General features: G+C 32.4%; 2 protein-coding genes across 2 annotated transcripts; one reads left to right on the plus strand and one right to left on the minus strand.

Annotated features, from left to right (window-relative positions):
* Positions 1 to 1,669: 1,669 nt before the first annotated feature.
* On the plus strand, positions 1,670 to 52,972 carry LOC140431453 (chorion peroxidase-like; the record flags this gene model as incomplete). Its single annotated transcript, XM_072519380.1, has 3 exons — positions 1,670 to 1,963; positions 47,248 to 47,558; positions 52,832 to 52,972. Coding segments are annotated over 3 exons (746 nt in total), but the record flags the coding sequence as incomplete, so codon positions are not given.
* LOC140431451 (uncharacterized) lies at positions 40,041 to 42,285 on the minus strand. Its single transcript, XM_072519379.1, is given in 4 exon segments — positions 40,041 to 40,976; positions 40,978 to 41,375; positions 41,443 to 41,971; positions 42,124 to 42,285. Coding segments are annotated over 4 exon segments (2,025 nt in total).
* Positions 52,973 to 63,612: the final 10,640 nt, after the last annotated feature.

The following is a 63,612-nucleotide window of genomic DNA, read 5'->3' on the forward strand; positions in this document are numbered from 1 at the left end:
GGCTGTAGCGCCAACTGATGATGATGAATACAAAAATGCAGTATTTAATTACGTACCTATTTGAAAAACCAACTATCCTGAAAAATCTATTTTCCACTGGAGCATCTCTTAAGGTATTCAGGTTTTCCTTAAATTATCAATAAAAGCTTTATCTTCTGCGTTATTAGAAATTTACTACTAACCTGGACCTAGTCTTCTACCCAAAGAATTTTTCTTTTGTCAACGGTTTTTTACTTTGAACACTATGCTCTTATTAATAATATATAATGAGTTGCTTGTCTTTTATAGAACCAACCCTCCACTGTATTGCTTACAGTTGACAAATCCATTATTCGCTCTAAAGTAGACTATAGTAGTTTTGTCTATATGTCTGCCTCCAAGCCACATCTCAAAGCTCTTGACTCCGTACACAATACGTGTCTTAGAATCTGCTTACTTGCCTTCAGATCTGGCCAACCTTAAAACACTGGGTACCTTCATATGTAAGACTTGTAGGAAATAAGGCTGCAGATATAGCCGCATAAGAGCCTTCTACTTTAGATATACCTGTATCAAATATCCAGCTGCATAATGATATTAAAAAATGTTCAAAAAGCGTATATATGACAAATGGCAAGCTAATTGGAACAAAAATCCGAGTCACTTACACGATATACAACCAGTTATACCTTTCTTAGCTACCACCTATGCCCAGAAGACACAAGGTTATTCTAAGTAGACTAAGAATTAGACAAACTCGGCATACACATGGCTTTCTCATGGTATCTACCGATCCACCTGCATGCCGCCATTGCAGCAGTCCCTTAACAGTCAAGCATTTCCTTAAAGAAAGTCCACATTTTTCTACTAAAAGAAAACAACACCAGTTGGGAGATAATATACAAGAAATGTTGAATGAAACTCAGAAATATGTTTAAATCTTTAAAAGACATTCAAGTGCTTTATATACTTAATTATATATAACGGTTAAATTTGAAAAAAATAAGTATTGTGTATTGTCAAATGTAAAACTGTAATTACTATTTAAATGGGAATGAGCCACAATTAAGGGTTAAAATACGTTTATTGACGTTTCAATTTCCACTTCGGAAATCGTTCTTGAAATTGAAACGTCAATAAACGTATTTTAACCTTTAATTGTGGCTTATTCCCATTTAAATAGTAATTAATTTAAAATGCCACAAGAAAATAGCTTCAGAACAATATTAAGTAAAACTGTATTTGTAATACTCCTACATTGTATTATACTGTCATTGTGTCAATGTACTCGTCGTCGAGACACGTTAATTCAAATAAAAAAACTATGGCGTCGTCTGCGTAACAGAGCATTTTTATTTCTTTGTTTCCCATTCTGTAGGTATCCTCTTTCTTTGTGAAAAATAGCTGTAAGAGAAATTTATGACTTAATGACAATAAATATTTATACTATAATCTACTATTTATATTGATATTTAATATGTTTAGTACGCAAAGAAGTGCTTATCTTTGGTTATGAAGTAGTTGTAAGCGTTATAAATGAACTTGTTTTAATTAAAAGATAAGAACTATTATTATAAAGGTAAAAATCAAACTAGATTCTACAATTCGTGTTAAAATCTTTTATTAGCAATAGCAGGGATCTCTTCTATATCCTTAATAAACTATTTAATCATTTTTTTTTTATTTTCAGATAAATCGCAACCAAAACAGTCCGTAACCTCTCACTCACTTCCCAGTCCCATAGATGTCGCTTCCACGCTGCAGAGCAATCCTGCTACCAAACACGAATCTGTTACTGCTCTTTTGGGAGCTTGGACCGAATTGCTTCTTCACGATCTGGCTAGCACAGGTAACATGAAGAGTCAAGATTGCTGCAGCGATAATGCTAAAAAACACGGGGAATGCTACGGAAAACTTGGTAATGGACAGTGTAGGGAATATATGAGGACTTTGCCAGCAGTTGATATGGATACTTGTGAATTTGGTAAGACTTTTAAATAATTATGAACGAAACATAGTAATTGCTATTTAATTAAATATGTAAAAAATCAGTACCATATAGTTATCCACAAGTTTAATAATAATCATTTATCTTTATGAATACATAATTGTAATTTGTTTTATGATTACCTTTTTTAAACTGAGCAGATGGTGTAAATTTGTTTATCATCATCATCATTATCATCTTTATCTATCAAACTCTTGCATCCACCACAGTTGGACATATTATATCTTCTCCATTCTCTTCCACTGTTCTCAAGGCTGTGCATCCTGTGCATTTTTGCATCCAATTTCGTGCTATTTTTCATAAGTCGTCCTTCCATCTTGTTGTTGGTATACTTAGGTGTCTCTTGTTGTCTCTAGGTCTCTATTGTCCAAGTTTTTTAAACATCCTATAGGGCCAGCTCATCTCCACTTGGCTTGTGCAATTTTTTCTATGATCTCTGTTGTTTTAGTCGTCTCTTACTATCCTGTTTGGTATCATATTTCTTTTTGTTGTCCCCAGCATTGCTCTTTCTGTCGCTTTTTGGGTTACTATGAATTTACTGGCATATCTTCTAGTAAATATTAATATTCCAAAACCGTTAACGTTGGAGCATAATTTTGTATAACTTTTATTTTGTATCTCTTCCTATTCCTAATCAGTATACTTTATACGGTTTTTATGGATAAGGAGGCAATGCAACCATTTAAGTTTTCCAGATTGCTATTTATGTACAGCATGTGGCCCGATGTTCAAATTGGAAGTTGTTTTTTACAATGTCTTTTTCTATTAAGTCCCATTGTATGTCTGCGAATTCTTCCTCTAATTATTATAGAAGCTTATTATCTGAAGATAATGATAAGAAGATAATGTCTAATAAAGTGTTATAGTTTGACCCAGACATATATAATCCTGAACTTGTTCTATTTTATCTTGTCCGATCCTCATTGTGATTTGGCAAACTGAGCTACATTCTTAAAGAAAAAATATATTAACAGCATCTTAAGACCAAAGTATACAATCAATGCGTACTCCACGTTCTCACTTATGGTTCCCAAACGTGGACATTTACAAAAGCAAACGTGGACAGAATCATAAAAACCCAAAGAGCAATGGAAAGACAAATGTTGCACATAAGACTAATGGATAAAAAGAGAAACGAGTGGATAAGAGAGACAACAAAAGTGAGGAATGTTAGACAAGAAGTTGCAAAATTGAAATGGAGATTTGCCGGACGCAATATAAGACAAAAAGAAGACCGATGGAACAAAATTCTTATAAGTTGGAGACCGTTGGAATATAAACGAAGCAGAGGAAGGCTTCAAATGAGATGGGCAGATGATATCAAGAAGCACGTGGGCTCTAGGTGGATGAGTGTAGCGACAGATAGAGAAGAATTGAAAAAAGTTGGGGAGGCCTATGTCCAAAAATGGGCCCATAATTAGATAGATATATGTGTGTTTTATGTGAGTGCAACTTTTAATATGTTAGTTTTTCTGTTCTTCCCAGAACCCTTGGGCCTGATCATTTTATCCTTGGTGCATGATTCTGATCGGTTCGTTCTACCGGTCTGGGATGGTTAATATTTTAATCTTGATATTTTATTTCATTTAAAGGGTTTTTTGGCCAAGTTTAAGTACCACATTTGCTAAACGGGTCGGTGTATCACGGTACAGGAACCAATAAAATTCTCTGCATTTTTGCTTTCTACTATCCAGTATTGCGACGGTCTAAAGTTGATGCGCCAATACTGGACATGCTGCTTATCATTTCCAGGAATATTTATTGATTCTTTGGTCTAGATCCGTGATGGTTAGCAATATCAGGGGTACCTCGTGTTAGGTGTAGCTCTTTACTATGCATTACAGTCCTGACGAGAGAGAGGATGAGGCTCCACTTAAAACAGCTCTATTCGTTTCATCTAGCCCTGTGAGCTTGTGAGGACCAGTGTGCAGTCAACCTTTTCAAAACCCACTAAAGCAGGTGTTTAATTAGAAGTAACTGATTATTTAAATTGTATGTCTATATAAACTAAATTAAAAAAAAACATTTCCCTTAAATCAAATGGAAAAGAGCTTATATATCATTCATTTATAAGCTGAGAAACAAAACAGAGGGTGCTAGCTAAGAGATATATTCGTGCCAAGTAGATTACGCCCCGTATGTAGATTTATATGTCGTAACTTAGTAACAACTAAATACGAAGGATAGGAAGTGAAAGAGAAATAACTTGTCATGCCAGAGCTGGAAAAACTTGTGTATATAATACCTTGGTTCTTACGTAAATAACAAAGAAAAAGACCTTTTGGATAAAATAGAACCTTTAATCTTAATTAAATAACAAAAGGGGGTATATTTAGAAAAAAAATTGGGAATTAAAATGTACCAATGGAAATGAAAAAATTTAGCAGTGAAAGAAAGGAAAAAAAAGGGCACCACTAGTTCTTCGTCGAGGAACGAGAAAATCTCGACATTTGACCCATCAGAGGATTGGTTTAAGAGATTAAAAGAAATAGGCTAAACCTCTGTATAATACCAAAATACATACATAGTCAAAAAGAAGAATAAACAAATACACTTAACTTATAATGTCACTCTACATTCCTGTCATATTTACTTTCTCATTAGTTACCAAAAGAAAGATTATGAGGAAATAATAAACAAATAATTGATACAAATTAACAATTTTTATTTCTTAAAACTTCAGCCAGGTAAAAGTATTATAGAATATCAACACATTAGCAAAGTAGATTATAATCAAATAAGGTAAATAGCAAAAAAAATGTAAAGTTAGATAAATCAGGTAGGTAATAAATAAATATTTCTAAAATTAGATGGAATACCTTTGTAATTAGGTAAATCTAAAATGTGAATTTAAAAAGCAAAAATTAGCAAAAATACTTTCATTTTATCTTAGTTGTAGCATAATTATCATGATATTATGGGTATTATAACTTACTACCCAATTAAAAAATTTAAAAATTAGCAGAACAAAAATTATAACAATAAAATTTGATTACTAGAGTACTGAACATACAAACTTTTAGGTTATAGAAACAAAAAACAAAGATTACTACAAAATATAAAAAAATTGAGGGACATACCCTACACAGAAAACCTGGCACTGGACTACACTAACTACATCTGTAACAAAAGTTATAAACGAAATCAGGTATCTATCTTTCTTCGGTTCACCAGATAGAAAACATTCTACGATTGTATGTCCAAACATTTTAACAAGTTTTAAATTAAATTAAACGGATTATACTTTTTCCATCGTCAATTTGCCAATCGTCGGCTTTTGAGATTCTTTGATGTCAATGCCGACCATTGGCGTGGAAATTAAGAAAAGGGATCAGTTATCAAACGCATATTTCAAGAAAAATCATATAATTTTTATTAATTTTTACATAATTATATTCAGGAAAATTTCTCAATTTTTGGGCAAAAATTGTTTAAACAATTTTTTAAACAAATTCAAAATATCACCTTTTGTGCTCCAAAAAATATTTTTTAGGTTTTTGGGTGACTCTAAATAAGATCTATGTAATTTTTCTCAAAAGTTAATAGTTTTGGAGATATAGGCGATTTAAAATCCGAAAAATGCGATACCTAATATGCATTTTCGAGGCTTGAAAAATATGTAAATGAGTATTTTTGAGATTCAAGAGTATCTAAACTAAAGTATCAACATTGATTTTGGTGAGAAATCGGAGCAATATTTTCCGTAGCAGAAAAAGGTGATCTTTTGAATTTGAATTGTTTCCGGAAAAAATGTCCGGCACCCTTCAACCTTCGATTTGTTTAACCGGGGCATTTTTGAATAGGACTTTGAAAAGGACAGAATCAGTTTTTTTTTTCAAATGGGAGCGGGCTCACAACATCAAATAAATAACAAATTAATTCTTTCAAATTAAAGCTTGTTAATTTTAATGATTTATAAGAATATTGGACTTATTATTTAGTTTTTACATAAACCATAATATTTTTTTACAATTATCTGTAAATAATGGCTCATTCTGTCAGAAAATTTTAAAAGATTGTCTATCCAGCAATTAAGATAGTCAACTGAAATTTAATTTTTAAACACGGCCTACTTTTAATGCACAAACAGGGTGAATCTTCAATATTTTGCTTCGAGTTAGAGATATCTGAAAAAGTTATTTGGAAAAGATGTTCCAAATCTTATTAACCCCACATAACAAAGTTTTATGTCAAAATTCGCACTTTTACTTTTTTCATTAATTGAAGAGCTTATTTTGAAGTGTCTTAAATCCAAAATTTCGATTTTTTAAATTTTCTTTTTTTAAACTTTATAGATTTCTTCAAGTCTAGAATAAAGTTATATGTACCAAAACAACTTCTTATTTACCATTTAAAAGTGCATATGAAAATTGTAAAATTGTATAATTTGTATGTTAAATTTGTATGAAAATCTGTAATTTCATGGATTTCATTATATGGATGTAAGACACTTTGGAAATAAGCTCTTCAATTGTAGTCAGGATTCTAAAACGGACAGTTGGCTGTCCCGAGATGCATCTTTAGACAGCTAATTGTAGATTTAGGATCGAGATTACAAATAATACTGAAAAACTAAAATTGCGAATTTTGTCATGAAATTTGGTATGTGCGGTTACAATAAGTGGAACAACTTTTCCAAATAAGTTTTTCCGATTTCTCTAACGCGAAGCAAAATATCGAAAATTTACCCTGTTTGTGGATTCGCAGTAAGCCGCGTTTAAAATTTAAATTTCAGATGACTATCTTAAAAAAATGTGCACTATCAACATGTATGACTGTGCAAAATGTCAAATCTGTATGTATTTTAGTAGCTGATATATAGAGGTGTCTTCATCTTAAATGCGACACACTGTATAATAATGAATACTAGTGTTCAAGATGCATCGCGATAGCTGTAAAGAAATTAATTAGAAGGACTGAAAAGAATCGTCAGAGTCTTCTGAAGTCGAATCGTTCCCAGGTTGGATAACTATTGATGCTATTGCCGGTAAAACAGGATATTCGTTTTCTATTTTTACAACATGAGCTTCGCAATTTTTCCACACATCGCTATTAATGCCACTAATTATTTCTCGAATATTCTCAATGGCCATTGCGCTTAATGTTGGTGACTGATTATATTTTCGCAATCGTTTTTTTACGGTACCCCAAACCATTTCAATTGGATTAAAAATGCAATAGTATGAGGGTAATCGCAAAAGAGTATGGCCGTGCCTGCTGCAAATGGTGTCAATAACGTATTCGTTTTTAAAATTCCGACTTTTGATCATTCTAATTAATTCTTTCTTTACTGGAATCTTTTTAGGAACAGTGATGTTTTTAAGTTGCATAAATTTTAAAATTTCGTCCTTTTTCGTGTTATTATTAGGTATTTTATTTAATATGCGGGAACAATCCGACGCATTATCCATAACAATCACTGAATTCGGCGGACTATATAATTATATTCAGGGAAATCTCTTAATTTTTCACGAATCAGTTCTAAAGTAGGCACTCTATTTTCTTTGTAAAAATTGTAAACTGTTCGCTGAATAACGTCTTTTGCAGCAGTGTCAATCCTACCCAATTTTTTATTTGGTCGCTTTCGTTTTAAGGAATGATCTGTAACTGTGCCTAATTTAATAATTGTATATATCGTCTTATACCCGATTTTTTTAATACATGAATTCTCGAAACAATTGCATTATCAATTGTAAACTGTTCGCTGAATAACGTCTTTTGCAGCAGTGTCAATCCTACCCAATTTTTTATTTGGTCGCTTTCGTTTTAAGGAATGATCTGTAACTGTGCCTAATTTAATAATTGTATATATCGTCTTATACCCGATTTTTTTAATACATGAATTCTCGAAACAATTGCATTATCAGCCATCCCAATATTTTCTTTTTTCAAACACTCATACATATTTAAAACTATTCTTTGGGATTGTACGTGCAAATCTTTATTTTTTAATTCAGAGCTGTCATTAACATAATTGTCATTATTTATTGATAACACAGAAGTTGATTCATCTTAAAAAATGCCATCCTAGAAAAATATATTACTTATAACTTATATTACCTATACCTTATAATAAGCCTCCGCCTCTGCAAAAGGAAATATTTTAGGGTGTCACATACCCAGACAAACAGGTGTTCATTAGAATTTACGGCTTTGCGCTTCGCGCTGTTGCCATAATGTATGAGTTTAAAATTAGTGAATATAACCTTAATACCATTATTAATATATCTGCAATTTTTCATGTTTCCGGGTAAGGTATAAAATCAATGAAATTTGGAAAAAAATAATACAATTCTTGAAACCGTTTTTGAGAACTTGGATTCTAAGTTGTCTGATTTCTTAAAAGTCGATCATTATATCTATAAAAGTATTACCGCTAAATTCACCAACAGGGCAACGTCGAACGTTCAAATTCTCTCCAGACTACAATGTTGCCAATATTCGAAAATTACTTAGAATATAAGTAATATATACAAAGTTCACGGTTGCTTTAATTCATTAGTGAAGAGTCCATGGAAATATTAGTACCTAGTTAATTAATTTATATATATATATTTTTTGAGAACATGTTTATATTATTTTTTAAGAGTGTCGTTCGTTGACTAGCAATTGAATAATAACGAATAGGGAATAGAGAATATTTTTTAAATATAACCTTAGGAATTTTAGGAAATATGTCTGACAACCTTGATTTGAAAGGCGGTCTCTTTGATACCAGAATGAGACATGTTTATGTTGGAAAATTATTAGTGGATGTACTATACATTCATTACAGCTTTTTTAGCTGTTTACTATCTCTCGAAATGAGGCATAATATTATGTACTTCATCACGGGTCACCTACTTAACTGCGGCAAAAAACAGCACTCCTAGGCTGGAGTCCACACATCGAACTTCTACGATCGTCAACATGGAAATGAAAAGATGGCAAAATTCATTTTTCCCTTAGTGGGAACGTTAAAAATTCTAAAGTGGACGTTTATTTATTTATTGCATAATTCGTCGCTTTGAGAATCAGCAGTTTACTTTAAACTCTATAGGTGGAACTGAGATCAAACAAATTCCTCGTAAGACAATTTATATTTTTGCTCCTCGAAAGAGCAGAATAGCTAACTAGAAGCAGACTCTAAAATGTCTAGGATTAACAATCTTAGAAACGCAAACTGATTATAAGCCATTTTCAGCTCCTACGGTATACAGGGTGAAACAAAAAAGCTACAAGCTTATAATAGTAGCTTTAAAATGAAATATTTGAAATCTTTTTACGTTGAGCAAAAGGATAATCTATAAGTAAAAATGTCTGATATTGTCAACAATTTAACATTTTTTAATATTGAATTTACAATATCTCGGCTTTTGATGGACCGATTTTAATTTTTTAAAGGTTATTTGGTTTGCTTTCACAAAAGAAACAAAACATTGTTTAAAAAAAGGATATGTCTTTACTAGTGTATTAGTTATAAGCATTTAAACATAATTAAATTGTTAATATGAAATTACTATCTAAACATTTGGATTATCATGTTGAAAATTTGGGTTCAGCGGGGCAAAATAGATAAAAATGAGTCGTAAAATCTCATGGACTTTGTAGCATTTGAAATTTATTGGAATCCCCTCGTTTATGTGTATATTCAAATCCCCTTATATATTCATTATAATAACGAAGAATTTTTTCAATGTTTCTTAGTTCGTATCCTTCAATTTATAATCTTTTGTTCTTTTTAGGTCGCCGCCGTCGATAATAAATCATTTTATTGTTTATTTATGTCACAGGCGCAAATTCTTCGATATTTTTTTGTTCAAACCGTTATTGCGTTTTCAAATTAATTTACGTCTTAATTTCCGTTGTGTTTAGTTTATACCCTGCAAAGAGCTTTGTTTGTTCTTACTTATGCGAGCAATTTTTGAAGATAATTTCGTCACTTTCAGTGGAGCCGCTGTTAGAGGCAGTGGTTTTGGTGTTAGTCCGAATTTTTCTTTTAATTCGTAATGTTTTTTTTTTTGCTTTTTCGTCTTTTGTCATGCGAAAATGTGCAGTATAGTAGCAGTGTTGAGTTTTAAGTGCAGTTGATGAGGTTGACAGAGGTAACGGAAGAATGAAGACGTTTTAGAGGTCGGTCAAAAAGAAAACCGACAAATATGTTAGAGAAGTGGTATTTTACTCAAGTAATGTGTTTATAAAGATATTAACATTTCCATTGTCCAGTTTTTAAGAAGCGTTTACATGGTGTGTCCAATGTGCCAGTTTCCACCTCAAACCTCAATGTCCTAAGCAGCCGTTTAGGGATATTTTTTTTACAGTTTGAAGATGTAATTTTTTGTTCCAGTTATTGAAAGTTATACAGTGAAACTCAGGTTACTTTTTTTTGTGATCAGATTTTAAAAGTAAAGCAGACATTTTTTAAATAAACGTAATAATTGCTTTCATACAAAAAAAAAATTGTAATATTTAAAGTAGTAAATTTGATGGTTTGACTTTTAGCTGTCATTTTATTTGTTCAGTTTTGTTTTAATTTTAATGTTAACATATGACAGCTAGCTTTATTATTTTTGATATTGATTTGTTTTGTTTTCTTTAAAAGAAAGGTTAACTTACATGTAAATTTTGTAAGTTTTTGTAGTATCTCCAACTCCTGGAAATTGTAAACAGATGACACATATAATATTTTGTATTGTCTTTTTTGAGCATTCTTGTGTTCTCTATGTTTTGTAACTGTTTGTGTTCACAAAAATAAATGTTAAATTTTGTTTCTTAACATTTTGTTTATTCTTTTTTTTAACTAACCCTTTTTGAGTTTTATTTGAAAAATATATGTTTTTTTTATGTTTAGTAATTATATCTCCAGTAGTAATTATAACTAGCTGTTGTGATGGTTATAATTAGGCATCTTGAAGTGGCGCTCTTTATAAATTACTAAAGGTGTTTCCTGTTTCGTTCTATTTGTCCCAAGAGATTTATGACCCTTTATTTCATTTTTCTGTAATTGCCCCAATCCAAACCCCCTTGTCTTTTACTTATCCACGACCCCAGCTCTCCTACCAAAACCTGAGTGCCGTTCGCATATGTTTAGATTATTTTGCTTGCCCTTCTCCACCCCCAGTAGTTTCTTCCCCCAATTTTCTACCCCTTGTATTATTGCCCCGTGTGGTAGGCAATATTATCGTTACAACTTCAAACGGCCACGAAACGCCCCTTTGCCGCTAGACTATACCGATATTGTGTATAATTTTCAGAATATTTCTATACGAATTTTTGTGAAAAGTAAAATGTTGTCAAAAGTTACTAGAATATCTGAAGGTGAGATAGAATCAATCTATTTCAAACCATATAATTCTATCAAGTAAAAATAGTTAAGTAGACGATATAATCTTGATTATATGATGTTCCAATTAATTAAATAAATATTCAATATTATGCGAAACTGCAATCTAATTGTATTATTAGAATTATTTTTCCAGATTTTCTATTTTCTCAAGGTCTGTAAAACGGTTGTTATTATACAAAAAGTAAAATCCAACTTTTAAATTTATTGACTACAAAAGTTACCAGTGACGTGTTTTATATCACATTATTGCCTAATATAATCCATTCGATGATTCACTGAACTTTCTGTACAAAGGACTAATTTAAATGCAAGAAATTTAACTATGATATGTGTTGTAATTTATCGCAAAATATACAAAACGAATTAAGATAAATAGAGTGAATCCTAAGTTCCACACATTTTCATCAATAGGGATGTTCACTAATTTTTAAATATTGTTAAATTCAATAGGTTATAACATATATAAAAACATAGCAAACATATAATTGTTTAAAAATATATATTTCTTAAGATAAATCAATTCTTAATTTCAATTCTGATGGAGGCTACGGTGTGTGACGTCAGCAGTCGTATCGATAACTTGTTTTGTATACGTATTTACGAAGTGTGACCATTTCTTTAAATATTTAATCACTGATAATGAAGCCAAATAAGTGGTGTTTTGTTCCTGGGTGTCTAAATACATCTAAAAACAATTCTGAGAAGATTTTTATTACAGTTCCAAACAATTTAACACCATATTCACATAAAATTGTCAAACCGTAGGTTTTCATATCTGTACCTCGGAGGGATACAACACTATGTCCATTTTTTTCAATTTTGACACTTTTACAGACTAATAATTAACTTTTTTAACTTTATTTAAAGGAATAGAGCAATAGGTCCTAAACCATTTGCTGATAAAGAAAGTGAGCTTTAAAAGAACACCAAGTAAATTTTTACTTAGAGGGATAAAACACCATGTGGACTTAATGTTTTGTCCCTCTACGCATGTGAATTACCGCCGCGCATATCTCTATGATGAGAGGTAGACTGTTAGTGATCTAATAATAATACTTTTGCCATTTATGGTGTGTTTACAGTGGTTTGTTACTAATAATAAGAACAATGAACCGTAATTCTCGTAGGAGAAAGATTCTTAAAGTACCTATTAAAAAGTTCTGTGAATTCTTCTACTGCATTTACAGGTAAGCTACCTTTTTGCTCATTATTTTTAAATTATTAAAAAAAAACATAACCTCAAAAGGGTAATGTAGTGATTTGATACCAACCTTAGACTAGCAGTATTATTAAATCTTTTACAACCAATATTATACGCCTTGTTTAATTTCAGAATCAAAAAATACAGCAAGCAATGATGTTTTAAATGAAGAGCATATTATTAGAGATGCCTTGAGTTTTGATAATGAAGATCAGTCCGATATAGACAAAAGTTCTGATAAACTATTCGTAGTGGAAATGAAATAAGATCTGCATTACTAAAATGGATAGATACCATCCATCATTCCTGACAGTAACATAGAAGAAATCATACTACGGTCTTACAAATGTTACGGCCAGAATAAAAATGGTAGCATTAATAATTGTTTAAAAAAGTAAAAATTATCATTCAGAAGTTTCTACTAAAGAGTAATACCCACATGGAGGCGGACACTGTCCATGCGCTGATAGAGCGAAAGAGAAAAAACTTAACATTTCTATTTACACGCCCTGGGACTGGCAGCAATTAGTCAGACAAACCTCAATGAAATATACCGTACATACTATGGAACTAGAAGATTTTTAAAATTTAAGGTCTTTGTATGATGTCAAAACATCTTAAAATCCGCCTTTGATTAATAGAAAAGAGACATTAACAAACAACAAGTTCTTCTGTCAAACTGTGTTTAACTGCAAGTTAAACAAAACAGCATTGGAACTCTGTTTTTAAAAAGTAATTTTCATGACGAAAACCAGGAGATTGACCTTGTTAGGTTTCGAAGGCAACACCTTACATTGCCAAAAGATGCAACTGGTATCACAAAGTCCAATACTTATATCACAACAAAAGTGTAACGATCTATTGGCATTACTGTCAAATGTTCCTACATTTTGCCATGATTTTTATCAAAACTTAAAGCATGCCTACTAGTAATACTAATAGTGACTATCCAGAAGGAGACTTACTTGAGGATGACTGAATGGTTTGTACCTAAAATGCCATTTTTACATACATATTTGTATTTGTAAAGGAAAATTGTATGGTTAAATAAATTTTGTCGGTAAAAGTCAAATAGGATTGTAGTTGTTATTGAATACCCCATACTAACTCTTACAGTACAATAACTTTATTAGATGGATACAACACCATGTCCGTTAAAAGGGTTAAAAAACACAGGAACAAATTTGTTTTTGATTATAACAAATGTATTATGTAAATAACAATAAACAGAATGTTCTAGTAAAATATTGTTTCGATATCTCAATAAATAGCTGCAGCAATAATACTTTTTGGTGTAAAAAAGTTTAAAACTGCTCTCCTGTAAAGTTTTAAAAATGAAAATAATGTTGATTCCTTCCGAGGTACAGATATTTGCATTTATTTTTTTTCTAACTTGCATAATAACTGCCTTTTCTAGTTTTTCCCTCTCTTTGTAGCAAACACCACTTATTTGGCTTCATTATCACTGTATAAATACTTAAGGAACTAGTTACACTTCGTAAATACGTATACACAACAAGTTGTCGATACGACTGCTGACGTCACACACCGTAGCCTCGCTGCGAGGAGCCGTTTTTCTAGCCTCCATTAAAATTAAACTTAAGAATTGATTTATCTTAAAAAATATATATTTTTAAACAATTTCATGTTTACTATATTTTTATATAGTTTATAATCTATTGAATTTAATTGAATTTAACTATATTTAAAAATTTGTGAACATCCCTATTGACAGGAAGAAATTAATGGTAATCGTATACACACAAACTACTAAAATGCTCAAAAATATACGAAAATGGTTGCGTTTCGATTTAATTTGAGTTTCTTACCACTCCCTAACACGTGTTTCTGGGTCTACCCGTCATCAGAGAGAGTTTGTAAGAAAACTCAAACCAAACCAAAACGCACCGACTACTCTGGCAATTATAGAAAAAATATTTGGTTCTTACTCGACGCAATGAGTACAAGAAAGATGGTAATTTATATGGGTAAATTGTTGATGCATAGTGGAATATAAATATTCCCAGCATCGCTCTTAATGGCTTGATTAAGCGTGAGTATACAATTTACTTTAATTGCTATCGACACATTTAACTTAAGCTCAAAAATATACTTACTATAGATGGTTTGGTAAATAACTCTAAGAGAAAAAATAATACAGAGAAATAAATAAATGGGTGGCGGATTGATGTTCAGAAATGAAGGAATTAGAAAAGAAACATGACATGTATATGCACAAGAAAGTTGGTGACCTAGAGTAACTATACAACTGAATTGTTAAAAGTTGACAGGCCAAACATATGCAACGCAAATCCAAAAGGACCTGCAATTTTAAAATCTGAAGCTCTTCATGTAATATAATCAGATAAAATCAAGAAAGCAGTTGAATCCGACAACGTCCAAGCTGAACTTTTAAAAATGATACAAGAGAATTATATCATTGCCTTGTTAAGCTTATTATTGACGTGTATAATACTGGTAAAATATTTGTGGAATGGCTTAAGTCTGTTTTATAGCAATTCCGAAGAAGCACATACAAAAAGATGCGACGAATACCGATTTATCAGTCTGATGAGCCACACATTAAAAATTTTTCTTTGCATTATTTATGGAAGAGTAAGAATTAATTGCAAAAGAGACCTAGATAAAAAGCAGTTTAGATTTAGGAATTTTAGGCTTAAATGTACTTCTCAAAAAATACAGGCGACAAACGTTAAGCTTTTTATGTGGATTTCATTGATTATGAAAAGGCTTTCGATAGAGTACAGCATGGAACGCATTTGAATATATCAAAAACCAAAGGCATTATTCAAAGAGATCTACGTATCATAAAAAACTTTTATTGGAAGCAGAAAACAGTCATACAAATCGATGGTAGATGAATGCACTAAGGTGAATTCAATAAGTGTATACTGTAAACGTTCGCAAACCACAAAACCCACAAGATCTTATAATCAATTTTGTATTTACAAAATTAGCTGTTAATGTACAATACAAATGTACAAGACAATCATAATACCTATATGATGGTTTACAAATCTAAAGGTCAGCTTCCAATATTAACATTGAAATATTAGAAAAATCCCATGGCCATAAATCAGAAGGCTTTGACATCTTGGTATACCCCAAAGAGCTTTATTCCAATAGATCTTAGCCCTCGTAAAATGGTGCTTAGATTCTTACATATATAACTGTGCGGGGTGCATTTGCTCCCCATCCGTATATCCATTTTTTTATGTGTAAACATCGTGGAAATTGATTTGAAAGATAATTAGAACTTGTTTATTATACTACAAAACATAATTTTACCAAAAAGTACTTATTTCTTGATTAAAAATATTAGTTATCGTTGCAAAAAAACACATGAAATTTTTCACAGGGTTCGCAACACAAAGTTTATACACACAATATAATATTGTCGGGACTTTCGGTCTTTTTTCTTTTGGCGTAAGTAACACCAAACATATCCCGAATCTATGTTATCTCCAGATGGAACATCAGAAACGTCCAATTTAGGAATTTTCATCATTTTAAGTCTAATAAAAAACTTCGTCTTGTATCCAAATGTTTCCCATCGTGTATAGTGAACATATAATGATAGTAATATGCCCCCTATCTATGTATGGGATTGTGTCGAACCATGGTTTATTAGGAAAAAATTTTTGTATGTTGTTATACCACTTACCTTCATATTGAAAAGAATTTATCCAATTATTTTGATACATAAAACATATTTTATTTTTTAATAATGGCATGATATCCAAGACTAAAGGACTAAGACCGGATGCTGTATATTCCCAACATTATTCAAAATATACCTCGAAGCAGCACTCAACAAATGGAAGAAAAAATGTACGAATATGGGCATACCACTAATGAACTTAACTTTGTACACTCTGTGCTTTGCGGATGACCAGGTCATCATCGCACAGGACTCTGAAGAGCTTAGTTACATGATGCGAAAACTATTAGAAGAGTTTACAGAGTGGGGTTTGGAAGTGAATATGGAAAAAACTGAGTACATGAGTATCGGAGGAGATCAACATAACCTTCTCGTAGAGGAAAATCAAGAGATCAAACTATGTGACGACCACTAAAAATACCTAGGAGTAATGATCACTCAGAAAGCAAAATTAGATGCGGCCATTAAGGAACGAAATACACATAAAAGGAAAGGCATAGCCTTACTGAACAGCGTACTGTGGGATAAAAACATCTCTAAGGAAAATAAAAGAAAAATATACAACACCATAATAAAAAGTATCACAACATATGGAAGCGAAGTGTGGCCCCTAAAAGACAGAACAGAGAAAATGCTTAGAGCAACAGAAATGGACTTCTGGCGCCGCTCGGCAGGAATCTCCAGACGCGACAGAATAACAAACGAGAGAGTCCGAAAAATCATGGGGGTTACACATAATATTGTTGATGACATCAAAACGACACAACTCAGATGGTACGGGCACGTAAGGAGAATGCTGGAGAATAGAATACCAAGACAAATTCTTAAATGGCAACCAAGAGGTAGGAGGAGACCAGGAAGACCTAGAAGAAGTTGATAAAGAGAAAACGATGGAATGAGATGAAGATTGGAAATCAGAAGACGTCGAAGAACGTTGTAAACCGACGTTATATATATAGTTATATATATATATATATATATATATATATATATATATATATATATATATATATATATATATATATATATATATATATATTGTAACATTTTTTTAATTAATATATTAAATTAATTTTAATTCCTTTTACCCATGTGGATGATACGCTGATTATCGTGTTTACGATCAGAAATTTTTGTTGAAATATGACTGAAGAATCTACCTAAGTATTTATTTAATGACGCCGGTCTGGCGAATCCTTAGTTAATCCTTTTCCGGGTCCTTTGTCATAAATTCGGTAATTGTCGTCGAACGCCCATTATATTGTTTTTCGGGAAAAACCTAATCTAGGAGATTTAATGTTTCATCACGTTTGTAGGTAGAAGTATACCGTTATGTTCAATGTTAATTAGAACTTTTTACCTTCTCAGAAATACATACAGCTGGCCTATCATTTTTGGGGCGAAGATACCCTCACCTTTTCTTGGGTAGCTTGGTAAAATTTTAGAGGAAACCAAGCCAGTTCTCGGTGGGCACTCTTAGAGAAAACAACTTATCGGTGGGCATCCGTCGAGTTAAGACGCTTAGTTCACAATATCGTATCTGCTACCTTACCGTCTCTGTGCATTTTCTTTATAAGTGTGTATACACGTGCTTATTAGAGTTTTTTTATCTTACACTATATTAGTTTAAGTATAGTTGTAAAGCACCTTCAAGGGTAAATAAATTCAGTGTTTAATACCAGTACAGTATTAACTTCAGTGAATTAAAGCAGCAGCCTTCAGGAATAATTACTGTAAGTGACATAATTTTAATATCTCCACCTATCTGGGCAAGTAACATGGTATAGCATCATATCATCTCCCATTATCTGGACGTATCGAACGATCATACATGTCTTCAAATGTAATTGAGAGTAGCTACTGAATTTTGCAGTCAATTAAAGAACATTCTATATTTTTTTTTGTTACGAACCAAATAATCGACTTAACCAAGTGCGGTTTGGTTAAATTTTTATGTTTTCACGTCAGTAAACTTTTTTGTATTTTTGTAAATTTAGATTTTATTACTTTTTGTTATCTTTGGTGTTTATTATAATTTTTTATTAAATTTTTAGCTGTAATATCTCGAGATACGCCCAAACTTTTTTTTTTTTTTTTTTTACCGCATCAACCCCTAGGGTTATTAGCGGGTGGTATATCTTTATTTTAGAAAAGTTACATTTAGTATATTATTAAAATTTACATAACAGTTTTGTAAAATACAAACATTTTATGTTATGTTACAGTTTGTTATACAGTTTACAATTTTTGATAAAATTTATTGTATTGCTGATGTCTTCTTTTAGAGTTTCTTTCAAATTGTGTTTTAGTTTTGCTGTCGATCTTGCTGTTGAGTACACTGGACAGTCTATCATTATATGTTGCACTGAAAATGGTATTTGACAGATGTGGCAAATCGGCTGAGGGTCCTTGGAGATGATGTATCCATGTGTAAATTTTGTATGACCTAGCGGCAGTCTGTTAATAACTACTTGGTCATGTCTTTTAGCTGGGAGCGGTAGTAAAGCAGAAGTAACATCTGGTTTGATACTTTTTAATTTTGCTTCTGTTTGGTTCCATTTTACTTGCCAGATTTTGTTCATGTAAGTTTTTATTAATGTTTTTTGGTCTGAAATTGGTATGTTTTGCATAATAGGAATTGTCATGTTATTGATAGTTTCTGTTGCTGCTTTATCAGCTGCTTCATTACCCTTTATCCCAACATGGGATGGTACCCATAAAAATGTTATGTTTTTACCACATGTTTGGGCATTGTATAGCATGTCTTTTATTAATGCTAAATTGGCATGAGTAGGATACATCTGCTTGACACCATTTAAGGCACTTAGAGAATCTGATATAATAAGAAAGTTTGTATCAATGCTGGTACATTGGTTCAGTGCGTTGAAGATTGCCTGCAGTTCTCCAGTATATATGCTACACTCCTTGGCTAGACGGGTGACAGAGGTGTTGTCTTCAAAAATAGCTGCAGCAGCTACACCATTACTGCTTTTAGAGGCATCAGTAAAAATTAGTTTGAAATCAGGGTATCTGGAGATGGTAGACCGGAATTGTTGTTGTATTTCAGAAGGATTGTGTGAATGTTTGGGATAGTTAAGTAAGGTAAAATCTACTTTTGGTATTTGAACTTTCCAGGGAGGAGACTGGCATCTGTTTGTAGAAGTGGCTTTCAATTGATGTATATCGAATTCAAATCGATTTATTCGTTCATTGAAAGGTAAGTTTCTAGGCCAATAATTTGAGTACAGATTTGGAGGGTTGCTCCTTATTAGGCTTGTTATAAACGGGTTTTCCTTTGCACTGAGATATTTAGTAGCACAACACATTGAAAAATATTGTCTTCTGAGAGTTAATGGCGGTTCTCCTGCTAGGACTTGAAGGCTGCTAATTGGCGTGGTTCTAAAAGCTCCGAAAACTATGCGTAATCCTGTGGATTGGATGATGTCCAGTTTGTTCATTTGAGTTTTAGTAGCAGTTTCATAGCATATACATCCATAATCTAGTTTGCTTCTAATTAGAGCTTGATATAATCGCAGAAGAATAGTTGTGTCTGCGCCCCATTTGTGATTGGAAAGAACTTTTAGAAGATTTATTCTCTGTTGGCATGATTTAATTAGTTCATTTATGTGCGATGTCCATTTTAGTTGAGAGTCGAATGTCATTCCAAAAAATTTGATTTCGTTGATTGTTATAAGAGTATTTCCGTTAAGTTTTAAATTTAAGTGGTGTTGTGTTTTTCTTTTGTCAAATATTATTACTTTAGTTTTTTCGGTTGAAAATCTCAAGCCTATATCTAAAGACCACCCTTCTAATTTATTTAGTGTATTTTGTAATATTGATGCAGCTGATTTTAGGTTTTTACTTCTCATATATATTACAAGATCATCGGCGTAAAGGTTTGCTTTTACTGGAAGCATAAAATGGTTAGATACGTTGTTGATTGCTATTAAGAATAGCAGGGGGCTTAATACAGATCCTTGAGGGATACCATTTTCCAGTGATTTCTTAGTTGACATGACACCATTTGTTTTAACTTTTATACTTCTGTTCTCCAGGAAGTTTTTGGCGAAGGCTAGGAATTTACCATCTATTTTCCAACTCTTCATTGTTTTTAAGATGTGATATGTCCACGTGGTGTCAAATGCTTTTGTGATGTCAAAGAAAATTGCTATTAATTTTTGTTTATGTATAAAAGCTTCGTGTATTTCAGATTCTAATGCTATAATGTTATCTATTGTAGACCGTTCTGATCGATACCCACTTTGGATGGATGTAAGGAGATTTTTCTTTTCTAAGTACCATTTTAATCTTTTGCTTAGAATTTTTTCCATTATTTTACAGATGCTACAGGTAAGAGATATTGGTCGATACGAAGAAGATAAGTTTTTTGGTTTATTGTCTTTTAAAAATGGTATTATAATTGCTTCGCGCCAGAGAGATGGAAATTTATGGGTCGAATAAATTTTGTTGTAGATCTCTACTAAAGTAACCTTCGCGCTTATAGGTAGTTTTTCTATGAAAATTGGTGGTATGTCATCAGGTACAGGTGAGGTATTTTTGAGGTTATTAAGACTTTCATTTAATTCATCAAGTGTTATGGAAGTGTTTAGTGGATCAGCAGTATATTCTATATTAATTTTTGATGCTTCTGTTCTTTCTTTGTGTTCTAAGAAATTTGGGTGGTACTGCTGATTGCTTGAATACAACTGATAGTGTTCTACTGAAATTTCTGAGATTTCGTGTTTGTCTGAAGTTGTTAGTTCATTTGTAGTGATTGTGTCAATATGGTTAAATGTTTTTGAACCTTTTATTTTCCTTATTTTTTGCCATATATCCCTTATGGGCGTAGACGAGTCAATTGACGACACGTAATTGGTCCAGCTCTCTTTTTTTGCTTGTTTTATTAAAAATCTAGATCTGGCCCTTAAAGATCTAAAATTGTTTAAGTTATTAGGTGTGTTAAACTTTTTGTATATATTAAAAGCATGTTTTGTTTGCTTTAAAGCGGATGCGATTTCAGTGTTCCACCAAGGAAGAGGAGCTTTTGTGATATTTTTGGTTTTTCCTATAGAATCTCTGGCTGCGTCTAAAATTATACCATTGAAAGATGATAGAGTAGTGTCTATATTATCTGATATAACGAGATTTGGTATACGTATGCTTACTAAGTTCGAGTATTTTTCCCAATCGGCTGACTTTAATTTCCAAGTTTCATATGGTGTTGTACAGGTTTTTTCATCTTTGTCATGAGTAATTATTATCGGAAAATGATCACTGTCGTATAGGTGGTCCAATGTATTCCACTGTAAAAATGGAGCTAAAGTTGAATCACTGATAGATAAGTCTATGGAGGAAAAAGTGCCATTATGTGCATTGAATCTAGTAGGTGCTCCTGTGTTTAATAAAACTAGTTTTATGTTATTAATTGCTTCTAATAATATTCGTCCATTTTTATCTGTTCTTTGTGATCCTCATGCGATGTTGTGACAGTTTGTGTCACCCAAAATTAATTTTGGAGATGGAATTTGTTTAATTACATTTTGAAGTTCTAATAGAGTAGTTTCGTCAGGATGTGGTAAATATACGTTGCATATGTTGATTTTAAAATGATGTATTACCGAAACTGCTACTGCTTCCAGATTTGTATTTAACGGAATTTCTTGGGATTGGATGGTTGAATGTACAAAAATTCCGACTCCACCACTGGATATTTGCTGTACTGCTCGATTTTTTGTATAGGGCATATAATTTTTTAGTTTTGCTTGATTGTTGGAAAGACGAGTTTCTTGAAGACATATTATTAGTGGTGACAGTTCATTGATTAGCATTTTAATGTTTTCAATGTGGCTATAATAGCCATTCAAGTTCCATTGAAGAATGAATATAATTGGACTATTGAGATAAATCGTAGTCGCTTTCTTCAGTGAGGGAAGATTCATTTGTTGGATTTATTTTCTTTATAATTCTTGTGATATTATTTTTCATGCGTCTATCATTTAATTTTGAGTGAACCATTTTTAATAAGGTGTATAAGCCGTCAAAATCTTCTGTATAGTTTTTAGCTGTGACTTCAGGAAATTTTGATCCTATTGCGTTTATCACGAAGTCGCATAATTCAGAGAAATTTAGCGTATATGAAGGAGATGCTGTCATTAAAATGTTTTCAAATGGTTTTAATGTGGCTTCGACATCTAAAGCCTTTTTCTTTTTTTTGTGTGCGGATTTTTTTGGAGTTATGAAAGTTTCGTTTAGGTTTTTAGTTTCTGAGATTTCAGGAGAGGTTGAAATTTGCCTTTTTGCTTGATTGGTTGTTTTACTATTATTGCTGTTAGCTTTAGTTGAAGGTATGCTGTGTACTATAAGCGAATCATTTGTCGTTGGGATATCTGCAGAAATAGGGTTGAAACAGTTGGTTGTATCATCTGAAATATTTGTTGCTGAATTATTCTGATTTATTTCCATGAGTTCGAGTTCTGAGGTATAAGGATCTTTAAGTGTTTCTGTACCAGTTGATGTTGATGTGCAGCTTTCTTCTTTGTGGCCAGTAGTATTACATCTAGAGCAATTTAAACCATCTAGGGATAGGAAGATTCTGTAAGGAGTGTTGTCATAGGTTATTAAGATTGTATTTGGAATTGGTTTGGTGATTATCGGAGAGACAAATATTTGCCGCCTAAAGCTTAAGACATGACTATACTCAGACTCGGGCATGCCACTTTTTAAAAACGTTAATTTGGATACTGCAGTTATTTCTAGTTGTTTCAGTTCTTCTTCTAAAATACTGTTCGGAATGCTGGGGCAGATGTTTGATATTACTAGTCTCCTTGCTGGCGTAATAAGTCTCATTGCCTTGGATGAGTACTGTTTTATGGTTGTTTAGTAAGGTATCTACTATGCTAGTATTGTTCAAGTAAATACAAACTCTGTTGTTAGCTATTCGTGATGCAAAGATAACATTTTTTGGTGTGAGTAGAGACCCTATGGCTACTATGTATTCATGTATTTTAATACCTTGGATAGCTGACAGAATAATGGCTTGTTCTTTTGAAGGAAAATTGAAGTTGCTTACTGCATTGGAGTATGTCGATGTTGATGATGTAGTAGGTATACTAATATTTTCAGAATTATCCATTTTTAATTTTTGTTTTCTTCATTTGATAAAATTTTTCTAGAGCCGGTCTTGTATCGGCTAATTAGTTCGACTTGTGGAAGTTGCCAAAAAACCAGAGACTGGATTAATTGATGTGTTGTATTGAATTATGGGTTATGTATAATATTTAATAATATTGAATTTGTATTAAATTGGTAATGTACTCACAGTTTATTTTTTGTGTGAAGAAACTTTGTTGTTTAAATACTCTATTTAGCTAACAATATTTTACGTTTCTTGATTATAAACCACTGAAAAGTTAGTTTTAGTAAGAGCAGATTTTAATCGGCACTTTATCAACTAAACGCAGGGTTGGAATCTCGAATTAAACTTTAAAATGTGGAGAAACTTTAAAATGTGTTACCACACTTTGACAGTTATTTCAAAAAGACGCCCAAACTTTATTTGTGCATGATTGTGTTATACTTATATCTTTGTAAAGATATTTTCTAATTATATTTCTGCCTATTTTTATATGTATACCACCATTTTATAGTTGTTGGTGTATCTTTATTACTTGTGTTGCATTCAGCAGCGTCGTAATTGTGTTGTTGTTTAATATATTCTTATTGTTTCATGTATGTATTTTATTTGTCGACTCCTAACAAAGTTCCCTGATATATTTGCTTTTTACCTTTAAATATAACTATACCTTTGACCAGTAGAAAGATCAGGCTTATTAAGTTTCGTAGGTAAGTAAGTGTAATACCTTATATATTTATTTTTTGTTTATGTAGAGTGTTGAGCAAATTTATTCAATAATTAACTGTGATATCTTTTCTTGGGGTTGGTCTCAGAACCTAAACATCTTTCCTTATCTCTTTTCTTTTCTAAGGTTTCTTAATTTTCTCCTTAAACCCCAAAAAATTAAGTGGCGCCCTGTTCCCTATCTTGTCTTATCTTTGGTAATTTTACCCATCTATCTTTTTGTTTATTTCTGTATCTTTTTCTAATACCTCCTATCGTATCTTTACTTATTTCGTCCGTTGGACCCATTCCTGGTTCCAAAAGCTAGTTTCGAACCCACGACTCGCTCTCCACCAACCATCTGGCTGCCGTCCGCAGTGTCTCCATTGGTGACCTTTCTAGCACCATCCAAAAAAGGTTTCCGAGGTTACAATATATATACACGATATACAAGTTACTTAATTTAATTCAGTCCCAATCTTTGCTAGTTTGTCAGCTATTTCATTTCCCTCGATATCATTACGTCCAGGAATCCAATATAATATAATATCTTTCCCATATTTATTTAAATAGTATAGTTTCTTTTTTACTTACAAGACTCTGTAGTCCTTTGTTGCAGTTATCATATTTTTATTAATTTTGTCTATAGCGCTATGAAGATTATCTTAATTTTGAGTTTATAATGTATTGTTGACAGATTTCTATCATTGAAGTTAAAGGTGGGTCGTAGTAGGTATTATGAAATGAAATTTACACGTTTTTACTTTTCATTTAATGTCTGTCCTTTGTTAGTTATTTTTATGTAGTTTTTAATTTAAACCTACTTAGAGTAACTGTATGACTAGAAACGAATTGATCGAGAGTAGTGAATCGATGTGACGATCCGCTATTCTATGATGCTACTCGTGACGACGCCACCTTGTGGATTTAGTTTTGTGACGCTCGCCTCAGTATTACTATTATTATTATTATTTAAAAATACAAAGTGCTGAGCAGCTAAGACTGTTAGCTAAAATACTTCTTTGCGTAAAAACACACAATAATTATTTTGCCTTTTTCTGTCCTGTGAAAGAGTAATGTTACATTAATAGTATATCATAGATCTCGTCAAGTATATACTAAAAATATAGAGGTCTGACTATAATAAAGAGCCCACTGGTAGAGATACAGAGCTTGAAAAAAGTATTTGAAAACAAAAGTTTTCAGTGTTTTAATGTTAAAAAGTATTTTTTTTTCGGATTTTATTTTCGCTGAAAATATACAAGGATCCTTATGTGTTTACTTAATAATAAATAATTAATTTTAAACTTCCATTTATTTTTAATTATCTACGAAGCTTATAAATTAACCCTGTACTTATTAAAGTATCATGAACTGCATGACCATAGTCGCTGAAAATAGAAGATTGCGAATAGGGGAATATACCCGCTGAATAATTCCAAAAAGTTTCGCTCGTTATTTTGTACGTGACTGGGTTTAATAATCTATTACAATCTTTAATCTTGGGTTTTTAAGTTACGGTATATAGTTAATGTTTATTGTAATAACGCTGTTCTGTCATAAAGTGCTCATCTGTTGGTTGATATATCTAGGAATTTCGATATTGCTTCGTAGACTTAAATATGTATAAATATGAGAAAAACATACTTTATGCTTTTAACATTACCAAATTAAATTGTCCACCAAAAGATTTTAATTTTTAATATATTTTCTAATTATAATATAGTAAAACTTGGATAATTTGAATCTTAGGGGACCGATAAAAAATTAAAATTAACCAAAAATTCGAATTAAATAATATCTACAGAAACATCTGCAAGCGATATAGCCCAGTCTGGTTATGCAAAAATCATCGATTTCACGCCAAAATTTTTCGCAGCTATCTGAAGCTTTTAAGACATAGGTGGGGGTTACTAGATGACGAATAGATGAAAAGGTACTCGTATTTTTACCTTGCTTTTTTTTTAAACAATAATTTATGGTCAAAATTTGATTTTTTGTCTATAAGTTTTTTTTTCCTGACCATTGACCATTTTTTATAGCTTGCAAATGTTTTACATGGTATTCTTGGCCGAATTTTGTTGGCTCATTTTTCTCGGTTGACAAAATTCGGGCAAGAATAGGAACGAAAACAGCTACCAGCGATAAAATCAACTATTGTTGATTTTTATTAGCCCAGTCTGGTTAAAAAAAAAAGGGTCGAAAAATGTTTCTAGATGACGAATATATTATGAAAAGGTACTCGTATTTTTACCTTGCGTTTTTTTAAACAATAATCTATGGTTACAATTTGATTTTTTGTCTATAATAAGTTTTTTCCCTTATATTTTAAATAAACAATATTTATATCATTTTTTATACCAAAAATATCTTTATTTTCCCGTTTTTTCAATTAAAATTGATAAATAATTTACGGAGATATTTGCAAAAAAATTTTTTTTGCACTAATTTATTAATTTATTTATTTTTTCATTAACAAAATAAAATGTTAATAATACATTTGAATATCGATGAATTACCGTCTTTTAAATTTGTGCGAAATTTCTCCCCAATCGGTCAAATATTTTAAAAGTTATCCCTAAGGCTAATTATTTAAACTATTGAACTTGCCCTATGAATGATGCTAGACACATTTAGCAAGTTTCATAGGATTCTTTAAGACTTAAACTATCTCAGAAGTTAAATGCATATTACGTTTTCATCGAAATTATTTGCAAAATAAACGTTTGTAAAAGAGGTATGTTTTATACTTATAAACAATTGTAATAACTTCTATATTTTTCAAGCTACCGACTTGTACGTACAAAAATTGAATAGCTGGTAAAAAAACTTACTTTAAAAAAAACCTTGTATGATCAATAGGAACGAAGTTAGCCACTATTTTTTTTAAAGCACATCTCTATTGTTTAAAAACATTAAGAAGTAAAATTTGCACAAATTTTGAATGTAGATCTAAACTTTATAATCAAACTTATACCTATAAAATTCATCCGATTTTTTGAAATTTACAGCCTTTCAAAACGAAGGTACTTTCGAAAGATCGACGTAGGAAAGTGGAGGGGAAACTGTTCCAGCTCCACGCTCTAAAATTTCCTCAGTCTCGGTGCAGTGGCTATAGAAAACAATATATTTATACTTTTTTGAGTAAAATATTTTGTGTATTTTGAACAAAAAAGTTTTAAGTAAACGTATTTAGTTACTTTTTGATTGAAAATTGTAAGTAATATTTAAAACTATTGAATGAATGAATAATATTAGTTATAATAAATAATTATAAAGAAAAAACACAACGATACACTTTCTTTAAACGATTTAAGATACTTACAATTCAGCAGAAATATCAGTAAATATCTTTTAAACTAGAAACTCTGCCACAAACTGAAGGTTCAGCCTTCAGCCAGGTTTACTATCAATTACAAATGTGGTTGGGTAATAAGTTAGATGCTTGTGCCTATGGTTGGAGACAAAGTGTCACTGGTTTTGAACCAATTCATACTCTAGATAATTTAATTCCCGAAAAGACATTAAAGCACATTACATGCAAATGCACTACAGGTTGCAAAACTACTAGATGTAGGTGCAGAAAACGTGGTTTGAATTGTACGAACTTGTGCATTAATTGTACTGAGGAAGAAGTAGAGGAGAAAATATGCTGCAACCTCGGTACAGTTACGTTTGACGACGACAGTGATTCTGAAAATGTATATTTAAAGACTGATTTAATAAGTGAAGACGAACCACCTGCAACAAAAAGGTTCAGAGCTGACAGTAAAGTCGAATGAATTAACCAAATTTTAACTTTTAATCCAATGTATGTAAAGAAAATTAAAAAAGTAAAGTTCAATAAACATTGCAAAATTTAATAAAACAGGTGATGAAAAAATCGACTTATTTTATCAAAGCAGTAACGCAGATTATTAACACATTAAAAATGCAAACAATTATAATTAATAAAAGGAATATAATAATATACTGTGTAAAAAATTACCTGTAATTTAATTTATAAAATACATAAGTATTATTGCATCATTGAAATAAAAAAAAAATATAATATGTTGATTTTGCGGGATTTTCTGAGATTTTCGGGGGGGGGGGGGTGAAAATTATGTCATCACTATTCATATCACTATTAATATTAATATCCAGCCAAATTAAAAAAAAAAGTAAGTTTTTATGGTGAATTTCAAACGGACTCAATATTTCCGAGGTTTCCCATATTTTCCGGCCAGTGAAAACTATGTAGTTATTCATAGTTACTACTCCAGAATAAAAAAAGAGGTTTCCAGCTACAATGGAAGCTATGATAATTTAAATTGTTCCTACGTGTTTCAATTTAAAGTTCCGATGTCGAAAAAAAAAGGAGCTAAAACAGTTATCCTCTCCACTTTCCTATGTCGATCTTTCGAAAGTCCCTTCGTTTCGAAGGGCTGTAAGTTTCGAAAAATTGGATGAATATTATAAGTTTCAATATAAAGTTTTTATTTTCATTCAATAACTCAAAGAATATAGAGTACAGGGTGTTTTTTAACGAGAAGCAACTTGATTGTAATGTTTCTTAGTTGGTTACTCAAGTAGATTAAACATTAGTTATTGGAAAATTTGAAAGATTTTGATTACAACTTTTTTTTTGATAATTATTTATGCAAATTTTACTTCTTAATGTTTATAAACAATGGAGATACGATTTTTAAAAAAATCGTCGCTAACTACGTTCCTATTGGTCATAGAAGGTTTTTTTTGTGTGAGTTTTTTTACCAGCTATCCAATGGTTGTACGTACAAGTCTGTAGCTTAAAAAATATAAAAGTTATTATAATTGTTTATAAGTAAAAAACATACCTCTTTTTCAAACGTTTATTTTGTAAATAATCTCGACGAAAACGGAATATGCATTTAACTTTAGTTTAGGTCTTAAAGAATCTTATGAAATTTGCTTAATGTGTCTAGCATCATTCATAGGGCAAGTTCAATAGTTTAAATAATTAGCCTCAGGGATAAATAAATTAAATAAATTTTAAACTATTTGACCGATCGGGGGAAAATTTCGCACAAATTTAAAAGAAGGTAATTCCTCGATGTTTAAATGCATTAATAACATTTTATTTTGTTAATAAAAAATTAATACAATTTATATATTAGTGCAAAAAAACTGCTTTTTTGCAAATATGTATCTCGTAAATTATTTATGAATTTTAATTGAAAAAACGGGAAAATAAAGATATTCTTGATATAAAAAAATAATATAAATATTGTTTATTTAAAATATAAGGGAAAAAACTTATAGACAAAAAATCAAATTGTGATCATAGATTATTGTTTAAAAAAACGCAGGTAAAAATACGAGTACCTTTTCATATATTCGTCATCTAGAAACATTTTTCGACCCTTTTTTTTTAATTATAATGGGCTAATAAAAATCAACAATAGTTGACCGTTTTTGTCGCTGGTAGATATTTTCGTTCCTATTCTTGCCCGAATTTTGACAACCGAGAAAATTGAGCCAATAAAATTCGGCCAAGAATACCATGTAAAACCTTTGCAAGCTATAAAAAATGGTCAATTATTGTTTATTTTTATCATTTGCATTCTAATTGGTATTTTCGGCCAATTCTTGGCCTAAAAAATCAAACAATAAAACAATTTGTCTTAAAAAATTTATTAAAAATTAGAATATTTGTTACAATTAACGAAAAAAGACAGATTTGAATTTTTCCAAAGAAATCCGAAATTTTTAGCTGCTTTTTAGAATTTAGCTTCTCGGTAATGACAAAAGATTCTACGATATTCAGTGAACTAAAAATGGAGTGATTTACGTCATTTTTACTTTCAAAGTACCGTCTAAGTTGTTTAATATGGTTTGTTGCTTCGGCCGCACTCGGAAAATGTATTTCCCCCGCAACTGATGACGCGTCGTCTTCATCACTCTTTTGTTTTTATGACTGATCTTAACCCTAGAAGCCCGATTTTTATTAAATTAAAAAAACAGGATTTTTGTGAAATTTATTTATTTTAGTATATCCTAAAAATAAATTCAGTCAAAATAAACAATGCTGATCCTGAAGTATATCCTGCGGGATGTGGTATTCTCAAGATACCAGCAGGAACATAGCGTAACAAAAAATTAAATGAGAAATAAAAGCCAGGTAGCACTTCTTTCTTCCTATTTTTCCTTTCGTTTTGCATGGAACGTTGCAAAACAATTTTTGTCGTGTTTGAGACAAAGTCCGACACTGCAAGATGAACATTTCTACTGTGTTCTGCTAACATTTGCTGTCGTGCTGCAGTTTTCACTTCCCAAAGAAGTAAGTCTTTGGGTCATATGATAAGACTTTGAATGGCGCAGTTCCAAGGTAATATGCCTTTTGAATTTACTCACTGGTTTTCCTGCTGATGGTCTTTGCCTTGGAAGCCTTTAGATTGGCTTCCAAGTTAAAATAGAATAAACGCGTTTACGACGCAAGCATCTACAAAATAAAAAAATATTCTTTGCCACCACTTGTGTGATTTACGATTAACCTCATAAAGATAAAGATAAAGACTTTTCACCATGTCAAATTTGTCAAACATATCCCATATGTGAGTTGTAGAGCACTACCATTTGTTAACCTTAAATCTCATTCAGAGTAGCGTCTTTTTGTCTTCTCTTTACAACTTCGTTTACTGCTGAATTTTGCTGCAGTTTTAAACTCTGGTAAATCCTTTCTTTTTTGAACGGTTCCACTTGCGTAATTTCCGAAGATCTCTGAACATCAACACAGTTAAAATAGTTGTCAAAGAATACTCGGTGGTGTTTATTTACTAAGACCGTTGTTGAATCCTATACGACTCGTTGTCTTAAGTTTTTTTTACTGGAATGTACTGGAATGGGCATGTACTGTCGGATGCTGCTTCGACCTTTGAATCGTATCATACACTCATCAATCGCTCGAAACTTATTGTGGATTCAGTGCTGCAAGAAACGTTTCCGTGAGTTTGGCCAGTAGAGGTCGCACTTTGTAAAGTTTATCAAATTCGGTATCAGTTTTTTTTTTGGCTGCAGTGTATTATCAACCAGATTTAAATTGCCTAGTAACCAAGCGAATCTGTTACGTGACGTAGCCGAACTGATAAAAGGGTCTCGTAATTCATCACGTGATGACCAATAATCTCTGTAACTAGGTATCCATTAATAAATTTACCCCAAGAACATCCTCCGTGTTTTTGAACGTAATATAGATTGGTTAAAAGAAAAACGTTTAATCAGTGTGTTTTGTCAGTGTTAACTTACGGTGCGGAAACGTTGACCATGACAAGGAGAACAGTTCAAAAGATCCGTGTGTGTCAAAGGGCGATGGAGCGTGCTATGTTGGGCGTTTCACTACGAGAAAAGATCCCAAATCGCCAGCTACGACAAAGAACAGGAGTGGCTGATGCAGTAGAGAGAGTAGCAATACTGAAATGGAACTAGGCAGGTCACGTGGCTCGAATGACAGATAATAGATGGACAAAGCGGATACTGGAATGGAGACCAAGAGATGATGCCTACCGAAGCAGAGGTCGTCCAGCAACACGTTGGACTGACGATCTAAAACGTTGTCATAGGAATTGGATGCAAGAGGCACAAGATCGAAATAGATGGAAAATTATGAGGGAGACCTATGTCCAGCAGTGGATAAGCGAAGATTGAATGATGATGATGATGATGATAGATTGGTTTGAAATATAATTAGGTGAATTAGATCCTCAGAAAATAGTTCCAAAAACGCATCTGTCGGGTTCTCTACAAAATTTAGAATGTTTGGGCCTGTAGTTTCCATAAAGTGATTTGTTTGTGTTATATAATTTTCATTTTGGGTCCAAAATATAGAGTTATCTCACTTTACTAGCCGTACTGCTAGCGGTACAACCTCTTTACCATCAGATTTAGATTCTTGATTATTTGGAGTATTGATTGATTCATCTTGATTGTTAATTTGGTCTTCAAACACCACGATGTCCATATTTTCAATATCAAAGACATCCTCATTATTTGGTTGTCGAAATTCATCAACATCTATATTATCTCATAAGACGCTTTCAATATCAAAAACAATTGACTTCTGATCACTTGGAATTTTATCCAATAAGGCGTCATCCTCGTTTTATGACATATTTTCCAAATACCTGAAGTTTCACTTTTGATTTTGCATATTGGCAGAATTTATATAGAAAGTGCCCTGTGGTCGTGCCAGAATATCACATAAAAGTTCTGAATCTATTTTCTTGTGGCATTTTAAATTAATTACTATTTAAATGGGAATAAGCCACAATTAAAGGTTAAAATACGTTTGTTGACGAATAAAATATATACGATTTCCGAAGTGGAAATTGAGACGTCAATAAACGTATTTTAACCTTTAATTGTGGCTTATTCCCATTTAAATAGTAATTAATCACATAAAAGAGATCTACAAAAAATTAAAATTTATTCATGCAAATAACAGCACTTAGTGTAAAACAGACTTTAAAAATATCACTTACCCGTAATTTTTGTAATTAATAATAATTGAATAAACAAGAAAACAATTAAAATATGTCGCTCAGCCAACACTGAATGTCCGCGTGTGTGCTTGACTAATTATGTATTATGTTATCCAGTCAATGTCATTTAATCAAATCGGTTGTAAACTGGTTAGACATTTAAAATATAATATACCAATTTTACATACTAGTATGACTGTAAAACTGCTTGGAAGTTTAAAAGAAACATTTGTAAAGGTGGTTTTCTCAGCATACCAACATTCGTCAAATAGTTAAGCACTTCAGCGATGATCTTTGCATCATATATCTCACCACATACTGTAACAACTTCATCCACGTCGACAAAATCTTCATAAGAGATGACATGATCAGAAATGACGTCCTTCCAACCGTTAACTGAAAGCAGCTCTTCTTTTAAAGTGTCGTTAGCGTTTTCTGTGTTCTCCGTTTTTACAAAACCAGTTTTTTTGAAACAGGGATTGATTATTTTAGGGGTCACTTTGTCCCAAGCTTTCTTACACATTCGAGAGGCTTGAAGAATGTCTAACTTTATTTAAATTGAGTAACAATTTTCCGTCAATATATTTTCAACCAAAAAACGTCTGTAAAAATGTTTAGGATTTTTTACGATGACGTGGTCCATAGGCTGGAGAACTGAAGTCATATTGGCAGGAAAAAAACAACTTTTACATTTTCTATCAGTGAGATAGAATAGTATGCCGTGTCAATAAACAAAATAACTTTCTTTCATGAATTTTTTGTCTAATTTCATCAGCTATTTCTCGAAAAGATCATTAGTCATCTAAGCTCTTGCGCTGTTTATATATTCCACTGGTTTTTACTTGACGCTTTTAAAACAACGCGGATTGACAATCATCAGTAGAGGCAGCCTTTCTGATCCGTCCATGTTTGCACCAATTAGGAGAGTGACCCTTTCTTTGCAAAGTTGTTCTCCATATCATGTTTTGTTTTCAAATGCTAGTGTTTTGTCAAGAGTATTTTATTTGTCAATTTAAAAAACAGATCTGTCTCGTCAACATTGAAGATGTTTCTTTCATCTATATCCTCAATCCTCTCCTCCAAATTTTATTTTCCATTGGTTGGCTTCTTGTTGATTAACCTCTCCAATTTCTCCACAAATGTATTTGAATGAAATTTTTCACGGGAATCTTTATATCCCTGGCTCTTTTAAACCATTTTAAAACACAACTGTCTAAATTTGGATTTTCTGGCTCCCTTAAACATTTTTGGTATTTATTGTACTCACAATTTTTGCTTTATTATTCAAGTAGGTGGATAATGTGTTAGGAGGAATTCCAAAGTACTGGGCAATCTCAGATTTTTTCTTCGTCCCCTTTTCTACTTCTTTAATTTCCGCTATTTTTTCCGATAACGTTAAAGTTGTGTATGTACAAAACTTATCATACGACATCTTCGATCAAAACGCAGTGACATACTGACTTGATTGCGGTGATTGTAACGCCAACGCATCTCAACTGAAGGGGTGTGGGTGTGTCGTGAAGGAAGAATGTAGGTGCGAGGTACTGGTAAAATGTACAATGGCCTTGACTGCCTTAAAACAAGTGGCGCGACAAAAATTGTATAGACAAATTTTTAAGGTAAAGTCATGCCAATAATATTTCTCAAAAAAAAATTTATTTTTTTTTATTATTTTATGAAATACAGCCCAATGGTAACTCAATCTTTTTTGCAAAATTTTTGCAAAACGGAGGTAACTTAGGAATGTAAACTTTTTTATTTCATAAAAGGGATTTTTATCTACCTATTCCCCAAATTTTGATACTAGATTTTTTTTTGATCATGGTGTTCTTTGATCACTGTAGGTAAGCAAATTTTCTTAAATATAACAAGTTTTTTCAGTTTTCTGTACATCTAAAATGTAGTTTTTCTGCTTTGATGTATACAGATATTAGAATAAAGTAATCACAAAAATATTTCACAACTATTCTTCTACGACAAAAATGATGATCGAATCCAACACTAAGAATTGCCGTGAATCATTCAATAGGTTACCGATGAATCCTTTGAAATAGGTAAAAAGTAAAAGAGCGTCATCATAGAAAGGTTCATTAATTATTTAACGGTGGTACCATGACCACATCTTTGTGATCATTTCCGTACATTAATTGATGTCAGAAAATTATTGTTATGATAAAACTAACGCAAATCAACCCACGCGCGATCATAAACCGCGACAGGTCATGGCTAAAGTTGGAAATTTTAAACGAAGAATCGTTTGATATGTTTTCTTTGACATTCTCTCAGACAAAACGAAAATATCTTGTTAACATATTCATTGAACTTTTGTCATATTTTATTTCATTCCAGGGTTTAGGTATGTACTGCCAGTTTTGGAATCAAAATTCGTCCCATTTTTGAAGTGGCCATCAATCAAAAATTTTTCATTTAGATTTTTATATTCTATTATATTCGTTATATATATATATATATATATATATATATATATATATATATATATATATATATATATATATATATATATATATATTCAGGAATTCTACAGTATTTACTGCCTTCCTCACTCAACCGTTTTCATCTCTCTCTGTTGTCCCATTCTCCATCGTTTGGGCCTCTCTTACTCATGTCGTCGTCTACTTCGTTCCTCCAGTATTTTCGGGGTCGTCCTCTTTTCCTCCTTCCTATGGGGCTCCATTCGGTTATTCTCTTTATCCATCTGCTGCCGCTAGTTCTTCTTACATGTCCATTCCACTTTATTATTTTTTGTTCTATATGTTAGTATGTTTGTTTCTATTGATCTTCTTTGCTTTATTTCGTTATTACTTCTCCTATCCATTTTTGTTATTCTGCAGCATCTTTGCAGACATTCCGTCTCTGTTGCTACTATCTTACTGCTATATTCGTTGTTATCTAGTAATTTTTTATCTAGTAATTATGGAAAGTAACTAAATTATCTAATATTTTTTAGCGATATCTTGTTACTATAGCAGTAATTATAGCAGTTCTTCATATATAAGATATGTTTAAATCTAAATGAGATTATTTTTATAGGAATTTATTTACTTTTCTAAAGAAATTACTTCTTTTCCTCTAGTAACATCTTTTCTTCTCAAAAAAAGTAAACACAAATCTCGCTAGATTTTTTTATGTCTACACCAAGTTCTGTAGTCACTATATACCGTCCATAGAAGGAGGATAGTGGAACGCCCACACTGACTATATTGATAGAGTGAGTATGTGAAAAATAAAGTATCAGCCATAAACCAAAGAAAATAAGACCAGAAAATGTCAATAAAAAAATTCTGGTCCTTTAAGTTTATATAAAGGACACTTCTTTAGTAAAAAATAACAAGAATGGCTAAAAAACCTAGAAATAAGTCCCGAATGATACCTTATACATAAAAAGGACAGCAAAGATATTCATCTAATCCTTGAAATTTACTGTATATTTTTTCTTACAAATATTTTCTAATTTATAATTTTATGACAAGAAAATGTTTAAAATGTGTGGTGTTTTTAACACATGGTTTGTTATTTTAGTTTTTTGGCCTTACTGGCAATTTTTCTTTTCCCCATATTTGGGTAAGACTTCCCGAAACGCTACTATGGAGAACTACACTCAACTAAATAGATTCCTACTTATTCATCTATCATCTACGTTTAATTATAACCACGCTACAACAAGATGTTTTTTTAACTCCATGAAGACTACAATCAATTCAACTGCAGCAGACCAACCATATACTTTGCCATAAGTATTATTTGCTCATTTTGTACAGCCAGCTTCAGGCAAGATTTGTATTATAATAATAACATTAAATCTATTTTTAATGTATAATAAATATGATCAGTTATTATGCCAGAGACTGGAGATAGTCGATGCCCAAAACTATTGACTCCCAGCCTTAGTTGGAGTTATATTTCAATCCAATATTAAACGCCTATTTAATCATCTTCTTGTGGCTGAACCATTGTTAAATAATTTCCTTACTAATTGATTTTTATGGTGAATGGTACGTTCATTTTGTGACTCCGGGGCTCGATGCATTTTTTCTCTGATGAAAGGAATCTTTAAGTCGTAGTCAAGTGTTTAATGGTGCATGCACTATGGATCTTAGCACTTTGGACTAAAATCTTTGGATGATATTCAGCGACGTTGGCTTTTCACAGCCCCATAGGTGTAGTCGGTAGAACCAGATAGGTTTGAGTATGACTTTATGAAGAAAAATTTTGTTTTATATGTTGAGTTTTGATTTACGTCCAAGGAGCCAATACATTTGCCGGAATTTTAAGTGGAGCTATCTTCTTTTGACCTGAATACGTTTCTTCCAAGTGAGACGTTGGTCAAGATGGAGTCCAAGGTATCTAGCGTCTGTTACTGTTGGTATTTATACATTGTCTATTTATATAGGTGGGAATGTATTGTGGGGGTTGATAAATGTTATTTGATTTGAATAAAAGCGATTAGAAACAATTGTATTATTATTAGTCTTCGGTGTATCGGCTGCGTAGAGTGAGAAAAGCAGCGGCTCCACAGTACTACCCTTCGGGACTCCAGAGTTAATAGGACAGAGGTTGGATTGTTGGTCTTTCAATTTTACAAAAATATATTTCTTTGATATATAGGATTTTAGTAGAAGGTAATAGAGACTGGATAGTGCTATTTTACTTTGTAAACAGGCCTCTGTGCCAGACTTTTTTACTATATCTAGGAATATAACGTTGTATAATTTCTTGCCTTCAGAACTTTTTGACATTTCATTTATATTTCGATGGACTTGTTGTTTAGTGGAGTGATTTTCCGAAAACCAAACTAATGTTTTGGTAGTAATGTTAGACATTCTGCGTCTATTCTTTGTAGCAGCAATTTTTAAAAATTTTGTTACTATTAGAAGTAGACTGATGGGTCGATAAAATATTAGTTTATATTGGGCTCTATTCCTGGCTTAAGAATCATAATGGTTTCAGCAAATTTCTGTATTTTTGGAAAGTATGATTAGCTTAACATGAGGTTAAATATCATTGTTAATATGGTAATGGTCTGGCGAGGAAGTTGTTTTAGAACTTGTCCACCCGACTCAAGAAATGCCCAACCTAGGGCATTTTTTGAGTCGAGTTTGTTTATTTCTTTATTGACTTCTATTCGCTCCGTGCGTGACCATGGTAGGGGTACCTTGAAACATGACATGAAATATGACAAAATTGGACCTACCTTTTTACGCATAAATTTTATCAAAAATGTGTGCAAATACATGTTGCGTATTTAATTGTGCTAATAATAGCAAAAATAGTAAGTGTAGTTTTTATAGGTTCCCAAAGATTACATATAAATTAGATAAAAGAAAAAGATGGATCCGTGCTATTAATATGAAAAAGTAAATATCACATAACTTCATTTTTATGTAATTGAAATAGGAAAAATTTAAATAATTTACCTTAAACGATATTTTATAAGGCTTGAAGCTAACTGCAGAGTGCCTGATGACTTTAGCTTTTATATCATAACTTTTACTATTACTGTTTTTAATTATATGCTCTTTCACGTGAAAAACTTGATTTGCCAGTACTAGATTTTTCCATTTCTTTTCCGTCTGGGGTTGAAAAGATATATTATGATGAATTTTGAGAAACCCAGTTTTTAATACTACATTTATTTTGTACATAAACTGAAAAAATATAATTAAAAAGTTAATTTTAATAATTGTCAATTTTGCATGTATTTAACAATGTTAAACATGTGTTATATCTTTAACCTGAAAATTGGTAGGTCCAAAACTGTCAGATGAAGGCGGTAGGTCTCGCGTCTGTCACGCACGGAGCGAATAGTAATTAATTCTTCTTCTTCTTCTGGTTCCTATCCGTTTCGGATGTTGGAAATCATATTGGCAATCATGACCTTGCTCGCTGCGGCTCGAAACAGCTCCGTTGAGGTTTTCTTAAACCATGTTCTTAAATTCCGCAGCCATGATATTCTCCTTCTACCGGGTCCTCGCTTACCTTTGACTTTACCTTGCAATATAGACTGCAGCAGGGAGTAACGGTGCTGATTTCTCATAACGTCTCCCAGATATTGCAATTTTATGCGTTTGATCGTAAACACAATCTCTGGTTCCTTCTTCATTTTTTCTAGAACTTCCTTGTTCGTGATCCTTGCTGTCCATGATATTCTCAGCATTCTTCTATAAAGCCACATGTCAAATGCTTCAAGTTTTTTAATAGTGGTGTCTGTAAGCGTCCATGCCTCCGCCCCGTACAACAACAGAGAGAAAACATAGCATCTCAAATGTCTCATTTTTGTATCTAGGGATATGTTGTGACTTTTGAAGATGGCGCTCATTTTGTTAAAGACCGTTCTTGCCTTTCCTATGCGGCACTTTATTTCCTGTACATTGCTCCACTGTTCGTTTACAATAGTTCCCAGGTAGCAATACTGTTTTACTCGCTCTATCTGCGTCTCATTAATGTAAAGATGAGCCCCATTTATACTCTCCTTGCTGATAATCATTTGTTTCGTTTTGTGGGTATTAATGTTTAGTCCGTACTGTTGACTGTACTCGTTTATTCTGTCCATTAGCCTCTGAAGTCCCTCTAAACTATCTGCTATCACCATGGTGTCGTCGGCATATCTAACATTGTTTACTCTTTCACCATTTAGAAGGATGCCTTCGTCTATTCCGTAAAGAGCCTCGTTAAAAATTTTCTCTGAGTACATATTAAATATCAACGGCGATAGGATACATCCCTGTCTAACTCCGCGTAGTATTTTTATGTGATCTGTTTCTTCTCCGTTAATTTTCATGTAATTTCAGTAATTAATTATCCAATACTAATGTAAATAAGTAAGCACAAAGCACTGAGCCCTGATGCAATTATACTTTTACATGAACTTAATCCTTCTCTTTACGCCTGTTAGTAACACTGAATGTTATTCCTTAGATCGAACAAGGTAAGATAAGGCGAGATAGTAGGGCGAATTCTAAGGTCTTCGAAAAGAGACAGGATATGAACTGAAGAAGTCAGGAAAAGCATGGGAATAAAAGGTACAATATTGAATGACATACAAAAGACGCTCAGTAATCTTTTGACTTCCAGATCAGATGCCAAACATTTTTGAACATGAAGTCTAATTTTGTTGCGGAAAAGTATCATAAAGAAATTGTTTTCCAAATATAGTTTACTCCTAAAGTTATAGTTGACGAAGATATAATTCAGATATAATTGAAGACCTTGGGACCAGAAGGGGACATGCCACAAAAGATTATTTTGGAGAAAACGTCATTTTAAACTTATTTTCAAATCCTGAAATCCAAATTTTACATTGTTCTCGGAAGTAAGGTCCACAATCGTTTGGAAATATGTTATTAAATACACAATAAAAGTAACAAAAATTTTTATTGAACGGTTTTTGAGTTTTTGAACATTTTTTGAAAAAATATGAGGCTTATCCCCTTTTGAACAAAAAAATATATTCTAAAAAATGAACATAAAATGCAACAATGAAATAATATATTCAGTTGTCAATATTTTCAATATCCGAAAAGTCGTCGAAATGTTCAATATATTCCAGTGATTCATTATCAGTACCTGGTAGAATCTGTTGGAAGGCACCAATTTCTTCATAAAATTTTAGGAAAGCTGGTGGAATAAACTGTAACAGCTGGGAAATATTTTCAATTTTTTTTCTATTTAGTGGAATAGGTTCACTGTATTTTGATTTCAAATCCCTGGAAAGTAAAATTGACTTCCTCATACCTTTCTTTCCAATATTAACTGCCTTATAGTCTTCATTTATAAGATGTTTTATATACATTATGTTAGGTTGTTCAGATGAAAACTTGAGGCTTGATATTTTGGAAAAGTTAACTTTTTCCTTGTCATCTGTATGGCTTTTTTTCGTAATTTCGCTTTGGAGTTCTTTAAAAGAAAAAAAGTCGGATTGTTTCAATACAATTACCTCAAAGCAGTTTTTTCTTTTACATTTTCTCACTGCTTCGTACCAATCGTCTGGAGTATACACTTGTTTTAATCGATGACGCTTATACTTTTCAATTACTGCGAAGTCACGGTCACCTGGTAATCTCGTATGCCCTACAACCAAGTATTTGTGCTCAATAGAAGTGAAAATGCCTTCTATAGTAAGTTGTTGCCATAAACAAATTAGAGACCAATTTTTGTTTTGGCCGCTGCAGTTATCTGTATACACTATAAGTTTATTAGCAGTGGGTCTATTAGTTCGAAAATGTTTATATAAAATGCTGGCAATTTCATCGCTACCTCGCTTGGCAATGTTTTCTGGCCACATGTACATGAAGGCCTTTCCACTAATACAGTCATGGATGCCGAGGTTATAAACCCATGCCTTTCTCAAATAGAACGCTGCTCCCACTGTTAAATTTGGCACTGGCATTGCCTGTTGTAGGTCAAAGCTGATAACCATTGCATTTCCCCGTGGCTTTAGCCTCTTCTGTGTCCTTTTTCATTAGATCCTGCATGGCCTGGGCACGTCTTTGATGTAACTCCAAATCAATTTTCAGTGTCTTTGCAATTTCTATGTCAGCTTCATTACTAATTTTCACATTCATTGAATCACATACTTTACAAGTATCGCTCTTAGGTAACTTAAAGCCTATATTAAATTCTGAGCAGAATATGCGCCTATATTTGTCTTGGGTTACTGCCACAAAATTATTTTGGCGGCACCACTCAAGATAATAATCATGATATAAACTGGAAATTGAAATATCGGAATCTAGGTAGACTTTTGTTGGGTTTTTTTGTCTGCTGTAATGGCTTGTGTATTTTGGTATCAAATTAATATGCTGTCTAACATACTCACAGTGTTCTTCTGTTTATGTGTCTTTATGTGTTTTATGTGTTTATGTCTATTTTCTTGTTGTTGTTGTCATGCTTACCTCTTTCATCTGACTTTGGAGTAGACGCACCTTCTTTATTTTGGTGAACCATTTTTTCAATACGTTTTTTTGAAATGCCGTGTATGGCAAGAAACTCTTTCTTACAAATTTCAATTTCATCTCCATTTACTTTGACTCTATATTTAACTGATACATTTCTGGACGAATGAATTCCTTTTGTTTTCTTTGGGTAACTTCTCTTCTTTGGAATTACTGTCATAGTTGAGAAGAGGTAAATATTTTGCTTTTCATAATTACCCAGGTTCCAAAAGGCATTAAATATATCATTTTCCTTACCTGCCAAAAGCTGTCTACACTGTTTTGTGCAACCGCAAGGCGCACCTAATTTTTTTGGTTCTATTTTCTTCCCTTTTGTATTTATATATTCGTGACCTAGATTTCTTTTAGTCTTGCGCTTAATTTTTTTATGCCGTTGGGTATTCTTGTGTCTCCATCTAGAAGGCGCCTTCTTTTCTGGAGTTGGCAAGACACCTCGAGAAGTCTGTGGGGTAAAAACCTCTTCATTCTCCTACAATAAAATAGGTATTTTACTAAAAAAGGATAAGCCACAAAAAACCTTTAGAACAGGATAAGCCACAAAAAACCTTTAGAAAAATCCTAATGTTTTTAGGTTCGAAAAATGTAACATAAGGGGACAAGCCACATATTTAATAAACTTACCATTTTTAAGTTGATATTTTCCGAATCGCTGCTATTTCCGGACACTGTATAGTCTTTGTCATCTTCGCTTTCATTTAAAAATGGATCTTGGTCACTGTGATCAGAATCAAACTCAGAAAAGTCTATTTTCCGTTTACATGCACGGGAATGTTCCGCCGCCATGTTGATTGCTACTGTGGCTTGTCTCGTTATGTTGAAAAATAAAGTAATGGTGACACAACGGGACTTAACTACAGCGGCGCCATCAATAAGAAAAAAGTTGAAATTTTCTCTTCGGGACATTAATACGGTCTTAAAGTGGGCGATTTCTACTTTAACTCAATTTTGATGAAATTGTGGCTTGCCCCCTTCTGGTCCCAAGGTCTTCAATTGGTTATTTTATATATATTTAAATTTTTTTAGAGCGATTAATAGTAAACAAAGAAATTGCGATAATGATATGTGGATGAATCAATACATTGGCATGCGGTTTATATAACTACCATTCATTTTAATGATGGGGATTCAAAAGTGTATTATGATATTACAAACAGTATGACTCATTTTAATTAATTGATTGTTGGTATGTCAATTAACCACAAAATAAGGTAATATATTGTTACGAATTAGCGAATTAATTACCTCAATTTGTTATGTACTCATAAAATAATTATACATCTATAACTCAAGAAAATAAAAATAAATAAAAAAAGTTGACATTATTGAAGGTGCATTATTTATAGTAGAATGCGCGCGTATCCTACAACAGCGCGCGTATTTAATAACTTTCGGCTGAAGCAGTAAAAATGGTGCTGAGTCTGAAGCAAACCATTCCGATGTACCGGGTGGTCCAATAAGCCGATCTCTCGGCTATATATCAGAAACTATTCATGTTATAACTTTAGGAGAAAAAATTCCTTGGTAAAAGTGGCCAAGAGAAATCGCTGGAAATAACTTTCAAGTTTCTGGGGTAACCGCTAGGGGGCGTAACCTGTGAAGAAAACTTTGAAAACCAGTTTTTTTGGAAATATGCCCAATTATACCAAGTGTTAAATGAGTAAACTAGAAAGAGGCATTAATTCTGCACAAAGTTGTTTAAGTACTTAGTGGTGGGGGAGAGTGGGAAAGTATTTGTGGATAAATACCTATAACTTTGGTTTGGATCAACCGATTTTAACGAAATTAGTGGCATTAGTACTGTTTCATCGACTTCGAGAAGGCATTCGACAGGGTCCGACATGAAAAACTAATAGAAGTACTGAGAAACAAAGATATAGACAGACGAGACTTACGAATCATTATCAATCTGTATTGGAATCAAAAGGCCAATATAAAGATAGAAGAACAAAAGTCCGAAAATATAGATATAAAGAGAGGAGTAAGACAGGGCTGTGTTCTGTCACCATTACTGTTTAACGTGTACAGTAAAGCCATATTCCAGGAAGCGATAGCGGATCTGGGTGATGGAATCTCTGTAAACGGAAAAATAGTAAATAACATAAGATTCGCTGATGACACCGTTATAATGGCAGACACCCTGGAATCGCTACAAGAATTGGTAAATAGAATTAACGATTATTGCATTAGATACGGACTAAAAATAAATAAGAGAAAAACTAAATTCATGATTGTCTCAAAAACGCAACATGGAAATGAAAGATTAATGATAGAGCAAACCAAAATAGAAAAAGTAGAGAAATATAAATATCTGGGAACCTAAGTTGATGACAAAAATGACCAAAGCAGAGAAATCAAAGTCCGAATTTAAACTGCAAGGCAAGCATTTGTGAAAATGAAGACAATGCTTACCAACAGAGACCTTCAGTTGCATCTCAGATTGAGGGCTCTAAGATGTTACATATTTTCTATCTTACTATACGGAATGGAAGCTTGGACATTGATGAAACAACACATAAGGAAAATAGAAGCGTTCGAAATGTGGTGTTACAGAAGAATATTAAAAATTCAGTGGGTTCAAAGGATTACCAATGCTGAGGTACTACGACGTCTAAATAAGGAGTTAGAAATTATGAACAGCATAAAGAGAAGAAAACTAGAATATTTGGGTCACATAACCAGAGGAGAAAAATATGAGCTGCTGAGAATTATTATGCAAGGAAGGATCCAAGGAAGAAGAAGCATAGGAAGAAGACGCATCTCCTGGCTGAAGAACCTTAGAGAATGGTTTAACTGTAGTTCACTACAACTTTTCAGAGCAGCAGCCAACAAAGTGACCATAGCCGTTATGATATCTAACCTTCGATAGGAGATGGAACTTTAAGAAGAAGAAGAAGTGGCATTAGAAAGAGTGTGGATGAATTAATTTATATCAACTATAAAATAATTGAATTTAGTTTAAATTGTCATAGGTAGAGGGTACTTTCGAATAGAAAAAATTAAAATTTGTTTTTCTTCAAAATGTTTAATACAAACACCTATTTATTGTAAATTATAATAGATCTGGATTAAATTCGTAACAAAATGGTAAGTGTAGTATTGACTCACCCTGTATTATAAATTAAATTAAAAAATAAGGTACTTTCAAATTTTTTTATAGCAGAAGAATCTTAATGTTGATACCTATTTTGACCATTGTTATTTCATATGATTAAAAATAGTTTTTTTTTAACTATCTAGGCTACGACAATGAATTTGACATGGAGTTCATATTGTTTATTTATTGACAGCAGTCAAAACGTTGTTAAGAAGTGTTATATTATAATTCGAATTCAAGATTGCACTCTTTTCAATAGATGTTAATATTGGTAATATTAGTAATTAGTTATCAATACTAATAATTCGTGATAAGTACATCAAATGCAAAAATATATGATATGGTTGGAGTTTATTTCGAATGTCACCAAAATGCCGCTATTGCCTCACGTATATATTCTGTAAGATATCCTGACAGGAGACATTATGGCAAAGAAGTATTTGAAAGAAAGGCAAGAAGATTAAGAGAAACTGGTAGTTTTCATCATCCTTGTTTTAAACGACGTAGTAGAGGTATGACCGAAGATAATTCAATCAATGTTCTTACTTTAATTCAACAGAATCCACATAGAAGTAGTCAGCAAATCTCTATAGAATTAAACATACCCAAAACTACTATTCTAAGGATTTTAAAACATCACAGGCTGGTTTTTTTAACCACAAGTTTTAGTAAATATAGTGGTTTCTTTTTCACAAGTATTTGTTGTTCTGTTTTTTAGACTGCATCCTTATCATGTAGTTCTCCATCAAGCTTTACATGAGAAAGATTTTGATGCAAGGCTGGATTACTGCAATTGGATGTTAGGTCTGCTAGAAGAACAACCGCATATCATGTCAAAGATTTTGTGGACAGACGAGGCTACGTTTAATAGTGCGGGTGGTGTTAATCTGCATAATATGCATTATTGGACCGAAGAAAATCCGCACTGGATACATGAGGTGCAGGTTCAATGTAGATGGAGTCTTAATGTTTGGTGTGGTATAGTTGATGGAAAGATCGTAGGTCCATATTTCTTTGATAGAACTTTAAATGGCGAAACATATTTGGATTTTCTGGAAAATCAGTTGCCTGTTTTATTGGAAAATATTTCCTTACAAATAAGAAGAGATATGATATTACAACATGACGGGTGTCCTGCGCACTTTTCCAGGCGAGTTCGAGATTATTTGTACGCAAGTTATCCAAATAAATGGATTGGAAGGGGAAGTATATTTTCATGGCCAGCTAGATCTCTCGACTTAACATGTCTGGACTTTTATCTGTGGGGAAGATTGAAGGACTTGGTGTACCAAATTTGACCAACCGCGCGAGATGACATAAAACAGCACATTATAAACGCAATAAATAGTATATTAAAAGCTGAGATTGAAACAGCTGTTATGTCTACGCGCGAAGGATTACATCTTTGTGTGGACAACGATGGAAAACAAATTGAACATTTAATTGGACATTAAGTTTTAATGATAGAGATATCTGTATGATCTTTCACATATTTAATTTTAAGTTATAATAAAGGGTGAGTCAATACTATACTTACTTATGTTTATGCCTTTTTATTCATATCTCGAGTTCGACCAAAGCTATAAACATGCGGTTTGCTTCATTTTGTTACAAATTTAATCCTGTTTATTTACAATAAATAGGTATTTCCATTAAATATTTAGAACAAAAACAAATTTTAATTTTTTAAAATTTGTTTTTGTAAATTTTTTTAAAAAAAATTTAAAAAATTACTTAAACAACTGTGTGCGGAATTCAGGCCTCTTTCCAGTTTACTTATTTAAAACTTGGTATAAATGGGCATATTTCACAAAAACTCTGTTTTTCAAATTTTTCCTCACAGGTTACGCCCCCTGCGGTTAATCCAGAAACCCAAAAGTTATTTCCAGCGATTTCTCTTGGCCACTTTTACTAAGGAATTTTTTCATAATTCATAAATCAACAACATAAGGAATATGTTTTTTTAACACGCACCCCACTTTAAACTAAACTAAAATTTAAGGGCCTGTTATTGGTACAATGTATTAAAGTATGGGAAATTCTGAAAATTACTAGAACCAAAAAAAAGCAAATGGAGAAACCATAAAATTATTAAATATAGCGAGACAACTCTGAAGAGCACTGAAAGTGAAAAAATATTAGACATTTGGGTAGTTTGCTAGGTCGCGAAAAGTATTACATTTCCCAATTAACTATTAATGTTAAATATAGGAAAAACGTGCTGTTGGAAAAGTTATCATGGGTGCGCAAAATTAGAAATTGAAACGATTAGTCTGTGAAGAACTTAGTAGCACAGAACAACAGTAACCAATATTATCGAGACACATGAAAAAAAAATTCATAAATATTTTTTGTAACTTTGAACTTTTATCTAGATTAATATTTGTAATTTTGTAAGTACACTATTCAATTTCAATATAATCCAATTTCCAAAGGTTGCTATATATTGTTTAAACAATTCTAACTTACTAAAAAAATTAATTAAAATTCAAAAACCATTGTAATTATCATAATGTGTGACTCATGTTGTCTACGAAATAAGAAAAAACTACACTATGGTTTACGATTTCCTGGTATAATATAATTCGTGACCACAGATCATTCTAACAATTATCTAAACTGTAATTTATTACCTAATCTTTTTTTTGCAGGTTACCGTGACCAAATGAATCTAGCCACTTCCTTCCTGGATGCATCGGCGATCTACGGAAATACAGACCAACAAGTGGAAAACCTCCGCACCTACGACGCTGGTTTGGTTAACGTATCTGCATGTTCGGCGTGCAGATCCAATGCTCTTTACTCCGCCATCCTAAAGGAACACAATAGGGTAGCAGTAAATCTAGCGCAACTGAATAAACACTGGAACGATGAAGTGTTGTTTTATGAGAGCAGGAGGATTGTTATTGCTGAATTACAACATATAACTTACAATGAGTATCTGCCTATTGTTTTGGGAGAGGTGAGGAAATATTATCACAAAAAGCATAAATTCATCATTTAGTATTAAATTAAAAAAAAATCATTTTTCGTATATGTAGGGTTTATTTGTTTTTTGAAGAAATATTGGTAATTTGGAAACAATTATCAAACGATTTGTGGGTTTATTACTATCAACCTGAATTTGGGATTAAGGTGACACGCCTGGATACATTTAGTGCTTAAGTAAGTCCTTTTACCCTATGACGCTCGATATGCAATTAAGATATGATCAGTGGGCCTCAAACAGTGGGGCGTTAATATTTAATTCCGATCGCTTGAAAAGTAAAAATATTTAATTTCCTGTATTTTATATCCACTAATAATATTGGATTTTACTGTATCAAAGGCAAATAAAATAAACATAAAATGTATATACAGAGCGTGTTAAAAGAAGTGGGGCGGAATATTTCGAATACTCGAAATTATTTGTCGACATCAAATGTTCATTTATTTTACTTAGAGTGAAAATTATACGAATGGTTTCGCATGTAGTAAAATTGGAAAATACTTGCCAATTTGCTGGTATATCCAAATTTGAATTCAATGCATCCAAGACTTTACGTTATGTAGACACTGTATTAAATATAACATTGAAACAAATTGGCACTAAATCAGTTTCGAGTTTACAGCAAAACAAAATGTTTAAACAAGTGTAGTCTAGTAATTAATACCAAAGCTATTGAGAGTATGCAGTCCAGTAATTAGATCAAAGGTACTTTATCGTTTAACTAAAACACACCACAAAGTCCGAATTGAATTCCCGAAACAGTTTTTTGTTACTTCTTTTTAGCAAACGATTTATTTGTCCTATTCACTGTCTGATATTTCACTATCAGAGTCGTCACTATCTGAATTGTCTGTCCGAATGAGTAGAGGCCGGACCTCATCTATAACTCGTTCGGTTTGAAAACACATTCAAAAGATTTGAATAATTATGTCTTCCGTATGTCTAATACAATTTTGCCATTGTTCTGCCTTTATTTGTTCTATAGATTTTTTCCATAAACTAAGAACGCTAGCGTCATCTGTTGTTTTGGATGCATATTTATCACAAAATTTTTGACTATCCCCAAACTAACTCAATTGCAATATAGTGGCAGTAGTACGAAGTCGAAGAACTTCATGGCCATATTTTAAAAGCCATTTGGTCAGTAACAAATTTCTTTTAAATTTTGTGCTCGCCACACCTTTGAAGTAAATCGACTTTTAAAAATATGTCACTAATATGATATGATAAATTCTCTTTTCTGTCAACCACAACTTTACTTCTTCTTTTGTCCAGCTGCTTAAAGGAAATTTATCTTCTACTCTTAAATGGTAATATGCATAATACAACACTATTGTGAATGGTCGCTCCAATTTTTTTAACAAATTTTCTTCAAACAATTCTTCAAAAATATTTGCATTCATATTTCCATGGTAATCACCTGTATGCTTTGTGGACGAAAAAATTAAACTAGCGTCAGGAACAAAATCGTCATCATTTCCATCATGAAGTATAATGTAGCGTTTACCATTACCGGAACGACTAGAAATCTAAAAATACAACTTGCCTCGGACTATCAGACGTTTTATTTTTCATGTATTTTCTTAAAAAATGTCACCGTTTTGAAACAATATTAGAGAGTTTACACAATACTTGTCTATTGTTTGTCTTCTTATATCGAAAACCTAAATGTTTCAGCACTCTCCACAAACTTGTTAAACTAATATCACACAGTTCCTTGTCTTTTATTTTTTGTAACACAGCACTAACTGTTATACAGATTGAACCAATTTAAAACGGAACATACAATTTAATATATGTCTGTTTGAACTGCATTTGAAATAGTGGACCAATATAAAACTTGGACAAAAATAAATACATACCCGGTGATAGACATTGTATAAAATATCGTTCAACTATCTGTCTCCTTTAAAGGAAAGAGGAGCTTGCCTAATAGTCGGAGAGATAGAGCCAAAATTTTGAACTGATCAGTAATATGACATTTCTCTATTGGAATATATTCATTGTAACTGGGTTAAGACTTTGCCTTACAGGCGGACGTCCCTCGTGGTACAGGGGGTGGCTATACAGGGATTAAGTTGAAATTTTTTTCGGAAAAATTAACGATCGATAATATGGCTGAAAATTTGCCCAGAGTAAGATCTTGGTATAACTAGACGAAATCCCAAAGGGCGGTCGCGAGAGTGGATACATAAGGGGTGGCGGACAGGGGTGAAGTTGCAATTTTTTGGGGAAAAATTAACGATAAGTAATATGTCCGCCATTTTCATGGCTTATTATTTAGCCCCTAAAAACTCTAAATCCAAAAGGGCGGACAGCTGGATTGGTACAGAGAGCCACAAAACGGGGTCAAATGTACCACTTGCCTGCGCATTTTAGGTCTCGGTAACAATTTTCAAACTGATTTTATTATGATATTTTTATACCGATTGATTTGAAAATTTGTATGCTCACTTCTGTTACTATTCTGAGAAGCGTCAAGTAGAGTTTTCCTCAAAATTTTCCAAAAAAATTTCCGTAAATGAAAATTTTCGTAATTTTTTGAGGTAAAATCTAATTTGTAGAATCCTTTCAATTTTCTGTAAGTTATACCATGATTTTTTTCCAAAAATTTTCAAACGATTTTTCCGATAAGAAAAAAAAATTTAGAAAAACTTCGTCATTTTTCTCACTCTCATTGATGTTATCACATTCATCATCTTCGTCACTTTCACTTTCAATAATATCACATTCATTATCTGCTTCATTTTCAATCACTACTTCTCGAACTGATTCTGGCATCTGAGGTCCACTAAACCATTTGAATTTATATGTTTCATCTTCAAACTCCCAACCATGTTCTTCAACAATCAATTCTGTTGGTACTTTTTTATGAGCATTTGTCCAAATATTTGAAATATAATGAGCTCGCAGTAGATGTTGGTGTAATTCATCTTGACATGGTGGTAAGCTTGAAGCATCGAAATTTTTTAGTTTTTTTTTTTAAGGCTCGTTCACATCATGCAACTTATACTGCCGGTTAAATAGTAAAAATCTGACATCGTTTACTTTTCTTTTTGGAATTGTTCTCGTCAGTCCTGTTCCATATAAGTGACTAAGGTTTCAAAAACTTCATTACAATCGAAGTCAGTTTCACCAAGTTGAATAAAAGATACTTGATACTTATTACATTTAGCGCATGCGTCTAGAATTACTGATCTAAATGAACGCGCATCATTATTATTTTAATATTTTAAAATAGTAATGATGCAAAATTAATGTCCAAACAGAATTTGTAAAATTATAATTAACTAATGAAAAAAAATTCAATCAATTTGAAACTTAAAAAAAATATTGAAAATATCTACAAATTAAATTTCAAAACTTAAAGAATTGATAATTCCACTATTAAATTGATTTTTATTAATAATTATTTGTAAAATGTTAAAGGAATTCTACAAATTGAATTTTACCTATTGATAAATAGAAATAATATATTTTGTATTTGATTATTAATGTAATAATAAATCAAATTTTTCTTATATCTGAACAATCATTATTTATGCAATATAAATTTAAAAACCTTTTTATTGTAATAAAAAATAAGTAAAATTACTATTTGTTATACCAAAAATATTTAATAGTTAACATTATAAATTCGGCTCTATCTCTTGGACTATAAGGAAGCGATAAGTGGTTTGACAGCATAATAACTGCTTGTTTAGTCTAGTTTTTTCAGTGATTCTAGGCAACCTATTTGGGTGGAGTTTTGACTTGTTCTTGAATGAGTTCCGAATCCAGTAGCCCGCTGAAGTATTGGATTTTTATAATATAATTAGGTATTTGAAAACCTTTTGTTGGCCAACCACCTAGAGCGGAGTTGAGCCGAAATACATTGATTTTGTATGTTCCGTTTTAAATTCGTTCAATCTGTATGTTCTTTGGCTTTATACATATTATATATAATATTTTTAATTGCAAGGTTAATTGACTGGTGCAAATCTAAAGTTTTTAAATGTCGACGATTTCTCTTGCTTACTTTATTTATTTCATCCTCACTCATATTATTAATTCTTCGGAATGTCCTCTCTGAAATACCGCAAGCATCGCATGTGCGTTTATCTTATCTGCAGCAGCGCGGAAAAGCTGGACATATGTTGTATTGAACCAGATTCTGAGGTTCTTTAACCAAGATGTTCTTCTTCTTCCTGGACCTCGATTTCCAAATATTTTTCCTTGCAGGATGGCTTGAAGAAGAGCATATCAACACCATAAAAAAGGACAGAGAAGACATAGCATAGCAGCATTCTTACTTTTATATCAAGAGAGAGGTAAGAGGTATTCAAGAGTTGGTCCATTCTTCATTTATTATGGTGCCGAGGTAGTTGTAGTGCGTCACTCTTTCTACAGGGGATTGGTTGACGTAGAGTTGACCTTCTGTTATTCTTTTCTTGCTAATTATCATAAGCTTTGTCTTCTTAACATTTATATTGAGTCCATATTGTTGACTGTAATACGTGATTTTGTTCATAAGAACTTGTAGGTCTTTTACGTTGTCCGCAAATACTTTAGTTTACATCTGCAAAACTGTATACTGAAGGGGTTAGATAGCATAAGGTCCCATTAAGATAAGCTTTAAACAAACGACGAATAATTGGTAACTTCGTTTCTTAAAAATTGTAATTACAGCCTTTTGTGGCCGATATTAGACGAGGCTTTCGCATAGATATTGACTCATACTTTGGAGAGGGTCCATGCACTACACCATTTGCTGTCCTCAGATAATTAAACAGATATTTATCAGATTTGTTTAAAAGATTACGTTTTTCTACAAAAAGGGCCTAGACTGGGGCGGATCTGTTTTAAGGTAGATGTAAGAAGTGGCATTCGGATTTTTGCAGACATAGTTAGGTGATAATTTTAGTAATAATATTTGACTTAAAATAATCACTTTTTTTAAGTTATCCTTTGGGCCATTTCTTTTGGTATTTGTCTACATTTCTATTTTTTCTCAAGAGTTGGAAAGAAAGGAATGTTAAATAGGATGTCAGACAAGGCAAAGAGCCCACGTATCTTACATCCCGTAAGCACTATGTTGCAATATTTCGGATTTGGACAGGGTGGTATTCTTAGCACAAATTTCACCATAATATCTCATATTAATCCGCGAGTGTTCATTAATAAAGTACTAAACTATAAGCATAACAACTATACTGAAGAAATACGTTTTAGTATTTAGATATTTTTATACTATTTTTATTTTTCAGGAAGCCATTGTACATTCTGAACTGGAACTGAAGACACATGGACGATTTGCTAAATATTCCAGTACTCAAAAAGTTGGTGTATTTAATGAAGTAGCCATATCTGCCTTACCGGTTCTTCTGTCAATGTTGCCAATTAGTGTGGTAAGTATGCTTATTATATTATATATATATATATATATATATATATATATATATATATATATATATATATATATATATATATATGAAAATCTCGGGAGGGGAAAAGTTTTCGGGAAGAACCGCGTTGAGAGTTTAATGCTCGAGCTTGAGCTTGAGCATTGAGCTTGGGCATTAAACTCTCAACGCGGTTGTTCCCGAGAACTAAGTGATTTTCATTTATCTTAGATAAGCAGTAAAAATAAATAATTATAAACAAAAATATATAAAGATAAATTTGATCGTTATTGTTGAAAAAATTTTTCTGATTTGAATGCCGCGACTTTAAAATATTGCTTTCAAACATATTATCTCATGAGCCAGGCACATAAAAGAAGTAACTTAATACGAACTGATTACCGTTTGACCCATCAAATCGATATCTTTCTTGTTTAAAGTGTTTCTTTCAGATAATTTCTAAAAGCCTTTATTCTTTGTGGAAGTTACATTTCTTCTATGTTTAAAACACTTCTGGAAAAACAAACCATTATAGACAAGTTCAAGTTTGATGACCGTTTTTTTTTATTTCACTATTTTCCCAACAATTTTTATTGGATTTTTACTTTTCAAGTTATTTTTAGAACACTTCTGGAAAAACAAACCATTATAGACAAGTCCAAGTTTGATGACCGTTTTTTTTATTTCATTCTTTCACAACAACTTTGGTTGGATTTTTAAATAAGAATATGGTCGACTCGTTTATAGTTTTGGGTTTTTGTATTTTGTGTTTTTGGTTTTTATTTTTTTAATAATATGCACTATTCAACGTGAAATATTAAGTAGGATAGATAGGTCAGTAAACAGTTTTTTTTCGGAAAATTTTGACGAAATTCGTCATAAGACAAATGAAGATCGCGGTTATATTTGGAAAACCATTGTCAAATAATAAATTATAATGCCGCATTATCATATAATCCAAACCGAGTTGATTCTGATTTGGCTGTAAGTCGACTCGAAAAACATAAAAATCATCACACAAAAATTGTCACTTTAATTATCAGTTTTTGATTATGATACACTTAGATATTATTTCCTATATAGTTATTAAAGTTCTTTTTCAGATTCTAATTTAGACATTTTTGTTACTTCATCTCTTGCGCGATCGCCCGATACTTCTTTTACCACTTGGTGATTTGTCCCTTGCTATTTTAACGATTCTTGTTTCTCTATTCTACTGATGTCATTGTGTCATTCTTGTTTTCAACTTAGTTTTCACTCGTTTATACCCTGTACATTACAGGTTGTTCGAACCTCGTCACTCCTTATTCGGTCTCTCAGTGTATTTCCTGTAATTCTTCTGAGTATTGTCACTCCTGCTGTTATTAGCACCCGCTCTGTTTTGGCTGTGTCAGGTCTTGTTTCTGATGCATACATAGATAAAAATTACCGTAGGGAAATTTATCGAGTACTGAATAAAAAAGGATTTTTTTATTCAGAAGGAAAATAAGGTAAGAAATAACGATACTATGTCAAAACAAACATATTATTAAATCAAGCATTAAATTTATCGTACTTCAAAAGTTTTTATCAAAAGGAAAATTTACACTGTTTATTAAAGTCTTCAATGCTGTTTGAAACTGAATAACTAGTCTTTCTTTTTTTTAGTTTTTATCCTCTTTAATATCGAAAAGCATCTTTCAGCTTTAGGATGTTAACATAGGCGTAGTCTCTAAAACTTCCAGCAGCTTAACAGTTTTTTGAAAAGTATATAGGTATGATTTATTTCTTTGAAAGTGAAAGTAAAAGGGGAACGGCTTCAGAAATTTATTGCAGTTTTTCTCTTTCGTATAGTACTTGCAGTTCTGTTTTTACAGGTTTTTTTTTTTCTAGAAATGAATATACGGCAACAGTATCAGAGACAATTTGTCTGGAAAAGTCTTTTTGATATTCGTTAAAATGTTCTTTCATAAATATTGCAGTAGCTACTAGATGTCCTATAAAAGTAAATCGAGCCCTAATCTGTTGTAAAATAAAATCATAAACTGCCAATGCTTCTATTTTTTTATTCATTGAAACAGATATATCGGAATAAGGACAACGTCGCCTTTTCTGAGGAATAGGTTCATCGGTTTCTACTAGCTCTGAATCTAGTTAGCCAATAACTGTATCCATTTCATCACGAAGTTTTTGCATTGTCCTTTCAAATGTTTACAGATTCTGTTTAGCCTTAGTGGGGTCAGTATGAATCATCTGCAGTTGCTTAAAAAATATTTCTACATGTGGCATGATTTTATGAAAAGCTGTTAACTGAAATATGAAATCTTTATTCCGTATTCTAATTTTACATATACCGGCTTGCTTAATCGTTTAATTCAATTTAATACATTCTCTAAAATATCCATGACTTGTATCAGCTCATTTCGGTATTCATAAACTGTATTGACTCCACGTGATTGAAAATCATAATTTGATATTGGAATGGCATTCTGTCCGGAAGAATTTCGAATCGAATAACTAGTTCGTCTAGTACGTTTTCGTTGGTTCTTACGCCGCCTAGATTCCAGGACCCTATCTTCAGGTATCTCTTTTTCTTGCAGCTCAGTTCAGTGTTAGCTTTATGTCTTGTATCGCTTCTTGCACTATTTTGGTGACCAGCTCTTCCACCTTGTGTGTTAGTTCGTTTTGTAGCTTTTTTAAGATCAAGATGTTATTTTTAGGTGCTTTTGTGGCTTGTGCGTATGACTGCCCATCTATCCTCATTTGTTGTTGTATCCTGGTGTCTGTAGGTGCTTGTATTCTAGGTCTTCCAATGTGGGTAGTTTTGGCATCCTCCATAATTAACGGGGCGTTGCCTCTGACAGTTGGTACATTTAGCCTTTTGTTCTGCTGAAATTTTGCAGAACTTTGTTAGGTGGTCTTCTCTGCACTTAAGACATCTTGTCTCTTTAAAGCATGTGTTCTGGCTGAACCTGTGACTTTTTTCCTCTATGTATCTTTTCATGTACATAAAATTGGTGATATTTTACCCCTTAGGTACATAATCCTTTTTCACTTTCCTTATAATAAACGTGTGCAATGGTTTTTTGTCTGCCTTTCTGGATTTCATGTGGGTGATTAATTGTAGCGATCATAAATTGGTATTGTGCAAAGTCCGAATGAAAACACCTATAGGTGATAACAAAACACTAGAATACACCACAAAGATAAAAGTCGAAAGTTTACAGGATGACTCCATAGGATACCTATTCCAAAAAAGAATATCCGAAAAAAGCAGAAACACATACATCACAGAAAGTGATGGAGTCGACAAAAGCTGGACCAAAAATTAAGTTTAATATCTTAGCCTTGGCCAAGGCAGTTCTTGGAGAAACAAATATAAATAAAACTAAATCATTCCTAAGGCGAAGAACTCTATGGTTTTGTACAGAAGTGAAGGAAAAATGTGTAGAAAAGAAAAAAAGCTTACCTGAAATACATGGTAATCAAAACACAAAAGGCATGCCATAATTACAAGACAATAGAAACAAAATACATGCACTTGTAAGACATATAAATTATGATCACTGGGAACGCTTTTCGAAAGAAATGGAACATTATTTTTACGTTCTGAAATATGACACTTCATAAGAGGTCAAAGAACGGAGGTAAAGGAATTAATAAAACCAAAACACAGAAAAATTATACGTGGATTGACTACCTAAAACAGCTATATGCAGAGGAAGAACAAACAACGCTAGAATCGAAACACCAGAAATTACCACAAATAAAGAACTTAATATAAATGTACAAGTTCGGAAAATACTTAAAAACCTGAAGAGCAGAAAAGCAGCACTTAAAGACGGGATACCAAACGAGTTACTGAAATATTGTGGAGCAGCAATCCTCCACAATGCAAAAAAGGAGATAAAAACAACCAGAAAACTACAGAGGTATAAAGTTGTTAAATACTACGCAAAAACTTACAACTAAAATTTTACAAGTGATAATGAATCAGAGGATAAGTTTAGCTGAAGAACAACAGGGTTTTTGTAGTGGAAGATCATGTACAGATGCAATATTCGTTATAAAGCAAATTACTGAGAAATCACTAGAGTATAATAGACCAGCATTTCTGTCTCTGATTGACCTAAAGAAAGCGTTTGATAGAGTAATGTACCTGTAATGAGAACCTCTCCTAAATATTATAAAAACTATCGAAAACATCTACCAAAACAACAAAATGAAAGTCATAATAGATGGACAACTTACAGAACCTATAGAAATAGGCAGCTGAATAAGACAAGGGAATTCATTGAGCCCCATACTCTTTATATTGGTCATGGATGAAATCATCAAAAGCATGAACAAAGGAAGAGGATACAGAATGGGAACCAAAGAAATCAAAATACTCTGTTACACAGAAGACGCAATATTGATAGCCCAAGATGAAGATAGTCTGCAAAGACTGGTCTTCTTCTTCTTGTAGTTCCTTTTCCCATCGGAGGTTGGCTATCATCACAGCTATCCGTACCTTATTGGCGGCTGCTCTAAAAAGATCTACTGAGCTGCAACTCAGTAGATCTGCAAAGACTGGTCCAAAGATTTAACATAAGAGCGAAATAATTTAATATGACAATCTCATCTCAGAAAACTAAAACCATAGTAGTCAGCAAAGAACCAAGTAGATGTTAAATAGAAATTGATGGCATCAGTAATAAACAAGTAATGGAAATAAAATACCTGAGAATTACACTGTCTAGATATGGAGACCTGGACAAAGAAGTGAGAGAGCAAGTATAAAAAGCAAATGGACTGGAAGGATGCCTTAATAACACTATATGGCCAAACAGACACATTAACACTGAGATGCAATCAAGAATTTATAAAGCCAGTGTAAGACCAATATTGACATATGCCTCAGACAACAAGACCCAACACAGCTACAACGCAAAGGCTACTGAAAACAGCAAAGATGAGAGTACTGAGAAGAATTACAGGAAATACGATAAGAGATCGAAAGAGAACTAAAGACATTAGAAGAAAATGTAACGTACAGTGTATAAATGAATGGACACAAAATAGAAAAAAAGAATATAATAATCACATAAGCAGAATGGAGAAGACCCGTGTCCCCAAAATAGCAAGAGATAAGTCACCAATCGGCAGAAGAAGTATCGGACGAACGCGTAAAAGATGGAGTGACCTTCTATGGAGATATTAATCCGCCAATGAACAAGCAGAATTGCTTCTAAAGAGAAAGAAGAAGACGGAGAAGAAGAAGAAGATATTAATTGTTTTGATGTCATATTCTAGCTCGAGATTAGCTTGAATATCTTTAACAGCCGTGTTTGAAGATATCCTTTCAATAATAATTCACTCGGGTGATTTTTTAATTTTAAATTCGTTTCTTTGCGCAACATTCAATAATATACATGTGTATTAAACATTATCATAAACACATATTTTTAGAGTTGCTTTTTTCAATTTATTTTGTTAGTATAATATATTAATAAATTATTTTTTTAAATAATATCTTTCCATACTGCCATATCTTCTATTAGACCAAGTAGGAATTATTTTATATTACATTATAATACTGACTAATTATTTCTATTCCTTTTAGTGGACTATGTTTCGTGTTTATCCCCCAGCAATATACAAAATACCTTATAAACTTGTCAAGAGATTTATTTCCTTTCACTTTTAACGGTATCTTAAATAAAGTATCAGTATGGTGGCTTAATCTTCTTGACTACACTTATAACCTAAAAATTAAATATTTACCTCTTATATATTACTTGATTAATTCTTTTCATGACATACATATTAACAAATTTTTATACCATAACCCTAAATTTTATAAATGTTCTGGCAAACGATCTTTCAATTGATTTTACAGTTACCTTTATTTTTTAAAATAATAGGATCGCTTTTGTTTGGCAAATTGCATCTTCTTCTTCTTTAAGTGCCATCTCCGTGACGAAGGTTGGCAATCATCATGGCCTTTCCCTTCGAGGCAGCTGCTCTGAACAATTGCCTTGAGCTGCAACCTAACCACTTTCTCAGGTTCTTCAACCAGGAAACGCGTCTTCTTCCTACGTTTCTCCTACCCTCTACTTTTCCTTGAATTATGAGTTTCAAGAGGTGTCTTTCGCATCTCACCACAAGTACGAGATATTGCAATTTACTTTCTTTTATTGTATTTTCCATTTCCCTCTCTCTGCCTATTCTCCTTAACACTTATGTATTCGTAACTCTATCTACCCATGGAATCCTTAACAATCTTCTAAATGTCCACATTTCAAACGTTAAGTCGATATTCCGGTATTCCGGTTGTATTCTGGTTTAATGTCCATGATTCAGCTCCACAGTAGAGTACACTGTGTACACAGCATTTAATTAGCCTTATTCTGAGGGCCAATGTCAGACCTTTGCTGCATAAAATCTTTTTCATTTTCACGAAATTGGCACGTGCTTTTTCAATTTTGACTCTTATTTCTGCAGTATAATCGTTATTTTCTGAGATTATCATTCCCAAGTAAGTATATCTTTTTACTCTCTCAATCTCCTGGCCGCTTACCGCTAATACTATTCTAAAAGTCTTCCAAGTTGTCGGTGATTATGACTGTATCGTCGGCATACCTAATGTTGTTAATTAAACTTCCGTTCACTTTTATGCCGATTGTCTCGTTTGCCAGAGCATCATATATCGCCAAAGTAACCAAATTTGGCATATGTTCAACAGTCCTATGCTACAAACAATGCTATAAGCATGGTGAAATCTGTGTGCATACAATAAATAAAAATCCGAGTTCTTGTCAATGTCGAAAAATGTATCTATAGGTATGTCGAAAGAGAAAAGACTTTGACGTCGTTATTTGCAAATGTATCTAATCGATAAAAAACAAGAATCCTTTTTTCGCATAGTTAAATAGATTTTTGTTAAGAAATGTATTATTATCGTTGAAACCTTTCAATACTACCTATTTTCAATTACAAAAGCTACATAAAAGTTAAGGTTATTTGCAAAACTCTTTCTTGTAAAGACGGTTTATTTACAAACCTGCTCGTTTGATCGCTAGCCAATAAATACGCCAATTTTCTGCCTACGTGACTAACGTCATGACTGTTTAAAACGCTTTCAGTGTGCAGTGAACAGATGTTTTTTAGTTTCAATTATAATTTCGTGGTATGTTGAAAGGTTCTATAAAATTAATTTTTGGATAAATCCTTGTCATAATATTTTACCTTCTTCTCAGTCCTCTATGGTTCAACCTGATCAAAGATGAATTATAAAAAAATAAGAACTAAAAAAGGATACAAAATGAGAGAAAAACAACTTCAAATAATCTGCTATGCAGACTTGTGATGCAGACGACGCAATACTATTTATAATAACAATAGAATAGTAGAATGGAACGATCATATACGGCAAATAACAACAAATAGGGTAATAAAAATGGCGAGAGAGGGTTCCCCAATAGAAAAACTATCAGTAAAAAGTCCACGAAAACGATGGAATTAGACAACTTACTGGAGACATATTAAGTAATGTTTACAGTAAAAGAAGAATAAGAGAAGAAGAACTATACTCTAAAGTGTCTGGATCGTCTAAAACTACACAAAGTTAACACCTGTAAATGCATAGTTGCGGCGGCAAAAACAAGAACAAAACTATGATGACAATGTTATTCTCCACCTCCTTTTCCTCATTGAACCCTTCCCAGGGCGTAGTGACTCCGATCTCAATTGGCTGCTATCCTTTGCTAGATAAACGGCTTCATGTAGGAATCTTCCTACCAGAATTTGGTCTGCTCATCTTTGGAGATCTTCTTCTTGGTCGTCAGCCTACTATCTTTCCTTCTTCTACCACTAGTTTCGTAGTACTTGTTCTTCTGGTTTTGCGGCTGAAGTAATTTAGGTACGCACGGTTTACTTTTTTAATAGCCACTCCCAGAATTAACAGGTTGGTTTTGTGTTTTGTCTAGGACACGTGTCGAATTTTTCTGTAGTTCCACATTTCAAAGACTTAGATCTTACTTCTATAGATTTATTCAGAGTTCATATTGCAGGTGCGTTTGTAGCAAAGGCAAAAAAAGGACATTGACCAAGCTGAGCTTAATATTTCTTGTTATTGCTCGGTCTTTCCATATTTTAATTAATGTAGCTGGTGAGGTTCGAGCTGGAAAAAAATGCATACCAATAAGAAATAACGTGATTTTAAGAGTACAACTGCAAGTAGATAATGCTGCAATGCAGCACGTGAAAATATTTAAATACTTGGAAATGATGATGAATGACCAATGGGATCCTCAAAAAAGACAAGATTTTAATAAAATTTAAACAGCCACTATGAGCGTGTATAGGATTAGACTTGTTCCCTTTGTTTATCCTATATGTAACAATACCTTATCCGTGGTCCAGTATTGTTTGTCTCGTAAAATAAATGTCTTGACGGACCCCTAGACGAGAAGCGAGTGTCCTTGTATTTTCCTTCGACGTGTTCTTCTATTAATTATTCGTCTATTTCGTTTTAGGGATATCGCTGGGCATTTGTCTGAGAGAAATAATCTGTACTTTTCTGTCTATACTTTTTTAAGGAATATATTATAACCTTTCGAGACTGGCTGAATGACGAAAGTCAATGCCACAAAAAAAAAAAAAAAAAAAAAAAAAAAAAAAAAAAAAAAAAAAAAAACAGCCACTACGTAACCGCAACTTTTCCTCAGATCTCCGCTTCAAGATAGTTAAATGCTATGTATTTACCAGATTATTATACGCCATGGAGACATGGACGTTAAAAATAACCTCTATTCTGCCTATCATGGACAGACAGGGTGAGAAACAAGTAAAGTCAAATACTTAGAGAGCTACTGTACTCAATCAAGATATGAAAAATAAACACCTGGGCCATATCCTGAGAAAAAAAAAATCGCAATTCCTTAACTACTTATCCAAAAAAAGATGGAGGGTAGGAGAGAATTAAGTCGCAGACGAGTATCGTGGCTACAGAATATAAAGAACTGGACATAAATAAAACTGGTGAGCTTTTGCATGCCGCACAAGATAGACGTCTAACCTTAAGATAATTCGACAATGCACTATAGGTGCATACACTAAGATTCGGGCCATTGCTACTATACTCTTAATTTCTTAGGAGCTATCACCAGTGTTGGGTAGTAAGGTACTATATTTATTTAATCATCGTGCAGCAGGTAAAATGGAAAATACTTTAACTTATTGATTTCTTACAAAAATCTCCACAAAGTATAAAAAGTATTGTGCTCATATTTTCCATATTAGAACACTTTATTATCCCTTCAGATAGAGTTTTTGAATTGACAGAGAAGAAAGTGAAAAAAAATTACATTTTTGCCATTTTATCATCAACCAGCAAGTAATGACAATACAATATACACATTTTTACTTTGTCCTTTAGAGAATGCTAACCTTTATAACCACAAAATGTGTATAATTACTTATGATCAACCTCTGTATGCGAAAACTTGTAAAATTGCTGCCCCTAAAGAGTCTGAAGTATCGAAGATTATAATAAGACTAATAGGGGATTTCATTTGCTTGTGTCATTTTTTGATACAATCGGTTATATTATGCAAGGAAATGGTTTAAAGAAAGTACTGGCTATACACCTAATACTTAAGAGAAAATGCTTAATGGGCATACTTACGAGAGAGCAGTTCGAGCTCGTACAACGCTTCTCTCTATTCATAACGTAATGAATTCAAAACTTATTATTATCGTTGAAAATATCCTAAATAACATTCTTTCATACTATGACATTGAAGAAGATGATAAAAAATGTGGAAAATTACTTGATCAGTTTCTTAACAAATTAGTTGAATATCACAAACGAGGTGAAGTGGAAATGTGTGCGTATTATATATAATGTGACTCTTGGAGTGATATCTCAGGAATAGTAACTCTTAGGAAAAAAATCATATAGACTATTTTTGTAGAGAATTGTAAGATCTTCAACTTTGGTTTAAGGTTTTGTTTGATAAAACACACTGTTTGCGAGAAAAATCCAAAAAAACCTCAAATGTTGACCTTTGATCTCGAATAACTTTTGTAGCACACATAAGATCGATGGGGATTTTTAAAACTTTATTGTAATAGTAAACTCCAGTTCTCTACCAGTATTTTTGGGAATTTTTGTTATTTTAAATGTCTATATTGACTGAAGTATAGGTGTAAAACCATATTATTTACATGCTAAAAAATAGTTAAATATAGAAATTAATGACATAGTGTCTTTTGGTTAATCCCTTATAACTGGTAAAGCTAAAAATAGCAGCCAATATATTTGGTTTTAATATTCCAATTTGGGGATAAAATTTCTTATGCAATAGACGTAAACATTAGTTTTCCTAAATTCTAGAAACTATCTACTGTCACCTAGGGGGAACAAATAAGGGTCTAACCACCTTCTGTTGTCTCCGGGTGCTCTGTAGAGGACTTCGAATATACTGTCAAGAGCTCCTCTACTTAAGTCCATTTTCGGGTTATGGACTTGGAAAATATTTATCTTCGGTGTCTTGCCTTGAAAAAGGCAAGATATTTCTACTACTACTACTACTAAGGATTTCCACAGTTTTCACTGTCTTCCTTCACTCAACCGTTTTCTCCAATTTTCCCTGTCATTCCAGTCTCCATCTCGAAGGGTT

This window comes from Diabrotica undecimpunctata, unplaced genomic scaffold (genome assembly GCF_040954645.1).
Source record: "Diabrotica undecimpunctata isolate CICGRU unplaced genomic scaffold, icDiaUnde3 ctg00000929.1, whole genome shotgun sequence".
NCBI classification, from domain to species: Eukaryota; Metazoa; Arthropoda; class Insecta; order Coleoptera; family Chrysomelidae; genus Diabrotica; species Diabrotica undecimpunctata.